The 57,798-nt window shown below is 41.1% G+C and overlaps 1 protein-coding gene and 1 pseudogene across 2 annotated transcripts; one reads left to right on the top strand and one right to left on the bottom strand.

Annotated features, from left to right (window-relative positions):
- The first annotated feature begins 2,069 nt into the window (after positions 1–2,069).
- Positions 2,070–9,103, top strand: LOC128524313 (histamine N-methyltransferase-like; annotated as a pseudogene).
- A 3,717-nt stretch (positions 9,104–12,820) lies between these two features.
- LOC128523658 (zinc finger protein 271-like) lies at positions 12,821–41,888 on the bottom strand. Of its 2 annotated transcripts, XM_053495711.1 has the most exons (8): positions 41,707–41,888; positions 41,261–41,339; positions 40,235–40,400; positions 38,591–38,862; positions 34,786–34,853; positions 34,422–34,612; positions 29,364–30,683; positions 12,821–15,175 (listed from the first exon to the last, which is right to left on the bottom strand). In XM_053495711.1, the coding sequence occupies exons 2-8, from the start codon at positions 41,327–41,329 to the stop codon at positions 14,337–14,339; spliced, it is 2,925 nt and encodes a 974-aa protein (XP_053351686.1). In that variant the 5' UTR covers positions 41,330–41,339; positions 41,707–41,888; the 3' UTR covers positions 12,821–14,336. The 2 variants fall into 2 exon arrangements, with proteins under 2 accessions (XP_053351686.1, XP_053351685.1); XM_053495710.1 differs by lacking the exons at positions 29,364–30,683; positions 34,422–34,612; positions 34,786–34,853; ... (2 more) ...; positions 41,261–41,339; positions 41,707–41,888 and adding exons at positions 16,992–17,182; positions 17,296–17,363; positions 20,651–20,922; ... (1 more) ...; positions 23,519–23,591; positions 24,087–24,275 and having other exon boundaries at positions 12,821–15,376.
- Between the last annotated feature and the right edge of the window lie 15,910 nt (positions 41,889–57,798).

Below are 57,798 nucleotides of genomic sequence, written 5' to 3'. Positions count from 1 at the left end.
TGTTTGAAATCAGCTTGAGTGAGAAGTAATTTAGTGTGTGTGTGTGTGTGTGTGTGTGTGTGTGTGTGTGTGTGTGTGTGTGTGTGTAAGGAAAAGCAGTACATGCTTCAGTGTTCAGACAGATTTCAGGGCTGCAGCTGTGAATGCAGGGAGAAGAGGCAAAGGTCAGTTAGTGAAGGAATCAGTTACAGGATCAGTTACAGTAAACTGACTTACTAGGAACGGATTTAATTGCTGACTTATTGATTTATTGCTTGTTTTGTGCTTATTAACAAGGTATAATGTCATTTGATATTATATTTATAGCACAATAATGACTGGAATATTGAATAAAGTGTTAATAATAAACTTGGCCAAGCTACAGACCTGCACTCCTGTTTAAAGAATGTTGGATGGCTGCCAGTGGGTCACATTATGGATATACAGCAGAACTCTTTGCCTAACTGTTTTTTTTTTTTTTTTAGCAAGCCAAAGTTGTTCATGTCGGCCAGAGCCAATAAAGTACCATATATGTGTATATGTGAGCTATAGAGAAGTGCTGTGGGTAAGTGGCATCTGTTGTAGCTCCACAATAAAAGTTACAAATATCAGTTTAGGAGAAATGTTAGGCACTGTTTGAAAGGTATTGAACATCGTAGAAATTGATTCATCTATCGAGTGTGTGAATCTTTTCATGTTTGTTTTATTTTGACGCTTTTATTTCCGTTTTGACGTATTTTGTTTTGCCATGTGTTAATGTGTAATGAAACATGTTCTGAATAGGTGGCGCTATAATATTTTTGAACTTGCTGGTTTTGTCTCCTACTGCTCTGTGTGCAGGTTATTATTTCTTTATCATATAATGTGCATAAAGTTACTCTGCACTATTCTGTGCATATTCTGTGTTTAAGTAATTGTTTGGTGCTTTTAGTTTTTTTTGTGAAAGCATTTAAGAAATGTCATGATCATTTTTATTAATTCTCATACATACAGAGTTCTATAAAATAGATGATGCAAGCTTTTTATTTTATGTATTTTATTCCTGCTTGATTTGAAGTGTTCATATGATCACAAAGCAATATTTAAAAAAAAAAAATGAAGAAAAAGACAATATTGAATTGTTTAGACTAAACTGTTTAATTGTCATTGAAAAATTTACATATTTCAGATTAATGTTTTATTTTTGTTCATTTTGTTCATAATATCATACTGTATACTGTTATATTAAGTGCAGCAGACCTATGGAGAACTGCTGTGGGTGAAGCTGTAACATTATTAAACTTGCCATTTTGTCTCCTACTGCTCCTTGTGCAGCAACCAAATAAATTGTAACATCATTCAAGTCCCGAGTGTGTGTGCTGATAAAGTGGGGGACAAACCGGGTCAGGGAGAAAAATCAAGACGGTCACATATGACAAATGTCGTAAACAGTTACCCACCCAGATTTAATAATCCACTGTAAAATAATCTACTAATGTGCTACTGTCTCAATGTAAACAAACACCTGCACCAATAGATATTAATTAGAAAAGATAAAGTGAATATTTTGACTGGGATTAGTTCATATTTTCACTTTGGCTGAAATAACAGCGCTGAAGTGGTATAAGTGAATTTTAACACGCTGGAGTGGTTTTAAGACAAAACTTCATCTTTATCCTTTTATCTCCTTTTTCCATTTCTCATCTGTGATTCACTCTCCGATTACCGAACAGGGAGTGTATTTGTCTGACCACCAAAGAAGGACAACTTAGTGTAAACAAAGCGTAAGATACTCAACCTTACAGAATGGGATTTCTTTGTATTAATAAGTTAGACAGAGAGTTCTGCTGTACAGACAGACACATAGACATGTACGTGGGCTTCAACCTCAAATAATTTAAAATTATTATTATAATATATAATAAAGATCAGCAGATTATTTTTAGCTTTAACCTATTAACTCTTTCTACAAACTCTTTTCTCGACAAGGCAGATACAGTACTTATGCTCGTAATGCTATCAATTTAAAATTAGTTTTACGTTTGTGTTAATAACTCCTTTTGAGTGAACAACTAAGTAAAACTGTTTACTTGATTGTGTTTCAGAAAAAGATGGCAGGTCAGACCAAGAGCCTGAGTCTGGGAGATGATTACTCCAGATACCTGAAATCATTCGAGGTGTTCCTGGAGCGTTCGTCTGAACAACAAAGTATGACGGACTTCATCCATAATACACTTCCAGACATCCTGACTACGTATGTGTAGTAATCACACACACACACACCCACACACACACACATCTGTTCAGACTTAGTATCAAAGGTGCCGGGCCTCGATCACATCACCTTCAGGTGGAATCAGATGACAGCGTCCGAGTTTGAGAGCGACTGGAAGCAGAGAAACACTGACAAGACGCTGGACTTCATCCACATGATTCAGGTTCGTACTTTAACTCACTGACCACTTAAGCAGGGTTTTACCATCATCATCAACAACAATAATAATAAACAAACAAACAAACAAACAAACAAACTTGTTGTTCTTCAAGTGCTGCTTTATTTTAAGTGGCCTTTGAGTTTTAAGAAAAATATACTTTTTCCTACCAAAGAGTGTATAGTATATTAACACACTTTTATAATTAACATGAATGTTAATGTTAGTTTTTCCATAATAACAATTTATCCACAAGGATGAATTGTTTCATAACCGTTCTACACCATACAATGTTACTATTACAATATACAGTGGTGTGGAAAACTATTTGCCCCCTTCCTGATTTCTTATTCTTTTGCATGTTTGTCACACAAAATGTTTCTGATCATCAAACACATTTAACTATTAGTCAAAGATAACACAAGTAAACACCAAATGCAGTTTTTAAATGATGGTTTTTATTATTTAGGGAGAAAAAAAATCCAAACCTACATGGCCCTGTGTGAAAAAGTAATTGCCCCCTGTTCCCAACTTCGATTAGATCGCCGTCTGACCCCACAGAATTTGATCAGGCGACTGAATATTTAGAGTCGACATTTCGCTATACCTTAGATAATGTAGCTCCAGTCAAAAGAAAAATTATTAGAGATAAGAAACTTGCTCCCTGGTATAATGATCACACGCGCACTTTAAAACAGACCGCTCGGAAATTAGAACGTAAATGGCGTCAAACTAAATTACTAGTATTTCAAATAGCATGGAAGGAGAGCATTCTGAACTATAGAAAAGCTCTTAGTGTAGCTAGATCAACATATCTCTCCACTCTTATAGAAAATAACAAAAATAATCCTAGATTCTTATTTAATGCTGTAGCCAAATTAACCAGAAATAAGACCACTGCAGAAATCTCCACAACAACATCATGCAATAGTGAGGACTTCATGAACTTTTTTAATAATAAAATTGTAAATATTAGGCATAAAATTGAGGTTTTGAAACCGAACAATGTAATTGATGCAGATGTTAATCTAGCCATGTCAGATCAGAACCTAGAATACTTTACTCCCCTTGAAGAGAATGAACTAATTTCACTCATCTCTTCTTCAAATTCATCAACCTGTATATTAGATCCTGTACCGACACATTTTCTTAAACAGATAGTACCAGCAATAGTAGAACCCCTGTTGAGAATAATTAATTCTTCACTCAGCATTGGATATGTTCCAAAATCTTTTAAATTAGCAGTTATCAAACCAATAATTAAGAAACCTGACCTCGACCCCTGTCAGCTGTCCAGTTACAGACCAATATCAAACCTCCCCTTTATCTCTAAGATTCTGGAAAAGATAGTAGCGGAGCAGCTATGCTCATATATACCATAGAAATGGCATACATGAACTGTATCAGTCAGGATTTAGGCCTCATCACAGTACAGAGACAGCGCTCATTAAAGTAGTAAATGACATTGTATTGGCCTCTGATCAGGGTTGTGTAACTATGCTTGTATTACTTGACCTCAGTGCAGCTTTTGACACCGTTGATCACGCTTTTCTTCTTCACAGATTAGAAAATGTAGTGGGAATTAAGGGTACAGCCCTCTCCTGGCTCAGATCCTATCTGACCCATCGTTATCAGTATGTAGACTTAAATGGTGATTATTCTGCATGTTCTCTAGTGGAGTTTGGCGTTCCGCAGGGTTCAGTTTTAGGTCCACTGCTTTTTTCCCTTTACATGCTTCCTCTGGGCAACATAATCCGTAAGCATGGTATTAGTTTTCATTGTTATGCTGACGATACACAGTTATATGTCTCAGCAAAACCTGATGAGAAAAAACAGCTTACTAAAATTGAGCAATGTGTGCAGGACATAAGAAATTGGATGCTAATTAACTTCCTTCTGCTAAATCCGAATAAGACAGAAGTTCTAGTCATAGGACCGCATACAGCTAGGAGTAAAATTTTAGATCACACCGTAACTTTAGATGGCCTTTCTGTTCCATCAAATGCAACAGTGAAAGACCTTGGTGTGATTATTGATTCCAGCCTTTCATTTGAAGCACATGTAGATAATATTAACAGGATAGCATTCTTTCACCTCAGAAATATTGCCAGAATAAGAAATTTATTGTCGCTAAACGACGCAGAAAAACTAGTTTATGCTTTTATCACCTCTAGGTTGGACTATTGTAATGCCTTACTGTCTGGTTGTTCAGCTAGATGCATAAATAAGCTTCAGCTAGTCCAGAATGCAGCAGCGAGAGTCCTCACCAGAACCAGAAGATATGAGCACATCACCCCTATCTTATCTTCACTCCATTGGCTCCCTGTGAAATTTCGCATTGATTTTAAAATACTACTCTTGACATATAAAGCATTAAATGGTCTCGCGCCGCAGTACCTGAGCGAACTGCTAGTGTCTTACGATCCGCCACGCCTACTTCGATCAAAGGATGCAGGCTGCTTGTCAGTACCGCGTATTATGAAAAATACAGCTGGGGGCAGAGCTTTTTCTTACAAAGCCCCAAAGTTATGGAATAGTCTTCCAAATAGTGTTCGGGACTCAGACACAGTCTCAGTGTTTAAGTCCAGGCTAAAAACCTGTTTATTTAGCCAAGCATTTTTATAAATAGATTTGCCATAGGTAAAGGAGCAGATCTGGGGGACTCATGGACGTAGAGTATTATGGTGAACTGGTATGTTTGGATGCTGTCTTCCTCACTCTCATTGATCACTCAGGTTTGCTGACGGTGAGGTGATTGTTTGCTTTACATGTCAGGAAGCCCTCATGTTTGTGTTTCCTTCTGGCTCTCCCTTTTAGTTATGCTGTCATAGTTAGTCCTGCCGGAGTCTCTGCTTGCACTCTACAGTTAATATACATTCACATTATACATTGTGTGACTGTGACCATACCTAACTGCCATCTCTCCTCTTCTTCTCTTTCCCCCCCTCTTTCTTTTTCCTCTCTCCTCCTGTCTCCCCTTTTCACTCTTTCTCTCTCTCTCTGTCGAGCTACACATGTCGTTCCTGAGCTGCCAGTGATCCAGACTCCCTCTGCCCTCCGGACCTGTCTGACCCATCCTGGTGCCCCGCTTCTGGCTGAAGATCTCGTCACATGGATGCCCCGTGTGTCTCTCTGGGATGCGTCTGGTGTCTGGGAATGATTCTCTCTACCTAGAAAATGGTTCTGGCCTTGACTGGTGTTGGCAACTGTTTCTCTGGGGACTTGACAGTTCGATAGTTCATGACTGGAACTTCTTACAAGTCTACCTGGGTCTTCAATAACTACCTGGACTCCATATTAACATCAATTAACATCAGCTATTATAGCTGAACTGCCTCCCACCCTACACACTGTATAAATGCAGATCATTTACTGCTTTCTGTTTCACCCAAATGAGGATGGGTTCCCTGTTGAGTCTGGTTCCTCTCAAGGTTTCTTCCTATTACCATCTCAGGGAGTTTTTCCTTGCCACTGTCGCCCTCGGCTTGCTCACCAGGGACAAACTGACCATTTTGATTCATACAAATTCACATTTCATACAAACTTAAATAATTCTTTTTACTATGTAAAGCTGCTTTGCGGCAATGAAAATTGCTAAAAGCGCTATACAAATAAAATTGAATTGAATTAAATTGAATTGAACCAAATAATTGGTTGGGCAACCCTTAGCAGCAATAACTGCAATCAAGCGTTTGCGATAACTTGCAACGAGTCTTTTACAGCGCTCTGGAGGAATTTTGGCCCACTCATCTTTGCAGAATTGTTGTAATTCAGCTTTATTTGAGGGTTTTCTAGCATGAACCGCCACAACATCTCAATGTCAGGACTTTGACTAGGCCACTCCAAAGTCTTCATTTTGTTTTTCTTCAGCCATTCAGAGGTGGATTTGCTGGTGTGTTTTGGGTCATTGTCCTGCTGCAGCACCCAAGATCGCTTCAGCTTGAGGATTTTCGTTGAGGATTTTTTGGTAGACAGTAGAATTCATGGTTCCATCTATTACAGCAAGCCTTCCAGGTCCTGAAGCAGCAAAACAACCCCAGACCATCACACTAACACCACCATATTTTACTGTTGGTATGAAGTTTTTTTTCTGAAATGCTGTGTTACTTTTACGCCAGATGTAACGGGACACGCACCTTCTAAAAAGTTCAACTTTTGTCTCGTCGGTCCACAAGGTATTTTCCCAGAAGTCTTGGCAATCATTGAGATGTTATTTAGCAAAATTGAGACGAGCCTTAATGTTATTTTTGCTTAAAAGTGGTTTGCGCCTTGGAAATCTGCCATGCAGGCCGTTTTTGCCCTGTCTCTTTCTTATGATGGAGTCGTGAACACTGACCTTAATTGAGGCAAGTGAGGCCTGCAGTTCTTTAGATGTTGTCCTGGGGTCTTTTGTGGCTTTTCGGATTAGTTGTCTTTGCGCTCTTGGGGTAATTTTGGTCGGCCAGCCACTCCTGGGAAGGTTCACCACTGTTCCATGTTTTTGCCATTTGTGGATAATGGCTTTCACTGTGGTTCACTGGAGTCCCAAAGCTTTAGAAATGGCTTTATAACCTTTACCAGACTGATAGATCTCAATTACTTTTGTTCTCATTTGTTCAAGATCTGAATTTCTTTGGATCTTGGCATGATGTCTAGCTTTTGAGGTGCTATTTTTGTCTACTTCTCTGTGTCAGGTAGCTCCTATTTAAGTGATTTCTTGATTGAAACAGGTGTGGCAGTAATCAGGCCTGGGGGTGACTACAGAAATTGAACTCAGGTGTGATAAACCACAGTTAAGTTATTTTTTAACAAGGGGGGCAATCACTTTTTCACACAGGGCCATGTAGGTTTGGATTTTTTTTCTCCCTAAATTATAAAAACCATCATTAAAAAACTGCATTTTGTGTTCAATTATGTTATCTTTGACTAATAGTTAACGGTTTTTGATGAGCAGAAACATTTAAGTGTGACAAACATGCAAAAGAATAAGAAATCAGGAAGGGGGCAAATAGCTTTTTACACCACTGTACAAAATATGAAGCATTGGCTTGCAATTAGATGCATACAAATGTTGGCAAATTGCTGTGGTCTGAAAGTTAAAAAAAAAAAAAAAAAAATTAAATATAGGACAAGATGGAAATAGTCCCTTTAAGTTACTTCGTACAAGAATAATGATGCTTTGCCAGGTCACAGGCGTTAGGGCACATCGTCAGTTGTGTTCCCAAGCATCATAGGGTGTTTCGGCCTTTTACACACAATACACCCTCTGCTAAGGTAGGCCCATCCAGGCTGGTGGGTTTGTGTCCCTAATGCCTTGGGGCTCAGCTACGATCTTTCCTTCTAATACACAGCCACTGACTACTGCGCTCAGCAGCCTCCGAAGTCTCTTTGATGGTGTGGTGCAGAGCTTGGCCACAGATCCCCAGTTCTTTAGACTAATAGTGGATGTAGCTATAAAGCCATGGCAGCCAACCTCCACTGGGTAGACGATTGCTTTTCAGCCCCGTTGTTCTGCCTCGACCTTCAGCTCAGCATATCGCAACCTCTTTTTCTCATTTGCCTCGTCTATTGAGTCCTCCCATGGCACCGTCAGCTCTATAAACTTAAAAAGGATAAAACTCCTAAAATTAGCTTAAAAGATAATAAACATTTGGCAAAATGAGTAAACGTCTAAAATGGTCTAATAATGATATGTTAATTTTCAGTCCATGTGTATTTCCTAAAACATAATTTTTTTGTAATATTTAGAAAACCATTCTAATGTTCATGTCACTCCACAGATGCTGTACTATGTAAATGATCCCCGAGGCGACGATTTCCTTCTTTTGAAGTTTACTGCACAAAGATGACAAACTTCTCATAATCCTGGTCTCAGGTAAACACATGAGCACATACACACGTTTATTTAGAATTTTTAGTTTTTTTCTGTCAACAGATTCAACTAAAATGGCAGGGATTTTAGAGTTGGCCTGCTAAGGTGAGAATTTTGCTTATTGATGCTGGTTATGGAGAAGCTCAGTCTGCTTATGTATATAGCAGTGTAGATTCTGACTCAGTCACAGCTTTAATCTAAGCATAATGTCTTAGAAATTGTTCCAGGTCATTACACACTAGCAGTTATGGGTGATTGACTGAATAAGCTGACATTACTTGTAAGTCATGTCTACTACAGCACTCTTATTGTGTTGTTGGAAAAATGTCCAATCTGACAACAGTTGAATATTTGTAGTTCATGCCCACAGTTCTGGAGCTTTAATCATACATACTCTGTCCAAATGTCCCTTTATTATCTAATTAGATTAATCAAGTGTGTTAGAGCAGAGAAATAAAAGGGAGGGAAGCTGAGAAAATGTCTGCTTTCTGTTATTGTTTCCCAGGACAGGGAGGGTGGAGCAAGTTATGGAAGACCTACCAAGCTCAGCTATGCAAGCCCGGCATCAGTCAGTCCCTCACTGCTAGCGATGTCAAGGACTTCCTCAATACTAATGGAATCCCCTACCTGAGCTACACCCTCCCGTCTCAGATGGACATCACTGATTGTTTCACAGCTGGAGATGAGAAAGGAGAGCTTTTGCTGGACTTTATGACTCAGGTGGTAGAGTTCAGAAAAAATGCTTCTCCAGAGCTGAAGGCTGGAGTGCTGGAGCTCCTCAAGACACCCCGAGTGCAGCCAAGAGGTGGATGGTAGGATCATGTTCAACAACAACCACGGGGCCTTAGTGCTCAACCCATAGTGTAGAAACACTGAGATACTGTCATAGGTCAGTCATACTATAGGTTCTCAACCTCGAGGTCGGAACTAATAAACTTTATGATTATATACATTTGTATTCATGGCATTTTAGTAGATGCCCTTATTCAGAGCGATTTACATTTTTATATCATTACACATAAGCAGTTGAGGATTAAGAAGTTTTGGTGGTGCTGGGGTTTGAAACTAGGACCTTTGGTCAACTTACCAATACTTTAAACAGACCTACCCCCTATATCTGGCATTAACGCATGAGTCAAATATTAACATACATCTTTCGTATCTGCGATGCAGTTAATGTAAAATGGGGTTTACACTCATGTAAGCCCAAATAAATTCACAAAAACACATTTGCTAGCATGCATTTATGAAACATGAGTCAAGGTTTGGATATAATGACAAATAAAATTATGAATCTACCCTACAAAACAGCCCATGTGCTTCCCATTTTCTCCTCTGTATTTTTGATCAGTGAAATTTATGTATCTTTGTTAACAAACAATAGCAATATGATTTATTTCCTTAATATCTTTTACAATCACAGTAATTATTCATAAATTTTCACTAACAGGTCTAATCTAGGTTGGGTTTTGGGTCCAAAAGAATTTGGTGTTATTTGAAATTTTTGGGATTAAATAAGTTTTAGACATGTATATTGTTTTATATATTATTTATTTTATTTTTTTTACATTTTAAATTAGCAGATTACCCATGCCTGTTTTAAAGCTGCAGCAACACAAAAATATTAAAAAAATCATCCATTTTTATGAGAAGCACTGGATTAATTAACAGAGAAAAGTAAACTATAGTTTATTCATTTGAAAAACTGGGTGAATTTGTTCTTTATCAAATTCTCTATAAAATAATGAGTTACAAAAAAGAAACATGTGAAGCCTTCTCTTTTTTTCTTTGTTGTGGAGTGTTATGGACGAAGCGTGGAAAACTGAGAGGACGGCACTTCATACTGCAGATGGATAATGACCCAAAACATGCAGTAACAGCTAAGGCAGAGAAATGGAGTATTCTTCACAACCCAGTAGAGCATGCTTTTCACTTACTGAAGGCAGAAAGACCCACAAACAAGCAGCAGCCAAAGGCCTGGCAAAGCATCTCATGGGAGGAAACTCACCATTTGGTCATGTTCGTGTGTTCCAAACTTCAGGCTGGTGTCTTTGACTGCAAAGAGTTTTCATCTGATCATTAAAGGCAGATTTCCCAAATGTTGGCTGAGACTGCAACCTGGTTCTGTCTTTAAATACAATATATCATTGGTCCAAGATCTTGTCACCCCTGGTTATGTGCTGCAAGGTTTCACTGTGCATTTGAGAAAGACAGTGTTAAATTCCGCACCACAATGAATGCAGCTACCCAATGAGAAGGCGCCACTTTCGGAGTTCTGAACTGCTAAGGCATAAGCAGCAATTTAAAATAATTTAATTGGCTGGTTTCATTCCTATTGGAGGAAGCATATTGTTATCTCTGCCCTTACTAATTGGTACAGTTGTGTTCAAAATAATAGCAGTGTGTTGAAAAAAGTGAGTAAAGCTCCATATAAATATGATAACTTTTAATTTAAATCACACAAATGCATTGGACTCCCTGTATGTTCTATTCTAAAACACAACATGAAGGCAAATGTGCTAAATGGATTATTGGTTTACAGAAAGTGAAGAAAAACAAGAACTGCTACACATCTGTGACAATTGTACTACACGCCACAATTCCTCTGCATTTCTTGGTTTTGCCTCAGAAACAACATTTTTAATGTCAGCCCACAAGTTTTCTATTGGATTAGAGTCTGGGGATTGGGCTGGCCACTCCATAACATCAATCTTGTTGGTCTGGAACCAAGATGCTGCTCGCATGCTGGTGTGTTTGGGGTCGTTGTCTTGTTGAAACACCCATTTCAACGGTATTTCCTCTTTAAGTATTCTGACTCAAATTGATCCATGATCCCTGAAATGTGATAAATAGGCCCAACACCATAGTACGAGAAGCATCCCTACATCATGATGCTTGTCTCTCCATGCTTTACTGTCTTCACAGTGTACTGTGGCTTGAATTCAGTGTTTGGGGGCCTGACAAACTATCTGCGGACCCTAGACCCTTCCTTTCATCAGTCCACAAAATATTTCACCATTTCTCTTTATGCCAGTCAATGTGTTCTTTGGCGAACTGTAACCTCTTCAGCACATGTCTGTTTTTTAACAATGGTAATTCTTGCTGATAGCTTGGCTTTACATAGCAGTCTTCTAATAGTAACAGTACTAACAGGTAACTTTAGGTCTTCTTTGACCATGCTAGAACTGATCATTGGCTGAGTCTTTGCCAATTTTGTTATTCTTTAATCCATTCGAATGTTAGTTTTCCGTTTTCTTCCACATCTTTCTGGTTTTGATCTCCATTTTAAAGCATTTGATATCATTTTAGCAGAGCAGTCTATCATTTTCTGCACTTCTTTGTATGTTTTTTTCCATCTCTAACTTTTGAATCAACATACGCTGTTGTTCTGAACAATGTCTGAAAGACCCATTTTACTCTGATTTTTAGAGGGAAATGCACAGGACAACCTTTTCTGCAGTAATCCTTATATAAGGGGAACTTGCTTGACACCTGTTTTTCACAGAATAATTTACCTCTCCAATTGAACTCCACACTGCTATTATTTTGAACACGCCCCAGTTCAATTAATGAATAAATTACAAATAATCAGGTGCATCCAATCATGACTGTTGGGTCTGTTGGTTTTCTATTACTCCACTACACCTACAAGTAAAATATTTACCATGAAGAAATATAATTTCCCCAAAAACAATTATTGATCTGGTTACTGATGTTGGACTGTTATTATTTTGAACACAACTGTAGCTGTCATGCAATAAGGGAGACAAGTAATTGGTGGAAATCAGTTATGACTAAATTAAGTGAGAAAGTTATGTTATTGAAAAATAAAAGTGACTATATTGTGAGCAGCCACATTAAAACCCCTAACAGGTGACATTCATATAAGATTATCTAATTACAGTTGCACTTGTCAAAGTCAACGTGTTTGAAAGCAGAAAGAATTGTATGTTTTAAGCAAGTTTGACGAAGGTCAAATTGTGACGGCTATATGATTGGGTTACTTGTTCAAAATGGCAGCTCTTGTGGTGTGACCAAAAAGGGTCCAAGAAAGGACAATCTATTAACCTGATGCATGTGGCTAGCATGTGGCTTTGATAGACAAGAGTCAGAACACTTCCTGCACATGGGGCTTCTTAGAATTAGACTAGTCTGAATATTATGTCTCATTTCCATTACCAACCCAAAAGACAGATACAGTATCTCTTGAAGAAAACCTTGCAGATGTAAAACCAACAGTTCTGCATTTTAGGCTCCCTATAGCCTTAGATATTTATGACCCAAAATTCTGGTGACCAAAGGTGTCAGGATCCTTCTTTGCCTCTACCAAACGATCATGTCATTCTCTACATGTAAAGGTCACATTTTAAGCTTAGCTTTAAAAAGGTTAGTCAAAACTCCCATGCTAACACTCAGTAAAACAAAAGACAAATTAAACAATTAACAGGTGTAGAGCATAATTCCATTGAGGGTGATACATTGAGATGTTCACCACAGATGGACGGGCCCTCCTCTCAAAAATTATTTCAATTATACAATTGTGGTTACTTAAAAAAAACATTTTTTTTAGACATCCTGCTTTATTCATTTACAAACTCGAACATACTCTTTTTACTGCTGATTTTGAAATAAACTAGTCTAACGCATGCAGTATTTCACTAGTAACAGTGTTGGAGTTAATGCAGGACAGTGTAATGCTAATGTGTGATCACAACTACTTAGAGTTAACAAAACAGATCTTTATCATACATGCACTACCAGTTAAAAGTTTGGACACCCCTTCCAACTCCATGTTTTCCTTTTTCTACACTAAAGCAATACTGAAGACGTCTAAAATACACAATAATCTCCTTTGAACAGTTGATATTGAGATGTTTATCTGCTACTTCTGCTCTGTAAAGCTTCATAACGGCTCTAATCTGAGGTGCTGGTTGTTAATTGGTGATTTCTGAGGACTAACCCTTTTCCTCTGCAGCAGAGCTTAGTTTTGGGAAACTCTTCATGACGGACAGTTTCACCATAGAGCCTGATGGGTTTTACAAACGCAAATACTGTTCACAATACTGACACAATACTGTTCTTGCAGGAACTGTTCCAAAAAGGTTGGACAAAAAACAAAAAACTAACAAAAAACAATGAATTAGAAAGTTGTGTCCAAACTTCTGACTGGTACTGTATATGATCTACTGTTTATAAATATGATTGCATATACTAGTGCATATGAGTAGATAACTATTATTAATAATCATAACTATAATTACATAATTTGCCTTTTGCAAAATGTCAAGTTGAATAAAATAAAAAATACAAGTACAGTGAATTCTCAGATTGCGAGTAACACGGTTTGCGAGTGTTCCGCAAGACAAGCAAAATTTTTAACAAATTTTGACTTCGAACAAATCTTGGTTTACGTGTACTGAGTATCATGTATTACTCATGCGCTTCTTGTTTTGACGCCGAGCGTCACGTAATCACAACTGAGCGAATGTTTTTCTCTCTCTCTTGTGCTGCGGAATTGTGGGTAATCGTCTCCTCTAAGTCTTAGTGTGCATCTCTTACTGGTATAATCAACATCTGTGCACACCTGTGCTGTTTACTATAACACTGTGACCACATGTGTGTGTAAAACATTTTATTTTGTGTTTGTAAGTGCGTGTGTACTGTTTATTATAACACGTGTAACGTGTGTAAAGCAAAAGAAAGTCTCATTATAAAGTTTAAAGATCCATTTTCCTTCTCTCTCTCTCTCTGTCATGTGCGTGCACATAATTAGACACTGTGCCCCTTCACACACACACATTTTTGCCTTTTTTTAAAGATAAAGTGCAGGTTAATTTGTTTTATTTTTACTTTATATTTCATATTAATAATTTTTATGTATGTATTTTTTTAGGCTATGAAATGAAACATTTAAGTTTCAAAATACTTTTTTATGGGAAAATTTGCTTTGACTTACGTTTAATTATGTGTTTTGGAATATGAGCCCACTTCCGGAACGAATTATGCTCGTAATCCAAGGTTCCACTGTGACAGAGTACAGGGTACAGATTTTTTTTTTTTTAGCCAAAAACATTAAAACAATAAATCTGACGACTTTAAATCATGTTAAAGTTAGTGCACTTGTGGGTGTTAAATGTAACTAAATAAACAAACGTCTTTCCGCATTGCGAGCAGTGATGCGGCTTCTCTCCTCTGTGAAGGCACTGGTGTGTTTGGAAAGCACCGCGCTCGTTAAAACTCCTTAAACACTGTGAACAGTGAAATGGTTTCTGCCCCGTGTGAAGGCGCTGGTGTTTTTGGAGCGTACCCTGCTGGGTAAACATCTTCCCGCAGTGTGAGCAGTGGTACGGCTTCTCTCCCGTGTGAATGCGCTGGTGTTGTTGGAGAGAGCTCTGCCGATTGAAGTTTTTTCCGCACTCAGAGCAGTGATAAGGCTTCTCTCCTGTATGGAGGCGCTGGTGTTGCTGCAGAGTTCCCTGCTGAGTAAAACTCTTCCCGCAGTGTGAGCAGTGATACGGCTTCTCCCCTGTGTGGAGGTGCTGGTGTTTTTGGAAAGTACCTTGCTGAGTAAACCTTTTTCCGCACTGTGAACAGCAGTACGGCTTCTCGCCGGTGTGAATGCGCTGGTGTTTTTGGAATGTCCCCGGGTGAGCAAACCTCTTCCCACACTGCGAGCAGTGATACGGTTTTTCTCCGGTGTGAATGCGCTGGTGTTGTTGGAGATGGCTCTGGCAAGTAAAACATTTCCCGCACTGTGAGCACTGATACGGCTTCTCCCCTGTGTGAAGTCGCTGGTGGCGCTGGAGGTTCCCGCGCTGAGTAAATCTCTTCCCGCACTCTGAACACTGATATGGCTTCTCCACTGTGTGAACGCACTGATGTGATTTGAGGGCATTCTGATCACTGAAAGTCTTTCCACAGTCCGAGCAGTGATGAATGTCAGAACTGAGTGTATCAGAAGACATGGGCTGGCTACTGCAGCCTTTAAAGGGGATCTGGCGCTTTCCTGACTCCTGTAGTCTCATAGACTCTTCGTGGTGACATCTCCAGTTGTGTTTGTCTAGGTAAATCTGAGACGCATAGGAAAGATCACATGCGGAGCAGGAAAAGACTTGATCTAGAGTGGTGTTTATTTCTGGAGAAATAAAAAGCAAAACGTTTAAGACCACAAGATGAAACGCAAGAACATGAACAAAAATAAAAAACTTTATTGGTTGTGTTTGTAAAGCAGAGACATTAGAGATCGACCTATTGCAACTTTCTTTGCAAATTTTATTCAATTTTTTATTATTATAATTTTTTTTTATTATTATGGACCGCACACTAAGCATTGCTGCGCACAGGCAACCGATGCCACATGCATGAGGCATATAGCACAAGACTAATTTGCAGCTCCTGTCCCGAGTTAGGCTTTTGCATCTAGAACAAATTCTAATTTTCTTACTTATAGGCACTATAATTGACAGCAACCACAAACATTTTGCTTTTCTTTAATCGAAAGTTTAATTGCTTGTTCATAATAAAACATGAACTATTAACTCACCTTCGCACTTTTTTTCCAAAGATGCATAAAGGAGATTATAGAAGCTTATAGAGGACCTTTCATGCAAAGAAAATGGTCAAAACACAGTATTGGTGCTAATTTTAGCTTTTTTATGTTATGCATGTAATACAAAAAATGTGTGCCAAAGAAGCTACTTCTGAAGTTTATGCAATATCGAAGTGACCAGTCTTGCTTCTTTTTGAAAAAAGTTTTAAACTTTAGCCATTTGAGAGAGATGATTTTATATGTACCCCCAAAATAGCCATTTTTCAGCTGTTATACACTCTCATTTCAAAAACTATCATTTCTATACAAGTATTAACACTAAATGCATCTAGTAGCATATCCCCCCCCCAAATTACTAACCGTGGTTTTGTTTAAATGTTCCAAATCACAGATGTTATGTAATGTAATTTGCTTTTTGTCATCTGACCAATGATTATTGTTGCCACAAATACCATTAAAATTCCAGGGCTACATCAGTGCTTTGCATGAGAGATGTTTTTTGATAAAAAGCCAAAAAGCAAAAAATAAAAATAAATCTGTATTGTCTGTAACTATGCCAAATTCATGTTGCAATATCTTAACCATTTTTTGCATTTTAGAATAATATACTTTCTCTTTTCATGTGAATTAAAAAAATTAAAAGATTTTAATTTTAAAAAGTTACAGGCACTACACAAAAGGGCATGAGATTGTTTTTAACAAATGATGATTCTTAACTTACAAAAATATAAATATAATCACACCAAAAAAATAAATAAAGCATGAATGGAGAGATAAGTATTTTGAAGAATGGCGTTATTTGATCTTATCTGAAAAAAAAAAAAAAAAAAACCTTTTTAGCACCAATACCATGTTTTTGCTCCACTTTAACTAGACAGTTTTCTTTGAGTAGAAATAAAACCAAGCTGAAAATGAGGTGATAGCTTTCAACAAGACGAAGATTTACACAGAACATGCTTCCTCTGAGACACGTCGCTACATCATTTCAAAGTGCTCACAGGAGGTGTGAGGAAAGTGTTCCATGTGTATTTTGTCCTTATTTAATGTGTATAATGTTTGTATATTGTGTATTTTATACACGTCACTATCTCTTGAGAGTCACCAACAGCCAGAACCAAATTACTTGTGTTTGTGTTAGTGTTAGGCCAACCAGTCTGATTCGTATTCTGAGTAATATGTAGTAAATATAAACAGACTTTACCATTCGTGGAGCACTTTTTGTTCCACAGGTAGTCAAAAGCAGGACTGAGTTCTTTGGCGTACTCCTCTTCATACCACACTAAGAGCTCCTGTCCTGGGTTAATGGGTCGACAGCACCGATACAGAATTCCACCTTGATACTGAAATGCCACAAGATTCTGTTCTTCATCATGACGAGCGCAATTCACATACCTACAAGAATGTGGCAGAAAATACTTACAGACTGAAAGAAAGCATGTGGGAGACATCAGTAACATCAGGAAGGTAAAATTTGTAGCTAGAAAATAAAGTGGATCATTCCTCACCTCATCCAATTTGCTATCATTTCACTTGTAGCATCTACGTATTCCTCACACTCCCTGCTCTGGTAGATCTGTAAAAAAAAACAAAAAAAAACCCTGTAAATTTACTTTTCTCAAAAAAAATCACTTAAACAGAGACAGGAAAACAAAAAAGGACTGGACTGATAAAACACACACACACTATCACTCAGATTAACTTGACTACCTCAAAACATTAAGACTGGACTGATAAATCAACACATGTGCAAACACACTGATCTCCACTCTCAAACTATTGTACACACCAACCTGTAAATTCTCTTTTGCACAATATTTATAAATTGCTGATTTGCACTAACTATTTTTATCCTTGCTGATACTTAAGGAACCTTTACCGTTTCACATTATTGTCACATTGTCGCTCTTGTTTGCACATTTGCATGTGCACTTTATGTTGTCTCTCTTGTAAAAAAAAAAAAATTAGACAGTTCCCTGTTAACTTAAAATGTCAATCTGTCTTGGTCCCAGCTAGCCAGCTAATTCGGTCTATAAGTTAGATAGTTACTGTTAATTTATGTTGTTAGTTTATGCTGCATGTAGCACCTTGGTCCTGGAGGCATTTTTCATTTTACTGTGTATGGTTAAAGTGACACCAAAAGCCATAATGACTTGAGGAGCAAGACTGACGGCTAATTTCTGTAGAGTTATATTCTGCTGATTCAAGGTTCTTGGCCAACAGCAGCTAGGCTCCAGCCTAAACTTAGCAAGAGAACTTCATTAGGTCCAAGTTTATTCTCCTGTAAATAAATAATAAGGTGTAATCTATTATATCTTATTATATACAAGGTATGAAGGTCATATGTACAAAATGTGCAATAGGTATTACATTAGTTAAGTTAGTTAGTTAAGCCTTTATTTGTCACATATACATTACAGCACAGTGAAATTCTTTCTTCGCATACCCCAGCGTAACTGGAGTCAGAGCACAGGGTCAGCTATGATACAGCGCCCCTGGAGCAGATGGGGTTAAGGGCCTCGCTTAAGGGCCCAACAATGGCAACCTAGTGGAGCCAGAAACGCAGATCCTCCGATTAGTAACTCAGTGCCTTAGCCCTCTGACCTACCACAATAAACATTACCATAGGTCATAATTCCTTTCATGAAGTGAATAACATCGATCTTCTCATTACAATGACGCCTGGACGTGGATGGGATGTATTAGGCAACAAGTGAATCTTTTGTATGTGAAATTGATGTAAAGGAAGCAGAAAGAAAATGGCCAAGCACAAAGATTAGAGCGACTTTCACAAGGGCCAAATTGTGGTGTCTAGAAGACACTCCAAAACTGCAGCTCTTGGTGGATATTTCCACTCTGCAGGAGTCAGGACCTACAAACAGTGCTTCAAGGAAGGAAAAAAAACCTGTGAACTGACGACAGAGTCAATGATGCACATGAAGACCAGAGGCTGGCCCATGCACTCCGATCCAACAGAAAAGTTACTGTAGTTCAAATTGCTGAAACCTGAATGCTAGTTCTGATAGAAAAGAGTCCAAGCAGACAGTTTGTTGAATACATTTACTCATCAGGCAGAACGCTTTTATCCAGAGCAACATACAAAAAGGCTTTAAAGTTTTCCTTGATCCCCGAGAGAGGGTGGGACCAGCCGAACAGTGCTAAAGGGTTTGAGGGAACGTGGTGGGATTATAGCTGAGAGGTAAGAAGGTACTGCTAGGATCCAAGTGGAAACCTGACTGTCTGAGGAAGGAAAGGAGCAAATAAGTTGTGCGTCATCTGTTTTTAGCTTTGCAGGCAAGAATCTGCATTTTGAATTTGATGTGGGCAGCTACAGAAAGCCAGTGCATGAAGCGGAGAAGTCGGGTTGTGTGGGAGAAATTGGGAAGGTTGGAAACAAGATTTGCAGCTGCATTCTGGATCAGCTGCAGAGGATGAACAGTGGACTGAGGCAGACCTGCCAGGAGTAAGTTGAAGTAGTCCAGTCTTAAAATAACAAGGCACTAACAAGCACCTGAGTGGCCTGTGTAGAATGAAATCAAAAAGAATTCACCCAAGAGGAAGTGGGGTTACCAGTGTTTGGAGAAAATGACAGTTAATTGTCAACAGTTACTCCAAGATTGCAGGCAGTGACTGAAGGAGAAATCCGATTGTTGTCCAGGGAGATCACAAGTTCTTGACCGGGTGGATGAATCACCAGGGATGAACAGCAGCTTGGTTTTTACGAGATTGAACTTCAGCTGATGAGCTGCCACCCAGGATGAGATGTCTGCCAGACATGCTGGGATCCAGGTGGAAACCTGAGTGTCTGAGGGAGGAAAGGAGCGAATATGTTGTGTGCCATGTGCATAACAATGGTATGAAAAGCCGGGCAGGGAATGACCTCACTAAAAGACCAGGTATAAAGAGAAAACAGAAGAGGACCAAGTACTGAGCCCTGTGGGACACCAGCAGAGTCTGCATGGAGTCGATGTGAATCCCCTCCATGTCACCTCATATGACCATTCATATGAGTATGGGGCTACGTAGCTGCAGACTGGTCAGGGTGCCCATGCTGACCCATGTCCTACACCACAAGCTCCTACACATGAGCATCAGAACTGGACCATGAAGCAATAGAAGAAGATGGCCTGGTCTGATCAATCACGGTTACTTGTACATCATGTGGGTAGTTGTGCGTGTGCATTGCTTACCTGCGGAAGAGACGGTACCAGGATGCACTATGGGAAGAAGGAGAGGCAGTGGTGGCAGTGTGATTGTCTGCTGGGAAACCACGGGTCCTGGTATTCAGGTGGATGCGACATGTCCCATCTACTGTTACAGACCGAGTCACACAGTGTTCTCTGATGGCAGCATCTTCTTTCTACAGGATAACGCGCCCTAACACACTGCACACATTTCTCAGGAACTGTTTGAGGATTACGACTTAGAGTTTGCTGCATGGGCAACGACTCTAAATTTTCCTGATCCGTTTGACGTGGTGGAAACACAAGTCCTATGCTTGGAGCCCCACCTCGGCAATTTATAGGACATCTGCTGCTGACAGCTCTGTGCCAGATACCACACAAACACCCTCAGAAATCTAGTGGAGTCCAGGCCTCGATGGGTCAGGGCTGTTTTGGTGGTAAAGGGGGACTACTTGATATTACGCAGGTGATCATAATATTTTAGATGATCTGAGTACATAAATCATAGAAAGAGAGGTTAGTGTAAACTGTCCAAGTACCAATAAGTTATTAGCAGTCTGATGAATCTGATGGGGTGTTCAAAGTGTCTCTATATATAAGTGGAAACTGATCTTCATCCAGTGGTGACATTTTGCCACCTAATTTTTTTATGTATTAAAAATCTTTATAACAAACTCACCACCCAGGAGTATCTGCTGTTCATGGCTTCCTCCGCGTTAACCAGCTCTCCCTGGTAGGGTCCGAAATGTGCACCTACTGGAACAGTCTCCCCCTTATTGAACACTCCCAGACCCGCATTAGGAATACTGGACTTCTGAATCTCTAATCCAAGAGGAAGAGTTTGTCTGGCTCGGTCAGAGACCCCCATGGGAACAGGAGTGTCAGGGATGAAGAGAGGCGGGCCATGAACCTCACACTTGTTGAAGAAGACGGATTTGCAAATCTCACAATCTGGAAGTAGAGACAATGGGAAAGAATGATGAACAAGTGTGCCTGGATATCTGAGAGTATTAGAAATTCATCAGAATTTTGTATAAATCAGCCCAAGCAAGCTTGACAGAAATGTTCATGGAGCATCTGGTTGAGAATCATAAAGGTCTTCTTGCAGGACACCACATATGTATGAATTTTATTATTTATGGTATGATCACATAAAAACTAATAAAAAAAAAAAACTCTTTTTTTAGTTGCTGCTAATGACTTTATGATCAGTTAATAGTCCATAAAGCAACACTGTTTTTGACTGAATTTAAGTGCAAATTAAAGACTTTAAAAAGAATATACTGGCCTCACAGAAGGGTTGTTTTCCATCCAACTTATTACTCACTACCCCTCAATGTAAACTTGGTAATGGAAAAATGCCTCATATAATTCATTAATAAAAATACTATGATAATAAAAATGTATAGGTGGAAGCGGCACAAGACACCTTGGGACAGCTGCTATATAAAAATAACTCGTCCTGGCACAGAAATACAGAGTCAGCCAAAAATTTTTATACACATGTAACAAGATCTTTTTGCATGAGTGAAACCACAGACAAGAGACAAGTTTTTTTGTGGAGGGGAAAAAATATATATATTAGGGATGCACCGAAATTTCGGCCGCCGAAACGTAAGAAAGCGCCGAAAATAAAAGCCGAAATTGTCGCCACGCCTCTCCCATCCTCCCGTCTCGTTCGCGCTGTCATTACGCATCAAACACGGAGTATGTCGGCGGTTTGGAAGCACTTCAAAGTTTCAGATGAGGAGAGCAAAGTTGCAATATGCAATATTTTTTTAATACAAACAAAAAGAAAATATTTTAAACATGTTTTTTAATGAAGCCATTTTCGGTTTCGGTATCGGTTTTCGGCCAAGTGCATCCAAAAATTTCGGATTTATTTTCGGCCCAGAATTTTCATTTCGGTGCATCCCTAATATATATATATATATATATATATATATATATATATATATATAAAAATATATAATTTTTTTTTTTTAAAAAAAGGAAAGTAAAAGTGTTTAAGGAGGGAGGATGGAAAGAAAGGGTGTGCACGTGCAGGTCCGGTGGCAGTGACCAGCTGGCATGCGGGCACGTGGCTAGTTACAGACGGCGGCAGGCAGAGTGGCATACTGGAGCACGCAGAGGTAGCATTCCTGCACGCTCCTGAAGACATCCCTTTTCACTGACATGAGCTAAGACCAGCCCCTCCCAGCTCTCTCTGGGCGCAGCCACAGACAGACGTCTATTGGCCGGAAGGGTTTCCCGGCTAGGATCGGGGAACGTGATCCACCTAGCTGAATTTCCTCTTCTGTGGCGGGGACGCAAAAGCGGCTCTGCGCGGGAGGAATAAGAATGCTGCGAAAGCTCGAGCAGTTCTTTTCCGTGCTGGCCTGTTCGTGGAGATCAAAAATCAGCATTCCGGTCTTGCTTTTAAAGTCTCTGGGGCATCCAACATCACCCCCCCCTCACATGCCACTCTCCTTAGCTCCACCGCATCACTCTGTTTATAATTTCCAGAATGAGATTTCAATGCTCCTGAAGGAAGGCAACCGCAGTCAGAACATTTACATGACTGTAGGATTGGTGAAGTGTCCGCAGTGTTCCAGCGACTGTAAACAGTCGTCCTTCACCAACCATTAATTCTGCCATCAACCGAACACTCTACAAGGCCATTGTGGTTGCCATAAATCACAGCATAAAGTGCACAAAAGATAAATGTATTCCACCAGCTCTTCAAGACTACTTGGTGTGAGGTATCACGCTCAAGTCACAAGAGAAGCAGTTTAGCACAGGAGTGGCTCGAAAAGTCTTCAGGAGATTGTGATGGATTGTCGTACACGCCCTGCTGGACATGTTCTCCATCTAATGAAACGGAAACGGATCCCAGGACAGAGATGAAATTAATTCCACTTGGAGGGAGGCAGAAGGCCGGGGAAACATCCCGTCTACACTTTATGTTATATAGAAAAAAGGTGGAAATGCAGGAAAACACAAGAGGGTCTAAGTCTATGTCTAAATCTAATCTAAGGCTCAGGTTTCTGGAATCCCTAGTTATGGTATTACACTCTCTATAAGAATAAAAAGAATGTGCAAAAGCAGACAACAATTTTACAATAATTATTGTTTTAATCATTCACAATTTGGTGAATAATAAGAATCTGAGACACAAGCTGCACCCCTAGTGAAGCTTTACTACAATTTTAAGTGCATTAGATAGTGTGTAGGGTGCAGAGTGTTACTCTGAGGTCTTACAGAGGTAGTCACTGTGCTCAGGATCTTCCACTTTAATGGAAATAACTTCAGGTGTGTTGTCGAGGTCGTCCTCATGGTCGGATATGTCCAGCTCCAGCCTCTCTTTCTTCACACGGACTTCTAACACCTCGGCCGTTCCTCCATCTGATGTCTCTGGTCTCGTGTCCTCACACAGCTGAAAATAAAACACCAGTAACACTGATTCAGGACATGATTATTAGACTAGCATTGAAGTGACGCAGTCAAATACAAACATCATCAACATAATAATATGTTTATTATTACTGTAACTTATCATTAAGTGTACCTGTGAGAGGGGAGGAGCCTGAGACCGGGCAAAGAAGTGCTGCGTGTCTCTCTCTGAGCTCATTATAACAGATCTAAACACAGATTAATAATAATAATAATAATAATAATAATGATAATAATAATATAGTACTAATAGTAGTAGTAATTAAAAATTAAAGAAAGGTTTTAAAAAGATGTAAACCAAAACAGTAATAATTAATTATAAAAAAATAAGTGTTCATTAATTAACTGCTTATTTTAATTAAATCAAATAATTTAAATAAAATAAAAGCTACCAAAAACAAATAGCTATCTCCTTAGTTAATTAGCAGATTTTATACAGATTGTTTTTCCTCATGATTACTGTCAGCTGGCTGTAAAGAGTGACTTCATACAAGTTAAAAATCCCGAAAAACCCATTAAACACACAAAAAACACACAGCGCGGAATCCCAAACGCCCCCTAAAAAGATAAATAGTGCACTAACTAGGGCGCACACGGCGTTACGTCATACTAACTGTAGTGCACTTTACCAGTGAAGTCCAGCTTAGTTTGGGAATCGGCCTCACCGCTTCTGATCAACTTACCTCTGTGTTTAAAGCACAGCGAGCTTTTAAAACCTTACAAACATACACAATATAGTGTTTTTATTTTTTAACTCCATCACGTTTAGCGGTAACTGCAAAACTATGTCAGAAATGTGTTTTAAAGAGGATCAAACGAGTAGCGGCTTTTTTCTTCTCTAATGGTTTCCGAGGATTTGGAGAAGCAGAGACTTGGCGCCTTTCTTCTTGTCAGTTTGGTAGCAGTTTGCATTTCAGCTTTAAGGTGCCTCAGCGCCACCTACTGGACTGGAGTGTGGAGTGGAGGATATGCAGGAAAAAGCTGATAACTATATCTGTATTCTCAGGGAAAAAAAAAAAGTTTGAGGTGCCATATACTGTACGTGTCATGATGTTATTCCAATAAAATTCCCTAATGTGACAGTATACCTTGCATCTTTGCATATTGATATTAATTTCCTTTTTCTACTTAATAGATAGATAGATAGATAGATAGATAGATAGATAGATAGATAGATAGACAGACTATGTGGACAAAAGGATTTGACCAAACCTGCAGTGAAATTATCCCAATACATGTACTTCAATATGGAGTCGTTCTGTCTTCTGCAGCTCTAACAGCTTCCACTTTTCTTGGAAGGCCATCCACAAGATGTTGAAGTGTTTCTGTGGGAATTCATGTCCATTCATTCTGTAGAGCATTTATAAGGTCAAGCACTGATGACCGAGAAGGCCTGGCTCACAATCTCCGTTCCAGTTCATCACAAAGGTGCTCGATGGGGTTGAGGTCAGGGCTCTTTGTTCATTTACATTTAAGCATTTGGTAAACGTCTTATCGAGAGCGACTTAGAAAAGTGTTTAATTTTCTGTCATTGGCCAGATCTCTACACTGGATTACTAGGTTACTAACTAAGTACCAGCCAAAAACATTTTTTAAGGGGTTAGGTAGCTCAAGTATAGAAAAAACAGATATGTCTTGAGTCGTTGTTTAAATCCTGTTTTCAGAGTTTAAATTATACTGCTTTTTCCGTTTATACATAATAATAATAATAATAATAATAATAATAATAAGTAGTTTTCGCATTTTTATACCACTGGACTTTTGCCTTTTTTTTATTTTTTGGAGAACACGTGTGTTCATCTAAGAACAACAAGCAGAATCCGTCTCCAAACAATCAAAATTCGTATGTTATCATGTCTAATATTCAGCTTGTTCAGTGTGTGGGGTGCAGGATGTGTAGACATTCTTCCTCCACCATTAGCAATAACTTTTTTTGTGATAGGTGTGTATTAGCGAGCACTATGACGGAGAAGATTTTAGCGTTAGAGGAGCGCATTCAGACTTTAGAGAGGGTTAGAGTAGCGTTATTTTCGGTAGTGGAAAGTCTGGGTGCCAAAGGCAGAGATAGCCAGCCCCGGACTTCGACATTAGAGCCCTCACAGCAGGGCATGTGCGCAGCGACCTGGCGGCATACTTGTTCAGCCAAGCTAAGGTTAGGGTTAGCCCACCAGGGGGGTATTCCAGAAAGCTTGGTTAACTTACCATTTGGTTAATCTTAACCTCTGGGTTGACTAACCCCAAACCCACATACCGCGAGTATGTCGGTTCCAAAACACCTGAGCAAGTAAGTTTAATCAACCCTCTACTGGTTACCCAGAGTTAATGCGCGTGCACGGTGCATTCATAAAGACATTTTCAACGGATCGCCGATTTCACGAGTCAAAATGGAAAATCAAGGTGAAAAAAAGAGAGCGGCATACTTCAAAGAGGTTTTAATGCACGCATATGAGGAATTCAAGCCAATAATAATGAAAAAAAAAGCAATACGACTGCATCGGCTAAAGAAAGAGAGTTGGCATGGCAAAAAATAACGGACAGAGTAAATGCGTGAGTGTATTAAATTGAAACTTTAACATCGTCTCCCCTTTTATTATAATGCAAAATAATTAAACACCCCTTCTGCATCATTTTGGCTGTTAAATGAAAGCATTTACTTTTCCTGCTATTCATTTCTTTAGGTTAAAATACCAATGTTTATTGACTAGGAATTTACGGTTTCTTATTTAATAAGGTGTAATTCTTCTGGAACCAGAAGCCAAGTGAAAATGAAACACAAAAACGTTCTGCAAAAAGGTTATATTTGATTACACAATCAATGAACTATTTATTAAACATGATTTAGTATATTCTTTCTGTCATGTAGATAATAGAAAGAAGGTTGAAGCCCATCTAACTGGTGGGGACCCAGTAATTAATAATTATTTTTAATAATAAATCCTAGTTTCCTTCTTAACCAGCAGGTTATCTTCAGAGAGTAAGTTGCTATGGTTACATACATACCCAGAAAGTTTTTGGAACCGAAAGTTGTGGTTATCCACTAACTTACCCTCAAACTTGTCCGGGTATGTCACATTACCTGCTTTCTGGAATACCCCCCTGAGCACACCTCCTCTGCGGTTTACGTGTCCAACAGGTTTGCTCTCCTCAGTGATGCACCCTCTGAGAAACCTGAAAAAGCTGTTATAAGCTGTAAGTGGTTATAGGAGACTCTATACTGAGGCTCATGAAATTAGCTAGACCTTTAAGGGCGCCAACGGCAGTGATTAGGTGTATTCAGGGACCCAGAGCACCGGACATAGAAGGTACTCTTAGGGCTCTAGGACAGCATAGGTTCTCTAAGATAGTGGTACATGCTGTAGCTAACGATATATGCCGTTGTCAGTCAGAGGGTAGCAAGAATAACTTTACAGCGGTGTTTAATGTAGCAGGGCGATGTCCGATGAAGTGGTATGCTCTGGTCCCATCCCAATGCGACGTGGCACCATAGCAGATTATTGACACTGAACTGCTGGATGTCCAGGTGGTGCTCTGAAAATAATGTGGGCTTTATAGACAATTAAGAGTACCTTTAAGGGGAAAGCAGGCCTGTTAGGGAGGGACGGTGTCCATCCCACTCGGGAAGCTGCTGCTTTCTTGTAATATAGTTCATAGTCTCAGAAGAGGCCTAGTTAATCAGCGACTACCCAGAGATCACACTAACTTTAAAAAGCCTTTTTGTTCCATCAAGTGCAACAGTAAAAGACCTCGGTGTGATTATAGATTACAGTGTTTCATTTGAAGCACATGTAGATAATATTATCAGGATAGCATTCTTTCACCTTAAAAATATTGCCAAGATAAGGAATATATTGTCGCTTAACAATGCAGAAAAACTAGTTTATGCTTTTATCAACTCTAGGTTGGACTATTGTAACACCTTACTGTCTGCTTGTTAAAGGTTGTTTAGGTGCATAAACAAGCTTCAGTTAGCTCAGAATGCAGCAGTGAGAGTCCTCACTAGAACCAGAAGATACAAACACATCACCCCTATATTATCCACACTGCACTGGATCCCTGTGAAAATTCGCATCAACATTAAAATACTACCTTGATATAGAAAGCATTAAATGGTCTTGCGCCGCAGTATCTGAGTGAACTGCTAGTGTCTCACGATCTGCCATGCCTACTTCGATCAAAGGATGCAAGCTAGTTGTCAGTCCTACGTATTTTGAAATATAATGAAAACTACAGCAAGGGGCAGAGCTTTTTCTTACAAAGCCACAAAGTTATGGAATAGTCTTCCAATTAATGTGTGGGACTCTGACAGTCTCAGTATTTAAGTCTAGACAAAAAAATATTTATTTAGCCAATTATTTTTGTTAATAGATTAGCCTTAGGTAAAAGAGCAGATCTGGGGGACTCATGGATGTAGACTATTAAGGTGAACTGGTATGTTTAGATGCTGTCTTCCCCACTCTCATTGATCACTTAGGTTTGTTGACGGTGAAGTGACTGGTCGCTTTACATCTCAAAAGGCCCTCATGTCTGTTTTCTTCTGGCTCTACCTTTTAGTTATGCTGTCATAGTTAGTCCTGCTTGAACTCTCAACTAAATATGTATTCACCTTATACATTGTGTGACTGTGGTCATACCCAACTATTATCTCTTCTTCTCTTCTGCTTTCACCTCTGCTTTCTCTTCTTCTCCTCCTCTCTCTTTTCATTTACATTTAGGCATTAGGGGTATCCAGGGATATCACAAGGTCTTGACTTTGGTTAAATTACTAGGGATGAACAGCAGTTAAATTTTACTCAGATTGAGCTTCAGCTGATGAGCTGCCATCCAGGATGAGATTTCTGCCAGACATGCTAAGATCTGGGTGGAAACCTGAGTCTGAAGAAGGAAAGGAGAGAATAAGTTGTGTGTCGTCTGCATAACAATGTAATGAAAATCCATGCGATCATATGACCTTACCAAGAGACCGGTTATAGAGGGAGAACAGAAGACGACCAAGTACTGAGCCCTATGGGACACCAGTAGAGTGTCTGCGTGGGGTAAATATGGCTACCCTCCATGTCACTATGTGAACCAGGTTTTGTTCTTGGGGTTATACCATTGGGGTAATAAGCAGATGGGGTGATTCTGGAAAACTGCCCAGATTTTCTTGAACTGAGTAAAGAACATTAAAGATTGCTCTGGTAATAAGGAACCAAATTTCCTATCTACCTAACCATCCTAGGGTATCAACCACAGTTTTTCCTTTGGAACATCAATTTTACAAATCTACCTGCCATTGAAAGCTGGGTTCTAGAGCACAATATGTGCTTTCATACTCATTATCAACCCACAGCCAAGGTAATTCAGCCTTGGTCAAGGATGATATCGGTGGATGCTAGATTTCGGGGGAGACTGATGGCACTGAGGACATCATGTTTACTTATGTGTTCAGAAACAATCATCTTTTATATCTGATTCAATCTGTGCCCGAGTATGGCATACTGTCCGTAAGACCACCCAAGCTGGGAACACTCACTGTGTTCTCACTGATCAAAATGAAACATGGTTTGAGGTCACATGTTCTCAGAAACCATCCCAGAACCCTAATGTGAAAATTCCCCAAGAGTCTCACCCCCTGTATCTAACACTTAGTAATAGTTAACATATGGATAGAGAAATTAAACAATGGGCAACAAGACTTATTACTCTAACTAAGTAAAAATTGTGATAATTTATGTCACAACTACTTAAGGTCAAAAGAAAACATTCTTAACAGCCTTTTAAACATAAATATAAAGTTACATATTTTGCCTTCTACAGAATCTGCATGAAAAATGTAAAATGCATTTTAAGATAAGAGATAATTTTCATTACAAACAGTAACAACAAACATAAAATATGAAAACTTTAAATAATGCATGTTCAAGTCAGCGCACTTGTTTTAACTAAATAAAACAATGTCTTTTCATGCTGCCAGCATGGTTAGGGCATCTCTCCGGTGTGAACACTCTGATGTTGTTGCAAAGTACTCGGTCGATTAAAACTCTTTCCACAATCTAAGCACTGATACGGCCTCTCTCCTGTGTGAAGGCGCTGGTGGTCTTTGAGGTTACTTCTCTGAGTAAAGCTCTTTCCACACTGTGAGCACTGATATGGCTTCTCTCCTGTGTGAAGGTTCTGATGATCTTTGAGGGTACTTCGGTGAGTAAAACTCTTTCCACACTGTGAACAATGATATGGCTTCTCTCCAGTGTGAACGCGCTGGTGTCTGTTAAAAGTACTGTGATGAGCAAACCTCTGTTCACACTGGGAGCACTGATACGGCTTCTCACCAGTGTGAATGCGCTTGTGTTGCTGGAGAAGGCTCTTGCAAGTAAAACATTTCCCACACTGTGAGCACTGATACGGCTTCTCCCCTGTGTGACAGCGCCGGTGTAACTGGAGATGACCCTTGCAACTGAAATCTTTTCCACACTCTGAACAGTGATACGGCTTCTTCCCGGTGTGAAGGCACTGATGTTTTTGAAGTGTACTCTGCTGAATAAAACTTTTTCCACACTGTGGGCATTGATACAGCTTTTCCCTAGCGTGAGTGCGCTGATGTTTTCGAAGAGTACTCTGTAGAGGAAAATTCATTCCACACTGTGAGCACTGATACGGCTTCTCTCCGGTGTGAATGTGCTGGTGTTCTTGGAAAGCACCCTGCTTAGTAAAACTCTTTCCACACTGTAAGCAGTGATAAGGCTTTTCTCCTGTGTGAAGGTGCTGGTGTTGGTAGAGATGATACCGCTGATTAAATCTCTTCCCACACTGTGGACACTGATACGGCTTCTCTCCTGTGTGAAGGCGCTGGTGTCGGTCAAGATTACACTGCTGAGTAAATCTCTTCCCACACTCTAAGCAGTGAAATGGCTTCTCTCCTGTGTGAAGGAGCTGGTGGTTATTGAGATTACGTCTCTGAGTAAAACTCTTTCCACACTGTAAGCAGTGATACGGCTTCTTTACCGTGTTAATGCACTTATGAGCTTTGAGGGCATTCTGATCAGCAAAACTCTTTCCACAGTCTGAGCAATGATGAATTTTCTTCTGTACGTCATTGTGAGAACTGAGAGTATCAGATGATATGGGCTGACTGGAGCCTTTTGAGGAATTAGGAAGCTCATGTTTAATCTCTTCTGATTGCCGCAGTTTCAGATACTCTTCACAGTGACATCTCTGGATATGTTTGTCAAGATAAATTTGGGATGAATAAGAAACAGCACATATAGAGCAGGAAAAGCTTCGCAACAGGGTATTGTTTGATTCTGGAGAAGTAAAAGCATAAAAAAAAATTAGACATTGAACACAAAATGCAATAAAATTAGATTAAAAGATTATTAAATGTAATTTAATGTACAGTAAATGTACAGTGACACCATTACCCTAACACAAAGGAGTGTTTGAGATCAAATAAAACATTTAAGATTCTACATGAAAGAAAACTTACTTTGTGGTCCAGGAAACTAACGGTAGAAAATAATTGGACCTGGGGACAGCTTTGATTGTGTAATCATAAGGCTCAGGGTCACCAATATGAACAGAGTGCTATTGATGTCATTTCACTTGACAATTTATACTGGTCCTAAAACAATTTTTGTAAATCATAATCTGCTCCATCTGCTGTAATATTTTTATATAATGGTATGAAAAGTATGCGAGTTAATCACTCAAGATTTTATGTAATGTAATTTTAATGGAATGCCATTACTATAAATGTCCTCGTTTAATCATAATTTATACACTCACAATGTTCCGACATCCTTATGGTTTTCTCCCATCTTATCCTATAAGCCCTCTTTCGCGCACGCATGCACATACACACACCAGTATAAAGGCCTGCAATAACCAACATTTGTTAGAACTACAGTACACTCAGGCTATCATTGTGTGCACAATAAATAATTTCTCTTAAATTACAAGATGGCTTTTAGTCCACTGAGTCACTTAAATTCTGCCAAAACTGCATTATTTTTATTTACAATGATTAAATAGCACCTAGAATAATGAAGACTATTGTGACAGTGGGCCTATAGCCAACTCCTTTATTTAACCACAACTACACTCACTGTTAAAACAGAAAAAAAAAGTGGGGATTCAGCACCAAGGCCAGCTCCACTGAATGCACTTGAAGAGGCTGTGCATTATAAGTTTACATGTCGGGAAGTGCATATCCCCTCACAATTCTACTGTAATCACCCCTCTATAAAAGGACTGCCAATTGACTGGGGACTTGCACATGACTTTTTGACTCCATCTTTTACATCAGACTTTTTTAGTCAAGATAATGCCCAACACTGAGAGACATTCCGAGTAGGGGCTGCAGTGTACCCTCTACCACCTCCTTGGCATTCCATCTTCAGCCTCGGGCCGACCACAACCTCAACGTTGTCTCACCGTGCTGTCGACCCCTCTAAAGGTCCAAAGATTGCACCGCCTGCCCTTTTCCTCAAGACCTCCACTCTCTCATTGGGGAGCTCCACTCCCAGCCATCCTTTAGTTCAATTCAATTCGATTTTATTTATATATCGCTTTTAACAATGGTAATTGTCTCAAAGTAGCTTTCCAAAATAAAAAAAAGAACATTTATGGAAGTTTGTATGAATGAGAAAAAAAATGTGTTTAGTTAATAATGAGGGCAGTGGTAGCTCAGAGGGCTAAGGCACTGAGTTACTGATCGGAAGATTGGCGGTTCGATTTCCAGCTTCACCAGGTTTCCACTGTTGGGCCCTTGAGGAAGGCCCTTAACCCTAACTGCTCCAGGGGCGCTGTATCATGGCTGACCCTTCGCTTTGACCCCAGTTATGCTGGGATATGCGAAGAAGAAATTTCACTGTGCTGTAATGTATATGTGACAAATAAGGCCTAACTTAACTTTAATGAGATTGTCCCTAATGAACAAGCCGAGGACGACGGTGGCAAGGAAAAACTTCCTGAGGTGGCAATAGAAAGAAACCTTGAGAGGAACCAGACTCAACAGGGAACCCATCCTCATTTGGGTGATGACAGATAACAGGAATTATATAACAACATCATGTGTGTTAGGCTGCTGGAAGTTCAAAGTTTTCACGAAGTCCAGTTCAGCACAATGGTGAGTCAGCAGGTGCAGAGGACAGACAGAGGTTCGGATTACTGGGACCTTTTCCTTTACATAGGAGGTGCCGTCACACTAGATCACCTTTCGGTCATCCAACAAGATGTGCAGCTGCATAATCCTCCCTCAACAATGTACATAAGGAATGCAGGGATGCATTACAGTGGACAATCAGCTGAGCAAACATATGATCACAGATGGAGTCATTCCAAACTTACCTCTGCCTCTCCTCCTAGGTTGTGAGGTTGTTAGGCTGCTAAGACGTGGCGGGAGACGGAGATCTTTGCAACCTCGATGGTCCCATTGACACTGAAGAAGTTCGGCCCAGCCCTCCCCAGCCTGCCTATCTCAGGAGGACAGCACTGATGCAGAGGATGAAAGTGCGCAACAATTTCCTTCTTTTAGCAGGTGATGTGGGAGGGCAGCTTCTCTCAATAACAAAAAGATTCCCACTTAAAACGCTGCTAGACAGGTTTGGGAGATTCAGGAAAAAGCTGAGGATGGTGGTGGGCCCAGTCTGGCGTCCTTCTTCCTCATTTGGGGCGACCTACTGCATTACTACATAACAAGAAGGTGAGCGAAACAGGAACGTTTTATAGTTTCACAGAGCAGAGTGGACACATCTTGGTCATGGTACACTGTGATAGCCACTTCCCAGAAGCTGTCCCACTCCAAAAAGCCACATCCCAGGACATCACCAGAGAAATAGAGCTTTTCTTTAGCCAAGTCGGTCTACCCAAGGAGATTCTCACCGGTCAAGGTACTCCCTTCCTCTCAAAATTAATGGCAGATGTTTGTCAGTTGTGGCAGTTCAAGCAGATGCAGTACCACCTCCAAACAGACCATCTGGTAAAACATTTTAACCAGACGCTTAAGAGGATGCTGCTGTAAGTGTTAGACAAGGGAGAGCACAATTGTTCTGTTTGCAGTCCAGGAAACGCCCCAAACCTCCTTAAAAGGACCTACTTAAAATGGTGAAAAAAGCCTGGAAGAGAAGCACTCGCCTTTCCGCTCTGCAGTGGAATTTGTGCAGGACATGCAAACTAAAATCAACCCCCAATGGTGTGCATGAAACACGCATAAAGTGGAACAGTGCCATGCCTACAATTAACCAGCACAGACACGAGAAATCTAGTCGGGGAATTCTGCTACTTAGCAGATTAGCACCAATATTGCTGCTATTTCCCAGTGCTAATTGTAAGTCCCTGGGTTGATAGCAAGGCCCCCTTACCATCACCAAAGGAGTTGGGCCAGTAAATTATCAACTGTAAGGAGTAAAACAAAAATTCAGCAACCATCATCATATAAATCTATTAAAACGTTAATTGAACCCAAGCCAATTGCTACGTCCTTAAAAAGAATGAATTAGATATCAAAACAGTCAAACTCTGGGGAAATAATTAATAGCAGTTCCGTGAACTCTTCAATAAAGTCTGGCGACTATTTTGGAGGTCTGTAAATAATGATGAACAGAATATATGGAGCACCTTTTAACAAAATCCCTAAATGACACTTGCAAGCATTAATAACCATCTTTAAATAGAGAAACTACACCTTTACCTCTCCTAACAGTTCTGCAGACACTCATGAAAGTAAACACACACATTTCTCCCAATGCTCACTACAAGCTCTGAGCTGTGGGAGGAAAATGGTGCTGTGACGGCCAACACCTTTATTCATACACACGCTCCCTACACAATAGCTTTTTTTCTAGGGTAAAGGTGCAGATCTTGTAGTTTATCACCTCTTAAGAGCTATAGTCAAGCTGTTCGTTACTCCTCCTGCCTAATGGAATGCCGGTGCCTGATTTGGCTGAATCTCACATTCACATTCCTTACCTCTTGGCTTCTCAACATTAAAATATAATTGAATAGAACTGAAGTGATTTACACTAAGTATGAACAGACTTTACCATTTGTGGAGCACTTTTTGTTCCATAGGTAGTCAAAGGCAGGACTGAGTTCTTTGGCGTACTTCTCTTCATACCACACTAAGAGCTCCTGTCCTGGGTTTATGGGTCGACAGCACCGATACATAATTCCACCTTGATACTGAAATGCCACAAGATTCTGTTCTTCATCATGACGAGCGCAATTCACATACCTACAAGAATTTGGCAAAAAGGCAAAAAATATCAAAACTGAAATCATAGTCACAGACCAAGAGAAAGCATGAGGCGGATGGATGGGAGGAAAACAATTTTATATAAAAAAAAAAAAAATTAGAAGCACATTAAAGTCCAAAAAAAAAGACCCAACAACTGGAGCATTTCTCACCTCATCCAATTTGCATGAACTTCTCTTGCACCATCTATGTATTCCTCACACTGCCTGCTTTTGTAGATCTGTAGAAAGAAACACACATTTCCATTTTCTTCTATAAATCAATCAATGCCTTAAAATTAAATAAGGTGTGCAGGCACTGGATGACAGAGAAACTGTTCTATTATTATCACATAAATTAATGTATTGTTATGATTAAACACATTTTAATGTCTTAAATCTCATCTTGTTAAAATTAAACAGGAAGATTGGTAAGTAAACTAATCTACATGTAACGGTTAACCCCTAGAGGACGCCAAAGCGCCTGGGTTTTTGTTATGTTGTAGTTTTGTTTTAGTTGGACTTCATGTCCCAGACTGCACCTCGGTCAGGTGACATAAGGATTCACCTGAACCGAGGTAAGCTAATTAAGTTTACTATAAAGAGCCTGACTGAAGCTCAGTCAGGCGTCTAGCTTTAGTTGTTATATATATGATTTATGTCGGTGTTTATTTATGTGTTTATTTAAAATAAAAGCCATTGTTGAAATGCCAGCTCGCCTCCTGCACTTATGCCACCGAAACACACACGCCGATTTAGGAATCCTAACAGAAAGCTAAAAAGTGGCATAGCGAAGGTCGCTCCCCCAGATGTTTTTTTGGGGGGGGGGCTATTACCATCTCGTCCGAGCTGGCGGAATGGATACAGGACAGCGAGGAGCAAGGAGAGAGGGAGCTGTTGCAGAGCTGGGAGGGCTGCAGGCTCGCCGAACCGGCGGACTGGCTGTAAGACAGCGAGGAACAGCGAGAGACAGAGGCGCGGCAAAGCTGGGAAGGCTGCAGGCTCGCCATACGGCGGACACCATTCAGAGGTGACGCGGCGAGAGGAAACAGGTTCCCATGCTCTGACGGGGAGTTTCAGGCCGAGGCGGTCTGGCAGGACAGTGGCAAAGGAGAAACGGGAGATGTCTACAGGTTTTTGGCGCAGCAAAACAGGGAGCGCATCGGTGACCTGCGGGAGCAGGTGGTGCAGCTCCAAAAGCTGCTCATCCTGGCTCGGGAGAGCCAGGCTGTAGTCCCGGAGGTTCTCCCTCTCACTAGTCTGGTAGACATGCTCCCTCTCCCGCCGCCGCCTGTGGCTGACGTGGAGGACTACGCGCCGTCGCTGCACGGCAACATGGAGGCGTTTCCTCCACCTCCGCCGCCTCTGCTCGACGTGGAGGACAACGCGCCGCAGCTGCACAGCAACGAGGACGCGTTTCCCCCACCTCCGCCGCCTCTGCCCGACATGGGGGACGTCGCTCCCGCTCCACAGCCGCCCTGTGTAGCGCACGTCGCTCCAGCTCCTCAGCCTGGCTGCGAGGACGGCACGCTTCTTCCTCCGCCTCCCGGCTTTGAGGACGTCGCTCCAGCTCCTCAGCCGCCGACGGACGCAGCGAACGACGCTCCGGCTCCTCAGCTGGGCTTCGAGGAGGGCCCGCTGCTTCCTCCGCCTCCCGGCTTTGAGGACGTCGCTCCAGCTCCAGCTCCGCCGTCTAGCTCATCGCACGTCGCTCCAGCTCCGCCGCCGCCGCCCAGCTCAGCGTACGTCGCTCCGCCGCCGCCGCCCAGCTCAGCGTACGTCGCTCCAGCTCCACCGCCCAGCTCAGCGAGCGTCGCTCCAGCTCCTCAGCCACCGCCGAGCGTCGCTCCAGCTCCTCAGCCGCCGCCAATCGTCGCTCCAGCTCCTCAGCCGCCGCCGAGCGTCGCTCCAGCTCCTCAGCCGCCGCCGAGCGTCGCTCCAGCTCCTCAGCCGCCGCCGAGCGTCGCTCCAGCTCCTCAGCCGCCGCCGAGCGTCGCTCCAGCTCCTCAGCCGCCGCAGAGCGTCGCTCCAGCTCCTCAGCCGCCGCAGAGCGTCGCTCCAGCTCCTCAGCCTCGAATGGGGGCTTGGACTACGCAGCCTTTCCGGCCCTGCTCGGATCGACCGCCTCAATGTTGGGGGTCCAGACTGGGACCGCTGGGGAGGGTGTCCCGGTCCTCCGGTTTTTAGGGGGGGGTACTGTAACGGTTAACCCCTAGAGGGCGCCAAAGCGCCTGGGTTTTTGTTATGTTGTAGTTTTGTTTTAGTTGGACTTCATGTCCCAGACTGCACCTCGGTCAGGTGACATAAGGATTCACCTGAACCGAGGTAAGCTAATTAAGTTTACTATACAGAGCCTGACTGAAGCTCAGTCAGGCGTCTAGCTTTAGTTGTTATATATATGATTTAGGTCGGTGTTTATTTATGTGTTTATTTAAAATAAAAGCCATTGTTGAAATGCCAGCTCGCCTCCTGCACTTATGCCACCGAAACACACACACCGATTTAGGAATCCTAACACTACACAAGACTTTATATCGCTAAATACCGATGATGCCATGGTGAATCAAAACTCATAAATATACACAATCAATTGGTCGCTACTGAAAAATATGGGTTAGGGTAAATTCGGTTAGGTTACTGTGTATAATTACGGGGACCTCTAAGACTTATATTAAATTGTTGAAAAAAGAATATAATTGGGGTGTAGGTTTTCTTTCTTCTTTCATTGACTAGCAAAGAAATAGCTATTTTAAAAAAATTAAATACACATTAACAGTACCTAAAAATTAATACAAAGAAAAGTTCTACTTCAAGGTTTTATGTCCCTGACAAGGACCAATCAGACCTGACCTTAGTGTACACACTAAAAAATTCTGGGTTGTTTTTTCTACCCAAACGCTGGGTTGCCTCTGTTGGGTCATTTTTCTGGGTTATTTACAGAGTTGGGTAGTTTTTGTGTAACCCAACTGCTGGGTTGAATTTTGCTTGGCTCCTCCCCCAAAGTTCAACGGTGTATTCAGCGACTGTCAGTCAGAGCTTCGTGTCTCTTTTGAGCTCCCACGCCGCTGATGATGGTTTATCCTCCTCGTGCATTTAAGGGAAAATGACGTTAAATACAAGGTCTTTACTTGTCAAGTACTTGTCTTTACTTTACTTAGACAAGTCACATATGACTGAAAAATTATTACTATATGTAACATTTATTACTGTTACCGTGTTACGGTTACACTCAGACTTATAGGCTGGTCCGAGGCAAGATAATTTAGCTGAGAGTTGCTGCTAGTTAGCCAAAGAACCCCACCAGTGTATGAAAGAAACGAATAAGATGGCTGAGATTTTTATCTTTCTATCTTTAACTGTAGTGTTTTTATGACGCTAGCATTTAGTTAGGTTGCTAGCGTTAGCAACCACATTAACATTAGAACTTTATCTCACTGCTTGAGACAATACAATGCTGGGCTGATCTTCTCACAAATATGCATACCTGCTAACCCTCCCGATTTTCCCTGGAGACTCACCAGCTAGTTTTTCACCAGCTAGTAATTTAGAAAAAGTACCACAGCTGAACAGGTAACTACTAAATGAAAGTATTCATATTTGGGTAATTGTAATGTGCCAGAATGACACCAGCTATGACAATGCATTTTCACGGTAATTAGCTTGAAATAAACGCAGACCACAGGATCAACTAGTCTTAAAAAATAATAATAATATTTAAAAGCCATGCTTATTTTTCTGTTTTATTTTTGGTAGTAGCTGTCTCCATGTTTTTGTTTCAGGTTACCTATACCCTATGTTTGTAATTTTTTTATTTAGTATTAATCCTATTACACACTAAATTAATAGTCTTATTCAGTTTAATCTCATCAAATCAAAATAAAAACAACCCAAACTGATTAAAAATTAATTAATTAATTAAAAAATCGCATGCATTAAAAATCTAATCTGTCTAATCTAAAAATCAAATTCGTAAACTCACCACCCAGGAGTATCCGCTGTTTTTGGCTTCCTCTCGGTCTACTAGCTCTCCCTGGTAGGGTCCAAAATGTGCACCTACTGGAACAGTCTCCTCCTTATTAAACACCCCCAGACCTGCAGCAGGAATACTGGACTTCTGAATCTCTAGTCCAGGAGGAAGAGTTAGTCTGGCTCGGTCAGAGACGCCCATGGGAACAGGAGTATCAGGGATGAAGAGAGGCGGGCCATGAACCTCACACTTGTTGAAGAAGACGGATTTGCAAACCTCACAGTCTGGGAGTAGAGAAAACACAATGCGAAACAATGATGTCATATGTTTCTTTTCTTTCTTTTATATTTATTATACATTAGAACTATAAAATGATTGGCCTAAAAATCTTTCCTGAAATGAATATGAAAAAGATTGGCTACGGAACAACACTGTTTTCAAAAGTGAAACTCATATGAAACAGAGAAAATTATCTTTTTCGAACTTTTTTGTGATTATTATTTTAACGATGACAGCTTACAGCTCATAAAACAAAATGTCAGTATCTAAAAATATTATGAATTTTCCCCCAAGATCATTGAAAATTGATTTACCATGCAGAAATGTCCAAATTCTGTATTTATTTCTAATTCTTGTACTTAATACTTGATCGAGACTTCTTCAGTATGAATTACTCCATCAGTGCAGCACGGCATGGAGGCGATCAGTCTGTGTAAAACTAGTGAGGTTTTATTGATGACCAGGTTGCTTTGATAGCAGGCTTCAGCTCATCTGTATTGTTAGAAATGGGTGTTTCTCATCTTCCCCTTGACAATAAACCACAGATATTTCTATATGGTTCAGGTCAGGTGAGTTGGCTGGTAAGATCATCAGTAAACCTGTTAGTGAGACCTGAGACCTTGATTTCTATGTTAAATGGAAATATGCTTTTATCTAAAACAAGGAATTTCAGAGGAGCAGCGGTCCAGTTCTTTTCCTTCTGAGCTCAGACGAGATGGTCCTCACACTGTCTCTGGTTCAGAGGTGGCCTGATACATTTACATTTAGGCATTTGGCAGACGCTCTTATCCAGTGGCAACTTGGTGGTTGTGGGGTTTGAAACTGGGATCTTCCGAACCGTAGTCCAATGCCTTAACCACTGTCCCCGATACAAGGAAAGCAACAACACGATGGCATGACCTCTTCTAGTAATTTCTTAGTTTTGCATTTGGAAGAATTTCTTAACATCAGGTAGTTTACTCAAGACACTTTCTCACCAGTTATTACAAACCCGTAAAGTTTTATGCTTTTTTTTTTTAGTTGTGGGAACAGCGGTTTTCTGTGGGACATGGAGGACTTGTGGATAAGACAAGGTACAGAATCTCTGCTCGTTTCCAAAATGGACAAGCTGCTTCGCCTCAATGGGACAAACAAAGACTTTGAACGTTCCGGTGCCTTCTGTTTCACTAAAACCTGCCTCACTGCGTTCGTGTTCTGGACAAATATCAACAAATCGGCAGTCTTCCCCATGATTGTGGGGACAAAAGATCCACAGTATTTATACTGCATGAACGGTAATTTAATTAAACTCGAAATAAAACAATTGTAAGATTTTGTAAGAAGAAAGAAAGAAAGGTTTTACTTTTTGAATTGAATTACAGAAAAATTATGTTTTACAGAGGTAGTCTTTATGGTCAGGATCTTCCTCTTTAATGCAGATATCTTCAGGTGTGTTGTCGAGGTTGTCCCCGTAGTCATAGATGTCCTCTTCTTTCTTTACACAGACTTCTGTCACTTCAGGCGTCCCTCCATCTGACGTCTCCATTTTCACGTCCTCACACAGCTAAAAACCAAACAACAAGGACATTGATTCAGAAATATAATTACAATTTCATTTTTAGGTTTCATTTTTCACCCCTCATTATGAATCATGAGGTTTAGTGTGATTAACAGAACAGCTTGTAAAATACAAACAGTAAGCAAACGTTAACATATTACCGCTGCGCTGTTCAAATCCAGTCGTGGGGGCCAATGTCCGGCGTCACTCACTGAACTGTTTAACAACAATTAAAGGGGAGGGACTTATGATGGAACGTTCAGCTTTTATTCGTTTTAAACACAAAGATTGGTTTCCAGTGTGTGTTTACAAACACAGCCACCATCAGGCAAAGATAAAATGTCTTACTGCACAAAATGCAGCCCCTCCCCTGAACTGTTGCTCAGCTCTGCTGTTCTCTGGAGGGGGCGTGGCTCAGTAGGCACTTAGTTGCATAAACACTGAAAACCTACAGGTGGCGCTCTAAACTATTCACACATTTTCATCCCATGTGGCAGGAGTGAGTTATTTGGCAAGTTTGATTAAAAATAATAATTGCGGCGGATGACGTAACAGAGATAAGCGCTGCTCAGTAATGATGTAGCTTTTTGTTTAATTTAACTTGAAGTTAAATGTTAAACTCTTGTATTTGAAGTTAGTTCGAAGTGTTTAAATGCTGCACTGTTTTTAAGTGAGAAAACTCAGACTGAGAAAATTAGAGCAAAATATAATATCGAATCAGGATATTTATAGAATCGCAATATTAATGGAATCAGCACCGAGATATCGTGATAATATCGTATCGGGAGGTGACCGCTGATTCTCATCACTAATTATTATGACTATTTTATTATATTGTAGTAACATAACTCATCATTAAGCGTTACCTGTGAGAGAGGAGGATCGGGAACCTGAGACGTCCTGAAGAAGCGCTGTGTGTCTCCCTCTGTACTCATTATAACAGATCTACACAAATATTATTATTATTATTATTATTATTATTATAAATAATAATCAGGTCTAACATTTTTATAAAAAATAAATAAGATAAAATATTTAAAAGAAAACTGCAAATAAATAAATCTAATTTAATTATCTAATTTTATACACATTGTTTCTCTCGTGTTTAGTGTAAACTGGCTGTAAAGAGTGAAAATTACTGAAACACAAACAGAAACACAGCGATAGGGCCGAATTCCAAACGCCCATTACCGGGATAAATAGTGCACTACATAGAGCGCATATAGCATTACGTCGTATTAACTGTAGTGTACTTTCCCAGGAAAGTGGAGCTCCATTTGGGGTTCGGCCTCACCGCTTTGGATCAACTTACCTCTGTGTTCAAAGCACAGCGAGCTTTTAAATTCTTACAATCACAAACAATAGGGTTTTTATTTTTAATAAACTCATCACATCCAGCGGTAACTGCAAACTGTCAGGAATTTGTTCACGTGATAAAGAGGATCAAGCGAGTAGCGGCTTTTTCCGGGAATTTGGAGACCGAGCGACCTGGAGCGAGTCTTTTTCGTGGGAGTTTATTAGCGGTTGGGATCCCTGTTTAAATGTGGCATTACCGCCACCTACTGGACTGGATGGTGTGGCAGGAGTGAGGAGTAGCAGAAAAGAAATGTCAGGATTAAATCCGTTTCTTAATACTGAAAATGTTATTAGACAGTGGCGGACTGGGACAATAATTCAGGCCGGGAATTTGACTCCACTCCCAGGCCACCTCTGCTGCTGCAGTCACCACCACCCTATTCATGTAATCTACTGGACTGATAAACTTGTAGGCTAACCCTATTATTGTAACAGGTAGACTACCAGATGCAATATAAATGAATAAAAAAATAGCCCTTAACAACTCACTAGGAATACACCATTTATACTACCAAACCAATGACAAAAAGAAAATTGGCTTTTTAAAAGAGATAATAGGAGACACATTCACATGTTGAAATATTTACATTTTATGTATTTTCAGTGCTCAACTCTAGTATATCAAATGCATCAGAAACACAAACACAAATAAACTTAACAAAACCTATGACAGCGTAAGTATCAGATACCAATGTTTACTCAATTATGGCATTATGTGGAACAGACCAGTAAGAGTAAACAGTAAGTAATTAGCACTACTAGTACACCAGTAGGCGTTTGAATTGGGTGATACTTTAAAAAAAAAATCTTAATCCTTAGACTGTGGACAGGCAAAATAATCAAAAGAGATATAAAGCCTTTCACTGTCTCCTTAATCTTTCCCTGAATCCTTCTCTCTCTCACTCTGCACATGTAGTTGCTCTGCAATATGAAATAAGCGTGTTCAATAATCTGTACTTATAATTGTGCAGCCATCAGTTGTATGTCCCCAAAATCACAGTCCTACTACTGATCTTATAAATCATAAAAAAGCACATGTTCTTTAAAAAGTATAGCCTGGTGCCTGCATGTTTAGTTTTGCTTATCTTTAACTTTACCTGAAGGTCCCTGCTCTGACTCAAACGCTGAACTGTCCACCACCTCTAGCTCAACAGCAGGAGCATTTACAGCACTAGTGCTACTGCTGCTGCTTCCTTCGTCACCTTTTCAGACGAAACGAGACTTGACACAGCACAGCAGCACTTACATATTGTTGCTCGTTTGTTGGTTTAGTTTTATCGATTGTGATGATCTACGTAAGTGATTTGGATGAAAGTGTTCGTCTGCCAAATTATTATAAATATAATGTAGATGTAATCTTGACCGACCTGTTCCCTTACTGGCGAACATGGCTGGGATTTTGCAGCAGCTTGCTGCGTCTGCGGCCAGGGCTTTTTTCCTTTTTTTTACGCTGACTCTCTGCTCCTCCTTTGCGTTTACGCTCCATTTTTTGAACGATTTAGTCAGATATACCCTGTCTCTGGATATGGCCAGATATTAGGCAGTGCGTCGCTGACGTTGGGTCATGTGATGTGGGAGTGTAATTTTCCCTCCTAATCTTCCCCTCCCTTTCCATTGCCTGATTCGTAGATTGAGAGATCCGTCAATTAATTCGTAGTTATACACCAGCCTATCAAATGCCAGGCTGATCATCTGCACAGCGGCAGCCGGCAGGCCAGAACGACCGTCAGGCCACCGGGAAATGTCCCGGTGCTCCCGATGGCCAGTCCGCCCCTGTTATTAGATGCCCATATACTCATATGATTATGAATTATGCATATTTCTTTACACCTTATACACTCATCTCCATAATTTCCATAAAACTGAACGCAATTGAATAAGGGTGACCATTTCTATTTTTAGTTCTATTTTTCTAGTTAAATTTAATTATTCGATTTAATTTTTCTATCGTATTTCTTTTATTTATATTTATTTCTTATTATACGCTTTAATTCTCTTTTTAAGGTCACTGGTAGTCATACAAGCATTTCACTACATTTCGTACTGTGTATAACTGTTAATGTTATGTGACAAATAAAATTTGAATTTGAATTTGTCCTTTTTTTTCTGGATCTGTCCTCTTTTTGGGACTGAAAAAAAGCGTCCTGCTGGGATTTCTCCATTTAATTTAACCCAATCCTGATCCACAGTTGGTGACCGTCTGCCTCCTGCTTCCATTGAAATATGAATAACTGAAAACTGAAATATGGTCACCATGTTTAGCAGAGAGACCTGCAAATTGGGTTCATTGGCGTTTAAAAATTGCCCATAGTGTGTGAATGAGTGTGTGTGTGCATGTACCCCTCCTTGTACCCTAAAGTCTCCTAATATAGGCTCCAGGCTCCCCATGACCGTGTATAAAGGATAAAGGGGAAAAGATAATAAGTAAGTAGACAATAAGTGATTTAAACCATGATCTATGACTAATAAAATTCCCTAATGCGTTGCTATCCCTTGCTTCTTTAAATACTAATATTAATTCACTTCTTTTGACCTCATTATCACAGCTCCAATACATGTTGAACTTGTGATGTAAAGCAAGACAACCCCATGTTTTTCAAATGCTGCTCATGTTATATCAAAATGGCAGTTTAATAATAAGAAGAGGAAGAAAAAGACCATTAATATTTAGTGCTATCACTGCTATCTTCTGTCTTCCCTACTTGTCTAAGCCTTTAAGAATACAGGACAGAAATTATGCTGCTTTATACTGTTTGTCCCTATAGAATAGACAATAGAAATTGTCTGAGTGGTTCTTAAGTACAAACCTAACACTAAATCTCACAAAAACTAATTAGCTAACACTGGACTTAAGAAGGAAACGTGACTTAAATGTGGCTTTACTCTGCATTGAAGAAAATTGTGTGAAAATGGTACAAACTTCTGAAGATTATAATATCTAAAAATCTTATTTGGTCAGCCATCGTAGCAATCATTAAGATAGCAAAACAAATATTGCACTTTCTAATGCTGCTAGATAAAAAAAAAACATACTGGTCATCTTTTATTGGGCGACCATAGTAAACCTGTTAACCTGCTGCATGATAGTATGGTATGCAAGCTGCTTTACTGCAGTTAAAAAGATGTTATAGAAAGTGGTAAAGACATCAGAGAAAAACTATAGGCTGTTCACTGCCGTTTCTGGAGGATATCAATGCATCATGCAACCTGAGCAGAGTCACCATCATCAAAGAATTACCGCACCCAGGTTACCATCGCTTTAAGCCTCTGGCAGGTGCTAAAGGTCGGTCAAGACACGTACACTTACGTACAATGTCAGATGTGTACCCCCTTGTGTACTCTGTCTCATACTTGTTGTGCATCAAGAATCTACATCAAAGTATGGAAATCCATATTTTTCCTGCTCAGGTAGTAATCCTGTCTGGGCCTTGCCTCAGTTCCATGTGGCACAGAACTTTTTTCCATTTAATTATAAAAAAATGCCTTTTTCAGGTTGGAGTACTCCAGCATGATTTCTTTTGGTGGCCAGCTGGGCCTTCTATGGTAACGAGCAGCTGGGTTTCCTATTGGGACTCAAAGCAGCCCCACATTTTTTGCTGCATGCTCAGAAGGGTGCAGGAAGACTTTAAGGTTAGCTTGCTTGTCTGTCTTTAAGTGTAAGTGCTTCCTCAACTGGAGTATACAAAGAGGTTTTTCAAAAGTCTAGATGCTAGAACAGGCGTATGTGCTTCATCTATCCCAAGTTTCAGCAGTTACACTACAGGGGAACACATACATGTTCTGAATAATTTATCGTAGGTCAGTGGTTCTCAGTCATATTCTTGGAGGTTCACTATCCTGCAAATTTAATTTTTTTCCCTCCTCTACTATACTGACCTCAATCAGAAAAAGTCTGAGAGACATTCGGGACTGCAACATCCTCTGCTTCACTGAGACATGGCTGAACCCAGCGGTGCCGGACAATGCCATCCAGCCGGTCAAGTCTTTCTCGCGCTGAATGGACCAATCGGTGGCCGTGCTCCAGGACGTACTCGATGACGCACACTGGGACATGTTCCAAAACAGCTCCAATGACATCAACATGTTTATAGAAGCGGTTGTGGGATTCGTCGGGAAACTAGCAAATGATACCATTGAAAAAACTAACATCAGAACGTTTCCCAATCATAAGCCGTGGGTGGATAAAACCATCTGCGACGCTCTGAGATCTCGCACCGCTGCTTATAACGCGTGATTTGCATCGGGGGACATGAACTCGTACAAGGCTGCGTCATGCAATGTCTGAAAGGTGGTGAAAGAGACGAAGCAGCGCTACGGAAGGAAACTAGAGGCACAAGTTCAACAGAGTCCCTCTAGGAGTCTGTGGCAGGGACTAAAGACAATAACAGACTACAAAGCACCAATATCTGCTATGACAAACGAGGACATGACACTGGCAGACAAGCTGAACACCTTTATACTCCCTTTGAGGCTGCAGCTAAAGATGCTAGCAATGCTAATGCTAGCGGCACTAAAGGCTGCAGACAGGAAGACAGTGCCAACACTGGAAACGCGTTCATCATCTCTGAGCATGACGTGAGGAAAGCCTTTAGGAGAGTTAACACCAGGAAAGCAGCAGGACCAGACAGCATCTCGGGTTGAGTCCTCAGAGCCTGCGCAGACCAGCTAGCACCTGTGTTCACAGAGATATTCAACCTCTCCATATCCAAGTCGGTAATCCCCACATGCTTCAAAGAGTCCATCATTGTTTCTGTCCCGAAGAAACCTCATCCTGCTTCCCTCAATGACTGGATCACCATCTGACACCACAGAACTCGATTAGGCGACTGAATATTTAGAGTCGACATTCCATTATATCTTAGATAATGTAGCCAGTTAAAAAAAAAATATTAGAGATAAGAAACTCACTCCCTGGTATATTAATCACATGCGCACTTTAAAACAGACCGCTGGGAAATTAGAACGCAAATGGTGTCAAACTAAATTGTTAGTATTTCAAATAGCATGGAAAGAGCATCCTGAACTATATGTGGTGAGAAGGAGTTTCGTACCCCCTTCCAGGTTTCCAGCTATGCACCTGAGATTGATTATTGGGTGTAGTTCAGGAGAGTATAAAAGGTGTGGCGCTAATTCACCCCCAGGTGGCGCTTCCGGAAGTGTGTCGTCCAGTTCTGGTGTACGGGAGGTATGTTTGGCATGCTGGATTTTTGGCTGCTTGTCAATGTTATCATCTAGCTAATAGTGATTTCCTTTGGAAAGCCAGCGATTTTTCGGATCTTTATTGTGTCCGAGGCAGCGGAGAAGCAGCGTATTGCCGTCTATGTATATCTACCCTTTCTAAAAGAGTGGCGCAATTTGTGCGCGTGTACTGCAGGAGACAAATGCTACCGTATCATTGGTATGCTGATTAATTTTCTCTTTATATAGCAGGCTTAAGATCCTTAGGCATATGATGTGACCTGTATATCTGTCCTATGTTTTCGATCTGTTGAAGGATTGGCCGCCAGATGGATGTGGTCTGCGTCGCGTGGTAGGTAGGATTTATTTTTTTCGTTGGCGCCCGCCACACAGGTATGTGCTGTATCTTTACTTCAATGTTCTTTCACATTTTAGGTAAATTAATCGGCTGGCGAGCGTGCTTTTCTCACCTGTCTTTGGCTTTGTGTCGCTTAGAACTTGGCTTGCAGCTTCAGCACTGCTGTTTTGCTTCAGTGGATTGTTTTGGTTTTTTTTTTGTTTTTGTCCTTGTGACAGTTATTTTTGTTTTTTTCCTTTTTGTTTCTTTTTCCGCTTTGCTTTTTCAACAGCTCTTTGCTTTGCTTGTGCTGCTGCCTTGGGCTGGCTTATTTCTATATTTTGTTTTGTGCTGCTCTGCTTGGTGTTGTCAGCCATTGCTTTAATGTAACATTTCACTGACTAACGCTTCAGTTTTATTTGTCCTCCAAGTTGGGAGGTTGCTTTGCAGCTGTTTGTTTTTTTTGTTTTTGTTTTATTTATTAAATTATTAAATTTATTTGTCCTTTTTTTTAGGAGCTGGGAATGGAGAGAAGGCAGGATAGCTGCTTATAAAGTGGCGTGCTTATGTTTACAAAGTGTGGAGTGGTACTACATTTTCACTAGTGTGAGGGTTTGGTGCACGTGTGGTTATTTATTGCCGGGAAGGAGTGTAGTCCTGTACCTAGCCTGCCTCTCTATGGTTAAGCTCCCAGCTCCGATTTCTTTTCTTTGTCTTTTTGCTGGGAATGTTTTAATCTGTTTCAACGGTCGTTTTGATATTGCTTGATCTGGAAATTTCCTGAATGAATAAAGAATTGTATTTTTGTATCCATGTCCCTGTGTTCTTACTGAGAGATTCAAACCTGCGTGTCTTAAACGTTTTCCCGGGTAACCAATCCTGGGTGGCGTATCCTGTAACTCAGTCTTTTAAGGTTGGTCAAAGGGAATTTTTTTAATTTCCCGACATAGAAAAAAAAAAGACACCCACCACACCGCCACATTCTGGCGTAATTGGCAGGGTCCTCTCAACTTGTAACTAGGGATGTGAATGTTTTTTTTTTTTAAATCTATACATTTTTTTTTTTTTTTTTTTCTTGGTTGACTGGAGCAAAACAGTAGTGCTGGTAAGTGGGTGGAGAATTCTTTTTCTCTTTCTCTCTTAGGCTCTCAGGAGTTTCCTGAAGGGTGGTAAGATCTTTCGGGGGCTCTCCTGTTATATATATATTATTTATTATCATGGAGGAGGAGCTGCAGGAATTGAGGGAGTTAGTAGCTCAGTTAAGGGCTGATAATCTAAAACTGAGACAGGAGAGAGAAGGGGTTGGTTCGCCCAGTCGCATTAATGAGTCTGATTTATCTGGTCCATCGGTGACTCCATCCGTAGCTCCACCTGTTGGTGCTGGTTCTGTTTTAACCGAGCGTTTGGTTTTTATACAGAGGGATAGGCAGTGCCCAAAATTTAATGGTCGATCCGGGATAGGGATTAATGAGTGGGTTAAAGAAGTACAGGCGTGTATGCAGGCCCGTCATCTGTTGGTAGTAGACCAATCCCTCTTTTTCTTTAATCATTTAGAGGGAGAAGCACGAGAAGAGATTAAATATCGGTCGAGAGAAGAACGTGAGGATCTGGTTAAAGTTATTGCGGCTTTACAGGATGTTTACGGGTGTTCGCAGTCATATATCACGTTGCAAAAAGCCTTCTTTTCTCGAAAGCAGCAGGATGGCGAGACGTTGTTGGAGTTCTCTCTTGCTTTAAGCGCTCTTTTAGAAAGCGTTAGACGACAGTCGCCTGGTGCGATGTTAAATTCCGAAGTGGTGTTGCGTGATCAATTTGTTGAGCATGTCTTGGATTGCACCCTCCGCCGTGAGTTAAAGCAATTTGTTCGCCGCCAACCTTCTGCTACATTACTAGATGTTCGTGGCGTAGCTATTAGGTGGGAGCGTGAGGGCACACCAGGAGGGGCAAGAGGTCTTAGCCATTTGGTTCCCGTAGCACATGGGTTCCAATATGGGGTCCAAAGTGGTGCGTGTTCGGGAGAGGATCATCCGTCTTAGCAGTCTGAAATGTGTGAGCTCAGAGAGATGTTCAAACTACAGCAGCAACAGTTAGCTTAGCTTACCCAAAGTATAACCAGATTACAGGATCAGTCTCTGTGGGCCCGGCCCTTTCGTAGCACCTCAGTGATATGTAGGAAGTGTCAAAAACCTGGCCATTTTGCTAGAGAGTGCAATTATGAGCGCGGTTCTCCCTCTTCTCTGCGACCCTCAATTACTACATGTGAGGTGGGGAATAGTAGACAGTCTCGTTCCGGTCATCGTCAAAAAACTAATTCCCGCCGAATTGCTGAGTCACAATTCGGTTGGGGAAAATGGCGGCTCAGACCTGTTGGGCAGTGTTGGCCCTGTGTCGACTTTAATGTCATCATGCCCACATTTGGTTGTGTCCATAAGTGGTGTGTCTGTCTTATGTTTAGTGAATACCAGGTCTATGGTGTCCACCATTACTGAAAATTGTTTCTGGGAATACTTTGAGCCATGGGGCCAGGAGCATCTTCGGTCTTGTCATTGGGTACAGCTTAAGGCAGCCAATGGATTGTCTATTCCATATTTGGGTTATACTGAATTGGATGTTGAACTGTGTGGTAGAATGGTTCCGTAATGTGGCATATTGGTGGTTCGGGATCCTCCTGGTGGTGTGTGTGCTCAGGCCCCTGGTGTTTTGGGCATGAATGTGTTGAGCCGATGCTACCAGGAGCTTTTTGGACAGTATGGACTTTCCTTATTTCATTCTTCACCTGTGTCCAGTGCTCCTAAAGCTGTGTTCCAAGCATTGCAGTATTGTCATCAGGTAAGTGTTCAGCCTCCTGGTGAGGGTGTAGGCAAGGTGAAGGTGCATGGCCCTCGAGCCACTCGCATTCCAGGGGGTGTAATGAAGTTGGTGGCGGCCACTTGTTCTGACTCCTTCTCCAGGGAGGTTAGGTGAGTAGGGGAACTGTGTACATACCAGTCATCAATGTAGGTACTACTGAGGCTCTCTTATTTCCTCGGCGAGTGTTTGGCACATTAGCTTGCCTCCAGGCGTTTCTGAGGTCAGGCCATGCCCCGGGACTGTTTGTTACATTACGTCTCAAGTGAAGATCTCACCTGTGCAGGAGCAGATTGAGGCTTTAGATTTGGCAGGTCTGTCAAGTGATGAGCAGAGTAAGCTTAGGATGCTGCTACTAAACTACCAATCGGTATTTTCTGCATTTGAGGGTGATGTTGGGTGTACCGATCTGCTCTCTCATAATATTCCTCTTCTCGATGACACCCCCATTCGACAACGGTATCGGCGTATTCCTCCCTCTGAGTATGAGGTGGTGAGGGCACACATTAATCAGTTACTCGAGACCCAGGTCATTAGGGATAGTTGTAGCCCATATGCTTCCCAAATAGTGCTTGTCAAAAAGAAGGATGGTAGTCTGCGCATGTGTGTGGACTATCGTCAGTTAAACTCCAAAACTAGGAAGGATGCGTTTCCATTGCCGCGCATTGAGGAGTCGTTGGATATGTTGACTGGTGCTCGTTGGTTTTCTACACTGGATTTGACTAATTGCTACAATCAAGTTCCTGTTGCTGAGGAGGATCGACATAAGACTGCTTTTTGCACCCCATTTGGGCTGGTAGAGTGGAAGCGGATGCCATTTGGGCTTTGCAATGCTCCTAGTACGTTTCAGAGGTTAATGGAACGTCTGTTTGGAGACCAGGAGTGTCAATCACTCCTGTTGTACTTGGATAATATAATTGTGTTCTCTTCTTCTGTTGAACAGCACCTAGAGCGTCTGGAGGTAGTGTTGCGCCGATTGGAGAGGGAGGGTCTTAAAGCTAAGCTGAAGAAGTGTGTTTTCTTGCAGTCGCAGGTGAAGTATTTGGGCCATGAGGGGGTGGCAACTGACCCGGGTAAGGTCCAGGTGGTATCACAATGGCGTCGTCCATCTAACGCTACGAAGTTGCGTTCCTTTTTGGGGTTTGCCAGTTACTATCGGCGGTTTGTAAAGGGATAAGCTAAAATTGCGGCCCCTCTGCATAGGATGGTAGCCGAGTTCTCTGGAACAAAGGTCCTGCCAAAGAAACGTGCAGGGTTGAAATTTGGGGAGGCCTCAGGTGACCTGTTGCGTATGCCAGCCGTGGTTTGAGACCTACCGAGCGTAATTTGTCAAATTACAGCTCTATGAAATTGAAGTTTTTGTCGCTAAAGTGGGCGATGACTGAAAAGTTTAGGAAGTACCTTTTGGGAAGTCGATGTGTGGTGTTTACCGATAATAATCCTCTTAGTCATCTGTTTACAGCGAAGCTTGGGGCTACAGAACAGCGGTGGGCTGCCCAGCTTGCTGTGTTTGATTTTGACATTCGTTATCGGTCTGGGAAAAGTAATAAAAATGCTGATGCTCTTTCTCGACAGAACACTCCGGAGAGCGGGGTGCTGGGTGGATTACTTCCAGGGAGCGTGGTGCCTAAGCCATTGCAGCAGGTTTTGGAAGCAGCATCGGTGGAGGCAAAGCAGGCAATGATTACCACTTTCCCTGGTTACTCATTAGGTGATGTGGGGTTTTTGCAGTAGGCAGATCCCATTATATCTGAGGTTTTGCCCTTTTGAAGGCGTAAGGCTCGTCCTAGGCCAGAGGAACGGCAGCAGATGTCCACTAGGGCCCTGACGTTGTTGCCTCAATGGGAACGGTTGGTAGAGCAAGATGGTGTACTTTATTGTAGTGTTCATTCTCCCAATGGTGGGGAGGAAGCTCTACAGTTACTATTGCCTGTGGTATTAAAATCTGAGATTCTTTCTCAATTGCACCAGGAACACGGACATCAGGGTGTAGAGCGCACTGCAGAGTTGGTGCGCCAGCGGTGTTATTGGCCAGGTATGTCGGCTGATATTGCAGGTTGGTGTCAGGAGTGTGAGTGGTGCCAGTCTAGCAAAGATACACGGCCCTCTGTTAAAAGTTTCATGGGCCATCTGTTGGCCCCTAGGCCAAATGAAATTCTGTCTGTTGACTTCACGTTGTTGGAGCCTTCTAGTTCAGGGTTTGAGAATGTGCTGGTGATGACTGATGTTTTTAATAAATATACCCTTGCTGTGCCGACACGGGACTAGCGGGCTGCTACCATGGCGCAAGTCTTGAACACCGAGTGGTTTTATAAGTTCGGTGTACCAAGTCATCTCCATTCGGATCAGGGGCGGAATTTCGAATCGGTATTAATTCAGCAGCTTTGTGACCTGTATATGGTACAAAAGTCTCGCACAACACCGTACCACCCGACTGGGAATGGCTAGTGTGAGCGCTTTAACCGCACTCTGCACAATCTACTGCAGGCATTACCAGCTTCTCGGAAGAGAGACTGGGTAGCATGTTTGCCGCAGGTCCTCTTCTGTTATAACACCACTCCCCATCAATCCACGGGTGAGTCACCCCATTTTTTAATGTTTGGTCAGGAACCGCGACTGCCTGTTGATTTCTTGTTGGGACGAGTATCAGAGCCGACTCCAGGTAGTGTGAATGAGTGGGTATTGGAGCACCCAAGCAGGTTACAGGTGGCATTTGATGGGGCACGAGACCGGTTAAAGGTCATGGCTGAGAGACTGAAGTTAAAACATGACCAGCAGGTCCAGGAGGTGCCCCTGATAGAAGGCCAATTGGTGTACCTTAGGGATTATAGTGGTAGGGGTTGTCATAAGATTCAGGATCTTTGGAGCCCAGTTGTGTACCAAGTAGTACGGGTGCCATCCGAAGTCTATTCAATTGCTCCAGTGGATGACTTGGGCAAAGTTAAGACAGTGCACCGGTCATTGCTTAAAAGCCGCACCGAAGGGATTTCCCCGAGGGGGTGCCTACGGAGGAACTTGTGGAGCTGTCTGGGGTGTCCCCGGAGGAAGAGCTAAATTCGGTGTGTGTAATCCCTGAGGAAGGGTTGGCGGTTAGAATTCAGCTAGATGCGCCGGATGCGTCTCTGCCCAATTGCTTCCGAGCAGTAAATGTGTTGCCTGGGCCTACCGAACCCAGTAATTTGGTAGCTAATGTTCCGATAGAACTGCCTCCAAGATCTACATCTCGTTTGGTGCCAGCACAGGAGTCTGGAGGGAGCAAGAATTTATTACGACGTACCGGGCAAGTAACAGCTGGGAGACATTCGAATCCCCATCATCTTCTCCGTGCAGTAGGTGGTTTATCCTTGAGCCACTTGGTGTCTAATTCTGTAACTACTATTTTTCGACCTTGGAAATAGGTTTGACAGTTGGAGTTCATCATCGGGCCAATGATGAAAAAGGAGAAGGGTAGATTGTGGTGAGAAGCAGTTTCGTACCCCCTTCCAGGTTTCCAGCTATGCACCTGAGATTGATTATTGGGTGTAGTTTAGAAGAGTATAAAAGGGTGCGGCGAGATCAACCAGGTGTGGCGCTAGTTCACCCCCAGGTGGCGCTTCCGGAAGTGTGTCGTCCAGTTCCGGTGTACGGGAGGTATGTTTGGCATGCTGGATTTTTGGCTATTTGTCAATGTAATCATCTACCTAATAGTGATTTCCTTTGGAAAGCCGGCGATTTTTCGGATCTTTATTGTGTCCGAGGCAGCGGAGAAGCAGCGTATTGCCATCTATGTATATCTACCCTTTCTAAAAGAGTGGCGCAATTTGTGCACGTGTACCGCAGGAGACAAATGCTACCATATCATTGGTATGCCGATTAATTTTCTCTTTATATAGCAGGCTTAAGATCCTTAGGCATATGATGTGACCTGTATATCTGTCCTATGTTTTCGATCTGTTGCAGGATTGGCCGCCAGATGGATGTGGTCTGCATCGCATGGTAGGTAGGATTTATTTTCGTTGGCGCCCGCCACACAGGTATGTGCTGTATCTTTACTTCAATGTTCTTTTACATTTTAGGTAAATTGATCGGCTGGCGAGTGTGCTTTTCTCACCTTTCTTTGGCTTTGTGTCGCTTACAACTTGGCTTGCAGCTTCAGCACTGCTGTTTTGCTTCAGTGGATTGTTTTGGTTTATTTTGTCCTTGTGACAGTTATTTTTTTTTTTTTTTCTTTTTTTTTTCTTTTTCCGCTTTGCTTTTTTAACAGCTTTTTGCTTTGCTTGTGCTGCTGCCTTGGGCTGGCTTATTTCTATATTTTGTTTTGTGCTGCTTTGCTTGGTGTTGTCAGCCATTGCTTTAATGTAACATTTCACTGACTAACGCTTAGGTTTATTTGTCCTCCAAGTTGGGAGGTTGCTTTGCAGCTGTTAGTTTTTTTTTGTTTTTGTAATTATTAAATTTATTTGTCCTTTTCTTTTAGGAGCTGGGAATGGAGAGAAGGCGGGCTAGCTGCTTATAGAGTGGCGTGCTTATGTTTACAAAGTGTGGAGTGGTACTACATTTTCACTAGTGTGAGGGGTTGGTGCACATGTGGTTATGAGTGTAGTCCTGTACCTAGCCTGCCTCTCTATGGTTAAGCTCCCAGCTCCGATTTCTTTTCTTTGTCTTTTTGCTGGGGATGTTTTAATCTGTTTTAACGGTCGTTTTGATATTGCTTGATCTGGAAATTTCCTGTATGAATAAAGAATTGTATTTTTGTATCCATGTCCCTGTGTTCTTACTGAGAGATTCAAACCTGCGTGTCTTAAACTTTTCCCTGGTAACCAATCCTGGGTGGCGTAATCGGTAACTCAGTCTTTTAAGGTTGGTCAAAGGGAATTTTTTAAATTTCCCGACATAGAGAAAAAGACACCCACCACACCGCCACATATAGAAAAGCTCTTAGTGTAGCTAGATTAACGTATCTCTTCCCTCTTATAGAAACTAACAAAAATAATCCTAGATTTTTATTTAATATCGTAGCCAAAGTAACCAGAAATCTACTACTGCAGAAACCTCCACAAGAACATTGGGCAATAGTAAGGCCTTTATAAACTTTTTAAATAAGAAAATTGTAAATATCAGGCATAAAATTGAGGCTTAGAAACACATGTAATTGATGCAGATGTTAAACTAACCATGTCAGATCAGAACCTACAATAATTTACTCCCCTTGAAGAGAATTAACTAATTTCACTCATCTCTTTTGCAAATTCATCAACCTGTATATTAGATCCTATACCGAAACATTTTCTTAAAAGGATAGTACCAGCAATAACAGAACCCCTGTTGAGAATAATACATTTTTCACTTAGCATTGGATATGTTCCAAAATCTTTTAAACTAGCAGTTATTAAACCAAAGTTATTAAAGTTATGGTGATTATTCTATATTATAAATACTCCACATGTTCTCTAGTGGAGTTTGGTGTTCCACAGGGTTCAGTTTCAGACCCACTTCTTTTTTCCCTTTACATGCTTCCTCTGGGCAACATACAGTGGCTTGCAAAAGTATTCGGCCCCTTTAACTTTTTCACATTTCCACATTACAGCCACAAACATAAATCAATTTCATTGTAATTTCACAAGAAAGACCAATACAAAGTGGTGTATACTTGAGAAGTGAAACGAAAATCATACATGATTCCAAACATTTTTACAAGTAAATAACTGCAAAGTGGGGTGTGCGTAATTATTCAGCCCCCTTTGGTCTGAGTGCAGTCAGGTGCCCATAGACATTGCCTGATGATGCTAATGACTAAATAGAGTGCACCTGTGTATAATCCAATGTCAGTACAAATACAGCTGCTTTGTGACAGCCTTAGAGGTTGTCTAAGAGAATATTTGGAGCAACAGCACCATGAAGTCCAAAGAACACACCAGACAGGTCAGGAATAAAGTTATTGAGAAATTTAAAGCAGGCTTAGGCTACAAAAAGATTTCCAAAGCCCTGAATATCCCATGGAGCACTGTTCAAGCGATCATTCAGAAATGGAAGAAGTATGGCATAGCTGTAAACCTACCAAGACAAGGCCGTCCACCTAAACTCACAGGCCGAACAAGGAGAGCGCTGATCAGAAATGCAGCCAAGAGGCCCATGGTGACCCTGGACGAGCTGCAGAGATCTACAGCTCACGTGGGGGAATCTGTCCATAGGACAACTATTAGTCGTGCACTTCACAAAGTTGGCCATTATGGAAGAGTGGCAAGAAGAAAGCCATTGTTAACAGAAAACCATAAGAAGTCCCGTTTGCAGTTTGCCACAAGCCATGCGGGGGACACAGCAAACATGTGGAAGAAGGTGCTCTGGTCAGATGAGACCAAAATGGACCTTTTTGGCCAAAATGCAAAATGCTATGTGTGGCAAAAAAATAACACTGCACATCACTCTGAACACACCATCCCCACTGTCAAATATGGTGGTGGCAGCATCATGCTCTGGGGTGCTTCTCTTCAGCAGGGACAGGGAAGCTGGTCAGAGTTGATGGGAAGATGGATGGAGCCAAATACAGGGCAATCTTGGAAGAAAACCTCTTGGAGTCTGCAAAAGACTTGAGACTGGGGCGGAGGTTTACCTTCCAGCAGGACAATGACCCTAAACATAAAGGCCAGGGCAACAATGGAATGGTTTAAAACATAACATATCCATGTGTTAGAATGGCCCAGTCAAAGTCCAGATCTAAATCCAATCAAAAATCTGTGGCAAGATCTGAAAACTGCTGTTTACAAACGCTGTCCATCTAATCTAACTGAGCTGGAGCTGTTTTGCAAAGAAGAATGGGCAAGGATTTCAGTCTCTAGATGTGCAAAGCTGGTAGAGACATACCCTAAAAGATTGGCAACTGTTATTGCAGCAAAAGGTGGTTCTACAAAGTATTGACTCAGGGGGCTGAATAATTATGCACACCCCACTTTTTAGTTATTGATTTGTAAAAATGTTTGGAATCATGTATGATTTTCATCCCACTTCTCACGTGTACACCACTTTGGTCTTTTACGTGGAATTCTAATAAAATTGATTCATGTTTGTGGCTGTAATTTGTCAAAATGTGGAAAAGTTCAGGGGCCAAATACTTTTACAAGCCACTGTAATCCGTAAGCATGGTATTAGTTTTTATTGTTATGCTGACGACACACAGTTATATGTCTCAGCAAAACCAGATAAGAAAAACCAGCTTACCAAAGTTGAGCAATGTGTGATTAGATTAGATGCTAATTAAATTCCTTCTGCCATAGAAACGCATACAGCTAGAAGTAAGATTCTAGATCACTCTGTAACTTTAGATGGCCTTTCTGTTCCATCAAGTGCAACAGTAAAAGACCTCGGTGTGATTATAGATTCCAGCCTTTAATTTGAAGCTCATGTAGATAATATTACCAGGATAGCATTCTTTCACCTTAGAAATATTGCCAAGATAAGAAATATATTGTCGCTAAATGATGCAGAAAAAATAGTTCATGCTTTTATCACCTCTAGGTTGGACAATTGTAATGCCTTACTGTCTGGTTGTTTAACTAGGTGCATAAACAAGTTTCAGCTAGTCCAGAATACAGCAGAGAGTCCTCATTCTCATTAGAACCAGAAGATACGAGCACATCATACCTATCTTATCTTCACTCTATTGGCTCCCTGTGAAATTTCGCACCACAGTATCTGAGTGAACTGCTAGTG

The sequence above is a fragment of the Clarias gariepinus genome, chromosome 5 (genome assembly GCF_024256425.1).
Source record: "Clarias gariepinus isolate MV-2021 ecotype Netherlands chromosome 5, CGAR_prim_01v2, whole genome shotgun sequence".
NCBI classification, from domain to species: domain Eukaryota; kingdom Metazoa; phylum Chordata; class Actinopteri; order Siluriformes; family Clariidae; genus Clarias; species Clarias gariepinus.
Note: the sequence above shows the minus strand (reverse complement) of the source record. Positions and strands in the feature narration are given on the sequence as shown.

Coding starts and splice junctions, on each gene's coding strand:
- LOC128523658 (XM_053495711.1), bottom strand. CDS start 41,329: ATGAGTACAGAGGGAGACACACAGCGCTTCTTCAGGACGTCTCAGGTT. Junction 40,401..41,260: donor CCGATCCTCCTCTCTCACAG/GTAACGCTTAAT, acceptor TTTGGTTTTTAG/CTGTGTGAGGACGTGAAAAT. Junction 38,863..40,234: donor TGACCATAAAGACTACCTCT/GTAAAACATAAT, acceptor CTCTACTCCCAG/ACTGTGAGGTTTGCAAATCC.